Raw genomic sequence first — 72,089 nt, forward strand, 5'->3', positions numbered from 1 at the left:
TGGGGAAAACTTCGTATGATATTCTTGAGAAAGATTTTACCGTACTCCCTTAGAATCGCAATTCTCACGTTGCTAAGTAGTCTTGTATGAATTTTGTAGCAAATCACGTTGCTATCATTTTGTAAAGGTTCATACGAATTCCTTCTTTGACAATTCCATCTGTTACTTTGTAGTCATAAGCATCTCAATTTTGAGATTTAGAGAGGCCTTTTGTATTAGTGGGTATGGGGCCCACTTATGTGGCTTAGTTAGCCAAAGAATTCCCTAATTAGGCCACTTATCTCCTGAACCAAAGAGTCACCTTTATCTAAGGCTCTTGGCTGCCACGATAAGGTTCATCAAACTTTATCCAAAGATTTGAATTAATTACCCACCAATTTCTTAATTGACTTGTTAATCTTCCACTATCCAATAATTAACCAATTACCTACATAATTACGAATTATATCAAATTACATAAAATACTAATCATTCTTAACACACTTTATATTCTTTACTATCATGGTCATGTGGTACCTTGTATGGAATTAGTCCATAAATACGGGGTATTATAGCTTGGACCGTATTTTATCTCAAAATGTCAAACTTTGAAGAAACTCATTTTCTTCGATTCTCTCACCCTTTCACCTTCACGAAGTTATTTATCACTTGTTTGAAATAGCATAATACTTATAATCTTAAAATAATCTCATTCCCGAATTTACATCGATTAACTTACGACGAAACTTTAACGTACTAAAATATGGGGTGTAACACATAGTCTAGGATAACTTGGATAACGAGTAATTGTGTTAATTGAGAGTTCAATTAGCCTAATTAAAAGGGCTCAAACTAGAGATAGTAAGAACCCGACTTGAGCTCATATCAAATATTTTGTTTGATACCCATTTGAGCTTGAGAAAGCCAAATTGGGCAAAATCAATCTCTGACTGAGAGGTATTGAGTGGGTAATGTAGAATTGAGAGCTATAATACACCCCCAATCAACAAAACAAGTATTAACGTCTCTATTCCATTAGGCAAACACCTAGGTTATAGTCACATCCCTTGGCTTTTAAACTATTTGGAAAAACACCAAAACCATTCACTTCTAGTTTATTTTCTGTAGCTCACAATTTCTAGATTAATAGTAGAAGTAGAAATCAAAACTCTTTGTGGAAGTGCAAATTTAGTTAATCCATTCATTTTCTTCAAATATATACTCCTAAAACCCCTTATAACTCTCTGTGGATTCATCCCAGACTCATAGTTGGATAATTTATATTGCATATGACCGTATTATATGTCTTATCGAGGTGTGTTGTGGATGTCATCAATTTTGGCGCCGTTGTCGGGGACTTTAAATGGTGTTAGCTATATATTTGGGTTTGTTTTTAGAATATCTTATTTTCCTTCCGTGTTACTAACGTGTTTGAAATAATTTTAGGTAAAACGATGGCAGCAAACAACGATCTCGGAAATATGCCTTTGGGGGATGTGGACGTCGAGGATAAGCAAGTTGAGGAGGTACCTCTTGAACCTCAAGCCAATTGAAGAGTTCGGGCGCCTCATGACAATGTGCTCGCCCCACCCCTACCTCCACCACGAGCGGCTCCACACCAGGTGTTACCCAATGAAGGATATTCTAGTGCAATAGTCCCTCCCCGTATTAGGGCGGGCAACTTCCAAATCACCAATGTGATGCTCACTTTGCTTGAGCAACGAGGTTTCTTCACCGGTGCTCCAACTCAAAATGCGTATAAACACTTGAAGGGGTTTGTGGATACTTGTTGGGGGAGAAAACAAATAAATGTCTCCGAGAATGCATTGAGGCTAAGGCTTTCTCCCTTCTCTCTACGGGGAAAAATTTTAGATTGGTTGGAACGATTACCAAACCAATCCATTCACACTTGGGATGAGTTGGCGGAAAACTTTATTGCTAAGTTCTTCTCTCCCGGGCACATGGCTACACTTCGAGATGAGATTTTGGCATTCAAGCAAAAGCCAAATGAACCACTACACGAAATATGGGAGCGATATAGAACTATGGTCAAGGAATGTCCCAACAACAATATGACGGAAAACATGATTCAACAAACCTTCTATCGTTGGATTAACACAACCAACCAATGTGTAGTGAATCAACTTGCCGGTGGGAACTTTTTGACTACGCCTTATGTGGAGGCGTGTGAGATTTTGGATGAAATGGTGGAAACGTCATTGTCTTGGAAATCCCGGACCAATTTTCCACAAGGTGATCCAAATATGATCCACCTTCATAAAGAATTGCATGACCATGGGCAAGCCATTGCCGAATTGACTACTACCATGAATTAACTAGCAAAGGCTCAACTTCATCAAGTGCAAAATCCTAAGCAAGTCAATGCTATGGAAGGAGTGAACATGATGGTGAACAAGAGAAGGAACAAGGGTCTGCAAGTGCAAAATCGAGTGAAGAACTATGTGCAAGAAGATAGTGGCTTTGAGTAAGATGATTCCTATAATGAACAAGAAGAGGAAGTGCAATATGTGAACAATTTTGAAGGGAAAAGAAACAACTTCCAAGGCCCAAACCAACAATAATGGCGACCTCAAAATGATCAAGACAATTGGAATTCTAACAATCAAGGAAATTGGAGTGGTGGTAACAATTAAGGAAATTGGCATAACAACAACAATCAAGGTAAATGGAGTGGAAATAATCAAGGAAATAGGGGGGGGGGGACAATCAAGTCCGATGGAACAACAATCAAGGCAACCAGGGGTCGGGCTTTCAAAGGTCCCGGATGTGCCAACAACCGAGCAACCCGGCTTCTTATCCTTCCCATGGTTCAAGTTCTTTAAACAATGAGATAAGGCTTATTGAAAATATGTTCAAGCAAATGATGGAAAAGAGTGTCAATTCGGATGCCCAACTTGCCTCACACAACACATCAATCCACAACTTAGAAGTTCATATGGGGAAAATCTCTCAAGCTATAAATTCTCGTCCTAAGGGGGCACTACCAAATGACACAGTAGTCACCAAAGGGTGGAAACAACAAGGGGAATGCCATGGCCATTATCACAATAAGTGGAAGAGGTGGGAATGCACCCACCTCAAGTCAAAGGTAACATTTTGATGATGATCAAGTGGTGCAAGAAGAGGATATCCCGAACAATGTGGTGCAACCTAATGATGAAGTTCAGATGGATATTGATGATATTGTGGAAGAGACTCAAGGGGAAGTGAACCCGTCTAGGGAACACATTATTGACATACCAGTGCCGGTAGTGCAAAAGGCTAAGGCACCATTGCCTAATACTCCACCTCCATACCCTCAAAGACTTGCCAAGAAAAATGGTGAGAATTAATTCAAAAAGTTCATTCAAATGATGAAGAGTCTCTCAATCAATGTACCATTAGTTGAAACTTTGGAACAAATTCCCGGTTATGCAAAGTTTATGAAGGATCTGTGATAGAGAAGTGGTCAATGAATTTTGAAACTATCAAAGTCACTCATCAAGTGAGTGCGCTTGTGCATTCAATAGCTCCTAAGTTGGAGGATCCCGGTGCTTTCACGATTCCGTGTACAATTGGGAGTGCCAAGTTTGCTAAAGTTCTTTGTGATCTTGGGGCAAGTATCTATTTGATGCCCCATTCGATTTTCAAGACTTTAGAAATTGGGCAACCAAGACCTACCTCTATGAGCAAATGGATGATCGTACTATGAAGAGGCCTTTGGGTGTAATTGAAGATGTTTTGGTTCGTGTTGATAAATTCATTCTTCTAGCGGATTTTGCCATCTTAGATTATGAGGTTGATTATGAAGTGTCGATTATTCTTGGGAGACCTGTCCTTACTATTTGGAAGTCTCTTTGTGATGTTGAAGCCAGAGAACTTACCTTCCAGGTTGGTGATGAAAAAGTGATATTCCATGTGTGTAAGTCAATGATGCAACCAAATAGCAATGATGTGTGCTATTTTGTGGACTTGGTGACCGATGTTATTGTTGATGAAACAAGTTCTACAATCAATATTGGAGGCCGTCTTGCTCAACTTTGATGATGACGAGATGGATGGCTTCATAAAATGTGTAAACTCTTTGCAAGGAATGGGTCGTACAACTATGCACCCAGGAAATTATCCTTTGATCTTGAAAATATGACAACTCCTCCTACATAGCCTTCTATCGAAGAGCCTCCTACCTTGGAGTTGAAGCCATTGCCTCCACATCTTCGGTATGGATTTTTTGGTTCTTGTTCTACTTTAACGGTTATTCTTTCCTCTTGTTTAACTAAAGTGCAGGTAGATTCCACATTGGCAGTGCTACAAAAGAGGAAGAAGGCTATTGGGTGAACCTTGGAGGATATTCGGGGGATAAGCCCTGCCTTTTGCATGCATAAGATCAAATTGTAGGATGGCGCCTAACCATCTATTGAACATCAAAGGAGAGTCAATGAGGCTATGCAAGAAGCGGTCATGAATTTTGCAACCGCACATGAATTGTGCGGCCGCAGAACTGGGTCTTTACTAACAATTAGTTCCAAGTTCAGAGAGTATGCAGAAGAACAAGTCCTGATACCTTATTGAAGTGCGGACCGCAAAAGAATTATGAGGCCGCAAAAGTTGCTACGCATTCGCAATCTAGAAATGTACGGCTGCAGAATCCTATCTCCTTCCAACTGAAGAAATCTGTGGTCCGCACATGGAATTGTGCGGCCGCAGAACCTCCTTAGGGGCATTTTTGTTAGCGATATTTTGCCCACTATAAACGAGTTTCAATATTTTAGGTCAAGTTTGAAGTAAAATGTTGTTGTAGCCATTACTTTTTTCCATTTTAGGATGTTTTTGATTATTTTAGTGTTTAAACATTATATTTCATCAATTTAATCTTTGATTATGGTGGGTTTTATTTGCATTTCTTCTTTATTTTCTTCAATACCCACTATGAATAGCTAGATGTTTACTAGGGTTGTGACCCAACCCTAGTGTGTAAACCTTATGGGTATTTAATTTAATGCTTGTTTATGATTGGGTATTGATTATTTAGCCTAGTTCATGCTTCAATTTTAGAATTAATGGTTGCAAACATTGATTCATGCCTTTTTGACTTAGTCTCTACCAGTGTTTTAAAAGGCGTGGGTGTAAGGCACGACGATTTACATGTGCCTCAGTGAGGCATAAGCCCCGAGGCATGGGGCGTAAGCCCCATAGGTATATATATTTCACATATTTATAGTTTATAACTATTTACTGTAATTATAATATTTCATAAAATATTAAAAATTAAATACCTATGGGGCTTACGCCCCATGCCTACGGGTGGGGCTTATGCCTCTGTGCTCCATCCCCACAAAACTCTAGTCAAAACAATCTATTATACGCTACTTATAGAATAATAAGTAACTTGAGTAGAAAAGAATAAAGTTTTCTACATAGAGAAAAAAAAAGGATAAGTAACCTGCAATTTGAACTTTGAACTTGCTGCTATGAAGGAGAATTAAATTCTATTTTTTATTTATTAAAAATATGAATATTCGTTACTTTTGGGAGATATTAGCAGACTAGCGGACAGGATAAAGAATTGGGAAATACCATGAATTAGGGTTTCAATCAATAAAAAAGGTCTTGACTTTTAAATTTAATACATTTCACTTCCTTTTTAAAACCTTTGAGTAATTACTAAGCTAACGTTTGAAATTTGGGTATTATATGAAGGACTTATTCAATAAATTTTATTTTAATTTGAAACAACCTCTAAGGATTATGCCTCACTAAACAAAACGCGCCCCAAACGCCCGGGCATACGCCCCGAACGCCTCTTGAGACTTTGACCCCACATCATCGCCTCGGGGCGTTTATGGTGCACCTCGCCCTGAAAACGTCTTTTAAAACGCTGGTCTCTACTTGAGAAAGAGTGACATAGTCTGGGATAACTTGGCTAATGAGGAATTGGGTTAATTGAGAGTTCGATTAGCCTAATTAAAAGGTTCAAACTAGAGATAGTAAGAACCCGACTTGAGCTCATATTATTGCTTCACCAAGAGATAGTAAAAACCCGACTTGAGCACATATCATTGCTTCACCATGACTACTCCTCGTTATTTGGAATTTAGGGCAATAAAACTGAAATTACGTCTAGTTTTTATATTTTCATGCGCTATAGCCCACGCCATCTGCATGCATCCGGGCGACCAGACGCACATCGCTCGAAAGTTTGCCGACCTACTAAAAATGACCTAAGGAACAATAGTCATCGTTTCGTCATGACCGTTCCTTATTTTATGGTGTTTTAGGGTCATAAAATTGGAATTTCGCTTGTTTCATAGATTTTCATGTGCTATAGCCAATGCCATTTGCATGCTTCCGGACGACCGGACCCGAATCGCCTAAAATTTTGTTGGCCCACCAAATACGACCTTAGGAACAATAGTCATTGCTTCGCCATAACCGTTCCTCATTTTTGGGGTTTTCGGGCCGTAAAACTGGAATTTCGTCTGATTCCCATATTTTCGTGTGTTTGCCAGCACCATCTGCCTGCATTCGGACGACCGGACATGAATCTCCTGAAATTTTGTTGGCCCACCTAAAACTATCTAAGGAACATTAGTCATAACTTCTCCATGACTGTTCCTCATTTATTGGCATTTTAGCGCTATAAAATAGAATTCCTCCTGATTCCTAGATTTTCGTGTGCATAGTCCACGGCATCTGCATGCATCCGGGCGACCAGACCCAAATCGCCTAAAATTTTGCCTTTTCACTAAAAATGACCTAAGGAACAATTGTCATTATTTTTTCATGTCTGTTTCTCATTTATTTTACATTTTAGGACCATAAAACTGAAATTCTGCCTGATTCCCAGATTTTCGCGTGCTATAGCCCATGTCATTTGCATGTATCTGAGCACCGGACCCGAATCACCTATAAATTTCCTGGCCCACCAAAAAGGACCTAAGAAACAATAATCATCACTTCTTCATAACCGTTCCTTATTGTATTGTGTTTTAGGGCCATAAGACTGATATTCCGCTCGATTCTCAAATTTTCGTGTGTTGTAGCCCACGTCATCTGTATGCATCCGGGCGACCGGATCTGAATCGCCTAAAATTTTGTCGGCCCACCAAAAATGATCTAAGAAACAATAGTCATCGTTTCACTATGACCGTTCCTCATTTTTTGGCGTCTTAGGGCCATAAAACTTGAATTCTGCCTGATTATCAAATTTTCGTGTGTTATAGCTCACGCCATCAGCATGCATCCGCGCGACCTGACTCGAATCGCCTAAAATTTTGCTGGTGCACCAAATATGACCTAAGGAACAATAGTCATCGCTTCGCCGTGGTCGTTCCTCATTTTTGGCATTTTAGGGCCATAAAACTATAATTTCACCCGATTCCCAGATTTTACTGTGCTATAGTCCACGCCATCTGCATGCATCTGGGCGGCCAGACCCGAATCACCTAACATTTTGCCGACCTATCAATAAAGCCTAATAGTCATTGCTTCGCCATGATCATTCCTCATTTTTTTGGCGTCTTAGGGCCACAAAATTTGAATTCTGTCAATTTCCTGATTTTTGAGTGCTATAAACCATGCCACCTACATGCATCTGGGTGACCTGACATGAATCGCCTAAAATTCTTCGGCCCACAAAATTAATCTAAGGAACAATAGACATCGCTTCGCCATGACCGTTCCTCATTTTTTGGCGTTTTAGGGTTACAAAACTGGAATTCTGCCCGATTCCAGATTTGTTATAACCCATGTATATATTCGGGCGACCGCACCCTAATCACCTTAAATTTGGTAGCCCACCAAAATAACTTAAGGAACAATATCCATCACTTCGCCATGACCGTTCCTAGTTGTGTTTGGCTTTTTAGGGCCATAAAACTGGAATTCTACTTGATTCCTAAAGTTTCGTGTGTTATAGCCCACGCCATCTGCATGTATCCTAGCAACCGGACCCGAATCGCCTAAAATTTTACCGGTCAACCAAAAATGACCTTAGGAACAATAGTCATTGCTTCGGTATGACCGTTTCTCATTTTTTGGTGTCTTAGGAAGATAAGACTGGAAATCGCTCGATTTCCAAATTGTTTTGTGCTACGCCGTCAACATGCATCTGGGCTACCGGACCCGAATCACCTAAAATTTTGTCGACCCACCAAAAATGACCTAAGGAGTAATAGTCATCGTTTCGCCATGACTGTTTCTCATTTTTGGGAGTCTTAAGGCATAAAACTGAAGTGCAGCCGCAGATGGAATTGTGCGGCTGCAGAATCTCTCCACTTGAAGAAAACAAGCAAAGTGCGAACCGTACATGGAATTGTGTGACCGCAGAACCTCCCGAATGGCATTTTTGTGAGTGAATTTTAGGGCACTATAAATAGACGGGAAACACTTTTTTAGGGCAAGTTTTGTATTGTTTTGAGCAGTAACAGTTATATTTATTTTGGGTAAAGAATCATTAGTTTTTATCAATTTAATCTTATTTTATGGCTTTAATTTCTTCTTCTTCTTCACTTTCTAGTATGAGTAGCTAGATGTTTTCTAGGGTTGTGACCCAACCCTATAGGTAATTAATTTAGTGCTTGTTTTTGATTTTGTGTTTATTGTTTAGCCTTATTTATGCATTATTTATAGAATTTATAGTTGCAAACATTGATTCATGCCTATTTGACTTGGTTCTTACTTGAGAAAGAGGGACTTAGTCTAGAAAACCTTGGGTAACAAGTACTTGGCTATTTAAGGTTTTGGCTAGTCTAATTAAATGGTTTGAACTAGAGATAGGAAAAAATTGACTTAAGCTCATATCAACTGATTGAATTGATATCCAATTGGACTTGAGAAAGCCAATTTGGGCATAATCACTCTATAACCGAGAGGTATTGAGTGGGTAATTGAGAGTTGAGAACTATAATACACTTCGGTCACTAAAACAAGCATTAACATGATTTACCCATTAGGTTAGCACCAAGGCGAAGGTTACATCCCTAGGCTTTTTCCCATTTGATAAAAACATGAAAAATAATTACTCGCTTTCTAGTTTCTTCTAATTAGTTTACATTTGTAGTGGTAATTTTAGAAGTAGAAAAAAAACTCTTTGTTGGAAGTGCAATTGTGTTATTTCACGTACACTTATCAAGTGTCTACCTGAACACCCCTTATAAACTCTCTGTGGAAATCGACCCCGACTCTTGTTGGGTACTACTCTTCGAACGGCCGTTTCCACTCACTCTCGAGTGTGGATTGGATGTGGATCAATTTTTGGCACAGTTGTAGGGGAGTTTTAATGGTGTTAGATATATATTTGAGTGTGTTCTTGAAATATCTTATTTCCTTTCCGTGTTACTAACTTGTTGAAAAAATCACAGGTACAAAATGGCGAATAATGAGTTCGAAAATATGCCATTAGGGGAGTTGGACAATAAGGAGCAACAACTAGATGATGTACCCCAAGTGCCTCAATCGAATCATCAAATCCAGGGTCAACAAGGCAACATGCGCCCATCACCCCCACCTCCACCATCACAACCACAAGCGGCACAAAACCGGATATTGCCCAACGAAGTTCATGCAAGTACAATTGTCCCCCCTCACATTAGGGTGGGAAACTTTCAAATTACCAATGTGATGCTCACTTTGATAGAGCAACAAGGCTTTTTCATCGGTGTGCCAAATCAAAATGCCTATAAACATTTGAAGGGCTTTGTGGATACGTGTTAAGGGAGCAAGCAAACTAATGTTTCCAAGGATGCTTTAGATTGGTTGGAATGCTTTCCTAATCATTCAATACATACTTGGGATGAATTAGTGGTAAAGTCTATTGATAAGGTTTTCTCTCCCGGGCATATGGCTACTCTTAGGGACGAAATATTGTCTTTCAAGCAAGAGCCCAATGAACCTTTGCTTGAGATTTGGGAGAGGTATGGAACAATAGTGAAGGAGTGCCCGAACAATAATATGACCAACAATATGATCCAACAAACTTTCTACTGTGGTATTAGTACTACGAACCAATGTGTGGTTAATTAATTGGTCGGTGGAAACACTATGACAACACCTTATGCGAAAGCATGTGAAATTCTTAATGAGATGGCGAAAACATTATCGGCTTGGCAATCCCGAGCTAATGTTCCATAAGGTGATCCCAACATGATTCACCTCCATAAAGAGTTGCAAGACCAGGGGCAAACCATTACCAAATTGACAACAACAATGACTCAACTAGCAAAAGCCAACTTAATCAAGTGCAAGCCCCTAAGAAAGTTCATGCTATGGAGGGAGTAAATGTGTTGGTGAAAAATAAGAGGACCAAGGGTCCACAAATGCAAACCCGAGTGGAGAATTATGTGTAAGATGATGGTGGTTTTGATTAAGATGATTCTTATCATGAGCAAGAATAATAGGTTCAATATGTGAATAATTTTCAAGGGCAAAGGAACAACTTCCAAGGCTCCAATCAACAACAATGGCGACCACAAAATAACCAAGGCAATTGGAGTTCTAACAATCAAGGGAATTGGCATAACAACAATAAAGAAAATTTGAGTGGAAATAGCCAAGAAAATTGGGGAGGCAACAATCAAGATGGTTGGGGAAACAAAAAAGGAAATTAGGGGTCGAGTTTTCAAAGGCCCCCAATGTATCAACAACCTAAAAACCCACCTCCTTATCCTTCCCATGGTTCAAGTTCTTTAAAAGATGAGATGAGTCGTATTGAGAATATGTTTAAGCAAATGATGAAAAAGAATGTTGATTCAGATGCCCAACTTGCCTCACACAACACATCAATCCGTAATCTAGAAGTTCAAATGGGGAAAATCTCTCAAACTATTAATTCTCGTCCTAAGGGTGCACTACCAAGTGACACAGTGGTGAACCCAAAGGGTGGTAACAATACGGGGCATGCTATGGCGGTTATCACAAGAAGTGGAAGAGGAGGGAATGCACCCACCTCAAATGAAAGGCGACTTGCTAATGATGATCAAGTGATACAAGAAGATAAAGTCTCAAACAATATTGTTCAAGCAAATGATTAGGTTCGCATTGACATTGATGATAGTGTTGAAGAGACTCAAGAGGAGGTGAACCCTTCTAGGGAGCATATCATTGATACACCAGAGCCGGTAATGCAAAAGGCTAAGGCGCCATTGCCTAAGCCTCCACCTCACTATCCTCAACTACTTGCCAAGCAAAATGGTGAGAATCAATTCAAGAAGTTCATTCAAATTATGAAAGATCTTGTGACCAAGAAGTGGTCAATTAATTTTGAAACTATCAAGGTCACTTATCACGTGAGCACAATTTCTAATTCCATGTCTCCTAAGTTGGAGGATCCCGGTGCTTTCATAATTCCTTGTACAATTGGGAGTGTTGAGTTTGCTAAAGGTCATTGTGATCTTAGAGCGAGTATCAATTTGATTTCCTATTCAATTTTCAAAACATTGGGAATTGGACAACCAAGACCCACATCTATGAGGTTGAAAATGGCTGATCGTACCATAAAGAGGCCGTTGGGAGTGATTGAGGATGTTTTGGTCCAGGTTGATAGGTTCATTCTTCCGGCGGACATTGTTATTTTAGATTGCGAAGTTGATTATGAAGTGCCTATCATTCTTGAGAGACCTTTCCTTCCTACGGGTAAGGCTCTTTGTGATGTGGAAGTCGGAGAACTCACTTTCTGGGTTGGTGAGGAAATAATAGTATTCCATGTGTGTAAGTCTATGCAGAAATCAAATAGCAATGAGGTGTAGTCTTTTGTGGATTTAGTGACCGATGTTAGTGATGATACAAGTGCTACAATAAATATTGGTGATATGTTGGAAGCCGTTTTGCTCAACTTTGATGACGACGGGATTGGTGGTTTCATGGAGTGTGTGAATTCTTTGCAAGGAATGGAGTCGTACAACTATGCACCTCGAAAACTATCTTTGGATCTTGCAAATTGGAAGACTTATCCTAAAAATCCTTCTATTGAAGAGCCACCTACTTTGGAGTTGAAGCTATTGCCTCCACACCTTCAGTATGAATTTATTGGCCCTTGTTATACTTTACCGATTATTATTTCCTCTTGTTTAACTAACGTGCAGGTTGATTACACATTGGAAGTGTTGCAAAAGAGGAAGAAGTCTATTGGATGGACTTTGGCGGATATTCGGGGTATAAAACCCGCAGTTGCATGCATAAGATCAAGTTGGAGGATGGTGTTAAATCGTCCATTGAACATCAAAGAAGACTCAATGAGGCTATGCAAGAAGTGGTCAAGAAGGAGATTATCAAGTGGTTGGATGTCGGGATTGTTTACCCCATCTTCGATAGTTCATGAACCTCTCCGGTTCAATGTGTCCCAAAGAAGGGGGCATGACGGTTGTTACCAATGATAAGAACGAGTTGATTCCCACAAGAACGGTGACCGTTTGGAGAGTTTGTATGGATTATCGTAATCTCAACAAAGTCACGAGGAAGGATCACTTTCCACTTTCTTTCTTGGACTAAATGTTAGATTGATTGGCCGGTCGTTCTTTATATTATTTTCTTAATGAGTACTCAGGCTACAACCAAATTCTTATTGCTCTGAAAGATCAAGAGAAAATAACCTTTACATGTCCTTATGGTACTTTGTCTTTCAAGAGGATGCCTTTCGATTTGTACAATGCACCGGCAACATTTCAATGGTGTATTATGGCTATTTTCACGGACATGGTAGAGGACTACCTTGAAGTTTTCATGGATGACTTCTCGGTGGTTGGGGATTCTTTTGATGATTGTCTTGCAAAGTTGGACAAAGTGTTGGCTAGATGTGAAGAGAGAAATTTGGTGCTCAATTGGGAGAAATGTCATTTCATGGTTGAGAAATGCATTGTACTTGGCCATAAAATCTCAAAGAATGGAATTGAAGTTGACAAGGCTAAGATTGAGGTGATTTTTAAGCTTCCACTCCCAACTTCGGTGAAGGGTGTGCAGAGTTTCTTAGGTCATGCGGGTTTCTACCGGTGCTTTATCAAAGATTTCTCTAAAGTGGTGAACCCATTGTGTAAGGTCCTTGAGAAGAATGCCGAGTTCCATTTCAATGATGATTGTATGAGGGATTTTGAACAATTGAAGCTCAAGTTGACAACCACTCCTATCATTACCGCTCCAAATTGGAGCTTTCCTTTTGAACTCATATGTGATGCAAGTGACATAGCGATTGGGGCTATTTTGGAGAAACACATTAACAAAGTTTTTCATCCAGTTTACTATGCTAGTAAGACCATGAATAGTGCCCAAGTCAATTACACCATTACGGAGAAAGAGTTCCTTGTTATTGTGTTTGCAATTGAGAAGTTTTGCATGTACTTGATGGGTGCCAAAGTTATTGTCCACACGGATCATGCGGCGCTTTTCTATCTTATGAGAATAAAGGAATCTAAAGCTTGGTTAATGCGATGGGTACTCTTGTTGCAAGAATTTTATATTGACATTCAAGACAAGAAGGGTAGTAAAAACCAAGTGGCAGACCACTTGTCTCGTTGGGAGGAAGAGGGGAGGCCACATTATGGCCTTGAAATCAATGACTCTTTCCCCAATGAGCAACATTTGGCAATTTCAATGAAAGAGGTTTTGTGGTTTGCAGATTTGGCAAATTTTCTTGTGAGTGGTATCATTCCAGATGAGTTCTCTTCAAACCAAAGGAATAAGCCCAAAATAGATTATAAAGATTATTGTTGGGATGAGCCATACCTTTTCCGGATTTGTACGGAAGGGGTGATTAAAAGGTGTGTACCGGAAGAAGAGCAGGGTGATATTCTTGACGCTTGTCATTTTTCGTTGTATGGTAGTCATCATGGTGGAGCAAGACTGGTGGCCAATATTCTTAGTTGTGGTTTCTATTAGCCTACTCTTTACAAGGATGCAAGTGACTTAGTGAAAAGATGTGATGAATGTTAACGGGCCGGTGGAATTTCAAATAAAAATGAGATGTCTCTCACAACCATCTTGGAGATTGATATTTTTGATGTTTGGGGCATTGACTTTATGGGCCCTTTTGTGATTTCTTGTGGAAACACTTACATTTTGGTCGCGGTGGATTATGTGTCCAAATGTGTTAAGGCCATCACCTTACCCACCAATGTGGCGAGAAGTATAATGGTTTTCTTGCAGAAGAATATTTTTACAAGATTTGGAACTCCACGTGCAATCATAAGCGGTGGGGGGTCACACTTTTGTAACGAGGATTGTGTAACGACCCGATCGGTCTTTTTGAGAGTTAGAGCCCCGAGCCCTTATTAATTATTTTCCCCATATCTATTTCTGCTATTGTGACTTGCCGGGATGATTGGTTTTGAGTTTCGGAGTGTTTTGGGACACTTAGTCCCTAAATGAGAGCTTAAACCTTAGGATTTGGACCGTAGTTGGAACTGTGTGAAGACGACTCCGGAATGAAATTTTGTCAGCTCCGTTAGCTCCGTTAGGTGAATTTGGGTTTAGGGGCGTGTCCAGATTGTGTTTTGGAGGTCCGTAGCTCATTTAGGCTTGAAATGACGAAAGTCGAATTTTTGGAGTTTTGGGCCGGTAGTGGAATTATTGATATCGAGGTCGTTTTTTGATTCCGGAAGTTGGAGTAGGTTCATAATGTTGATTTCATTAATTAGATGAGTCTATTATGGTTGTATTTATGATATGTAATTGTTTTTGGCTAGATTTGGGCCATTTGGAGCCGGACTTTCCCCTTAGGATATTTCGATATTATTTGGTGTGAGGTGACGAGTACGTACATGGGCTGTATTGTAAAAATCCCGTTTATACTTTTTAAATCATAAATGGTTTCTCTTATTGAATTGCACTAATATGTTTAATTGTTTAGTTTAGACTAGAAAAGCATGCTTACGTATTTTAACTGCCTAATTGACATTTTGTGCGCCATGCTTAGTTAAATCCCTATTTTCCTTATTTGTGATTAGTGTAAACTATGTAATTCGAGGCCATACCTGTAATTTTATCTTGCATTGCATATTTAAATTGGGACTACGGACGTATTCTGGGAGATCCCCCAGCACTGCATATTTACTTTGGGACTACGGACGTATTCCGGGAGATCCCCCAGCATTGCATATTTACTTTGGGACTACGGACGTATTTTGGGAGATCCCCCTGTACTGCATATTCATTTGGGACTGCAGACGTATTCCGGGAGATTCCCCAATGTATTTACTTTGTTCTGAGCCGAGGGCTCCTTTAACTGTTAAAGTTTTGAGAATTTCTTTAACTGTGTTACCGTAAATTTTACTTATATCTTTTATAAGTTTTGAGAAGTCAAAGATTTTTAACTTCTGTATCCTATTCTCTCACATATGGTGAGGACACATACAAGCGGATCTGATAACCAGGCACATGCGCCCCCTGCTAGAGCCGCGAGAGGCCGGGGCTGGGGTAGAGGCCGAGGACGTCCATGTGGTGCAGCCAGAGCACCCGTACGAGCCTCTATAGAAGGGCCCACAGTAGCTCAAGCTGGAGGGCAGACACCTGAGATACTTGTTGTTACACCAAACCTCCAAGAGACTCTAGCCCAGTTTCTGAGCATGTTCAGCACCTTAGCTCTGGCTGGATTGATTCCACTTGCTCCTACCGAGCAGCTCAGACTTGAGAGGTACAAGAAGTACCACCCACCTACTTTCAGCGGACTAGCTTCAGATGATGCTCTGGGTTTTCTTAAGGAGTGTCATTGTATTCTCCGCACTATGGGCGACATGGAAATGAGTGGGGTTTCTTTCACCGCTTTCCAGCTAATGGGAGCGGCATATCAGTGGTGGCGTGCCTATGAGTAGTCCAGACGAGGCATCCTCACTCACTTGGACTCAATTTTCAGAGATGTTCTTACGTGAGTATGTTCCCCAGAGCCTCGGGGATGCTTGGAACGCAGAGTTTGAGCAGCTGCGTCAGGGTGCTATGATTGTGTCAGAGTATGCAGTCTGTTTCAGTGAGTTAGCTCGTCATGCACTAGCTCTGGTTGCTACAATCAGAGAGAGGGTTCGTCTCTTCATTGAGGAACTCCACCCCAGTATTCGGACCAGTATGGCCAGGGAGTTGGAGATGGACATCACTTATCAGCAGGCAGTGAGCATTGCCATGAGAGTGGAGGGCATGTTTTTCAGGGACAGAGAGGAGAGAGAGGCCAAGAGGTCTCGAGACACTAGCCATTATTTAGGAGCTCGTGCGCCAGTAGCACGCTATGGTAGGGGTTTTGTGAGTCGCCCTGTTCATTCAGTTCTTCCAGTAGCCAGCAGTGTTCCAACTCCTCCTAGACCTCAGGAGTCCAATTATGCACCGCCAGTATCCAGTATGCCTCTTACTCGAGGTGCTACTACCGGCCAGTCCAGCAGGCCAGGCCCAAGTCAGTCTCAGCTGCCGCGTCCTCCGAGAGGTTGTCCTAGAGTCAAGAGGGGTGCACCTCCACAGACTTATCAGCCTCCATGTGCTCCACTAGGTCCTCCGGCCATTCTTCCAGCACTAGCTGCTACCCCACCTCCTCAGCCAGCTCGAGGTAGAGGTCGAGGTTGCCCTAGAGGGGGAGGCAAGGCTAGGTACTATGCCCTTACAACCCATTCAGAGGTCGTTGCTTTAGATTCAGTCATCGCAGGTATCGTCCTTGTCTGTCATAGGCATGCATCAGTATTATTTGACCCAGGCTCTACGTATTTATATGTGTCTTCTTATTTTTCTCCACATTTGGGGATATCTCGAGATTCTTTGAGTTCCCCTGTTTATGTATCTACTCCCGTGGGATATTCTTTCATTGTAGACCGCGTATATCTGTCGTGTTTGATTGCTCTTAGTGGTTTTGAGACCAGAGATGATTTGGTATTACTCAATATGGTAGATTTTGATGTTATCTTGGGCATGGACTGGTTGTCGCCCCATTATTCTTTTCTTGATTGTCACGCTAAGACCGTGATGCTGGCTATGCCAAGCTTGCCGAGATTAGAGTGGAGAGGTACCTTAGAGTATACTCCCCGCAGGGTCATTTCATTTCATAAGGCTCAGCGAATGGTTGACAAGGGGTGTGATGCGTATTTGGCCTATGTGAGAGATGTCAGTATTGATACCCCTACAGTCGAGTCAGTTCCAATAGTGAGGGACTTCCCTGATGTGTTTCCAGCTGATCTTCCGGGTATGCCGCCCGATAGAGATATTAATTTCGGTATTGATTTGTTGCCGGGCACTCAGCCCATTTCTATTCCTCCCTACCGTATGGCTCCTCCTGAGTTGAAGGAGTTAAAGGAGTAGTTGTAGGAGTTGCTTCATAAGGGTTTCATCAGGCCTAGTGTATCACCTTGGGGTGCTCCGGTCTTATTTGTGAAGAAGAAGGATGGTTCTATGCGTATGTGTATTGATTATTGGCAGTTGAACAAAGTTACAGTGAAGGACATATATCCTTTGCCTTGCATCGATGATCTATTTGATCAGTTACAGGGTGCCAGGGTGTTTTCCTAGATTGACTTGCGTTCTGGCTATCATCAGTTGAAGATTCGGGAGCCGGACATCCCGAAGACTGCTTTCAGGACCAGATATGGTCACTATGAGTTTCTTTTCATGTCATTTGGGTTGACCAATGCCCCAGCAGCCTTTATGCATTTGATGCACAGTGTGTTCCGCCTTATCTTGATTCTTATGTCATTGTGTTTATTGACGACATCCTGGTATATTCCCTGTCTCGGGAAGATCATGAGCAGCACCTGAGGACTGCACTTCAGACCTTGAGAGAAAAGAAGTTGTATGCAAAATTTTCAAAAAGTGAGTTTTGGTTAGACTCAGTGGCATTCTTAGGTCATATAGTATCGAGTAAAGGGATCCAGGTGGATCCGAAGAAGATTGAAGCAGTGCAGAGTTGGCCCAGGCCGTCCTCAGCTACGGAGATCCGGAGTTTTCTTAGTTTGGCAGGGTATTACCGTCGCTTTGTAGAGGAATTTTCATCTATTACGGCACCTATGACCAGATTGACCCAGGAGGGTGCTCCGTTCTGGTGGACCGAGGAGTGTGAGGAGAGCTTTCAGAAGCTCAAGACAGCTTTGACTACAGCCCCAGTATTAGTATTGCCTACAGGTTCGACTTCCTACACTGTCTACTGTGATGCCTCGAGGATTGGCCTTGGAGCGGAATTGATGCAGGACGGTAGGGTCATTTTCTATGCGACTAGACAGTTGAATGTGCATGAGAAGAATTATCCAGTTCATGATCTCGAGTTAGCAGATATTGTTCATGCCCTAAAGATCTGGCTTCATTATTTGTACAGTGTTCCCTGTGAGATTTACACTGATCACCGAAGTTTGCAGCACTTGTTCAGGCAGAAGGACCTTAATTTGCGTCAGCAGAGGTGGTTGGAGCTACTTAAAGACTATGATATCACTATATTATACCACCCGGGGAAGGCCAATGTAGTGGCCAACGACTTGAGTCACCGGGTAGAGAGTTTGGGGAGTTTGGCGTATCTTCCAACAGTTGAGAGGCCCTTAGCCTTGGATGTTCAGGCCTTAGCCAGTCAGTTCGTGAGATTGGATATTTCAGAGCCTAGCCGGGTATTATCTTGTGTGGTTGCTCGGTCTTCTCTTTATGACCATATCAGGGAGCGCCAATATGATGATCCTCATCTTCTAGTTCTTTAGGACAGGGTTTGACGAGGTGATGCCAGAGATGTGACTATTGGTGATGATAGTGTGATGAGGATGCAGGGCCGGATCTGTGTGCCCAATGTAGATGGGCTTCGGGAGTTGATTCTCGAGGAGGCCCAAAGTTCGCGATACTCCATTCATCCCGGTGCTGCGAAGATGTACCAGGATTTGAGATAGCACTACTGGTGGAGGAGGATGAAGAAGGATATAGTTGGGTTTGTGGCCAAGTGTATCAACTATCAGCAGGTCAAATATGAGCACCAGAGGCCAGGTGGATTACTTCAGAGGTTAGAGATCCCAGAGTGGAAGTGGGAGCGGATCACCATGGACTTTGTAGTTGGACTTCTACGGACTTTGAGAAGGTTCGATGCTATTTAGGTGATCGTAGATCGGCTGACCAAGTCAGCTCATTTTATTCCAGTGTTGACCACTTATTCTTCTGAGAGGTTGGCTGAGATTTATATCAGAGCGATTGTCCGCCTTCATAGTATTCCAGTATCCATCATTTCAGACAGAGGTACACAGTTCACATCACAGTTTTGGAGAGTCGTACAGCATGAGTTGGGTACTAGGGTGGAGTTGAGCATAGCCTTTCACCCTCAGATGGACAAGCAGTCCGAGCGCACGATTCAGATTCTTGAGGATATGCTCTGTGCCTGTGTGATGGAGTTCAGAGGGTCATGGGACCAATAATTTCCACTTGCAGAGTTCACTTACAACAACAGTTACCAGTCCAGCATTCAGATGGCACCGTATGAGGTTTTATATGGTAGGCGGTGCTGGTCCCCAGTGGGATGGCCTGAGCCGGGGGAGGCCCGAATTTCTGGTACAGATTTGGTCCAGGATTCCCTGGATAAGGTAAAGGTGATTCAGGAGAGACTTCGCACAGCACAGTCCAGGCAGAAGAGTTATGCGGACCGGAAGGTTCGTGACTTGGCATTTATGGTTGGTGAGTGTTTCTTGCTTCGGGTATCACCTATAAAGGGCGTCATGAGGTTCGGGAAGAAGGGCAAGCTGAGCCCGAGGTTCATTGGTCCTTTTGAGATATTGTGGCGAGTTGGGGAGGTTGCTTATGAGCATGCCTTGCATCCTAGCCTAGCAGGAGTTCACCTGGTATTCCATGTGTCTGTGCTCCGGAAGTATCATGGTGATCCGACTCATGTATTAGATTTCAGCTCAGTCCAGTTAGACAAGGATCTATCTTATGTTGAGGAGCCAGTAGTCATTTGGGACAGGCAGGTCAGAAAGCTCGGGTCAAAGAATATTGCTTCAGTAAAGGTCTAGTGGAGAGGTCAGCCGGTCGAGGAGGCGACTTGGGAGACCGAACAGGATATGCGCAGCCAGTACCCTCATCTTTTCACAGTTTCAGGTATGTCTTTATACTCGTTTGAGGACGAACGATTGTTTTAAGAGGGGGAGGATGTAACAATCCGACCGGTCTTTTTGAGAGTTATAGCTCCGAGCCCCTATTAACTGTTTTCCCCATATCTATTTCTACTATTGTGACTTGCCGGGATGATTGATTTTGAGTTTCGGAGTGTTTGGGGACACTTAGTCCCTAAATGAGAGCTTAAGCCTTAGTATTTGGACCGTAGTCAGAACTGTGTGAAGACGACTCCGCAATGGAATCCCGTCAGTTCCGTTAGCTCTGTTAGGTGAATTTGGTTTTAGGGGTGTGTCCAGATTGTGTTTTGGAAGTCAGTAACTCATTTAGGCTTGAAATAACGAAAGTCGTATTTTTGGAGTTTTGTGCCGGTAGTGGAATTTTTGATATCGGGGTCGTTTTCCGATTCCGGAATTTGGAGTAGGTCCGTAATGTTGATTTCATTAATTAGATGAGTTTATTATGGTTGTATTTATGATATGTAATTGCTTTTGGCTAGATTTGGGCCATTCGGAGCCGGATATTCGTGGGAAAGGCATTGTGATCGATTGATTGAGCTTGGTTCGAGGTAAGTGGCTTGCCTAACCTTGTATTGGGGACTTTCCCCTTAGGATATTTCAATATTATTTGGTGTGCGGGCACCGTGTACGTGAGGTGACGAGTACGTACACAGGCTGTATTGCAAAAATCCCGTTTATCCTTTTTAAATCATAAATGGTTTCTCTTATTGAATTGCACTAATATGTTTAATTGTTTAGTTTAGACAAGAAAAGCATGCTTACGTATTTTAATTGCCTAATTGACATTCTGTGCACCATGCTTAGTTAAATCCCTATTTTCCTTATCTGTGATTAGTGTAAACTATGTAATTCGAGGCCATACATGTCATTTTATCTTGCATTGCATATTTAAATTGGGACTACGGACGTATTCCGGGAGATCCCCCAGCACTGCATATTTACTTTGGGACTACGGACGTATTTCGGGAGTTTCCCCAGCACTGCATATTTACTTTGGTACTACGGACGTATTCCGAGAGATCCCCCAGCACTACATATTTACTTTGGGACTACGGATGTATTCCGGGAGATCCCCCTCTACTGCATATTCATTTGGGACTACGTACGTATTCCGGGAGATTCCCCATTGTGTTTACTTTGTTCTCAGCTGAGGGCTCCTTTAACTGTTAAAGTTTTGAGAATTTCTTTAACTGTGTTACTGTAAATTTTATTTATATCTTTTATTGTTTAATTTATTATATTTACTCTGGTAGGGCCTTGACCTGACCTCGTCACTACTCGACTGAGGTTAGGCTTGGCACTTACTTGGTACCATTGTGGTGTACTCATGCTACTCTCTGCATATATTTTTCGTGTGCAGATCTAGGTGCACCTTATCAGCTGTACTATCAGTGAGCCGAGACAGCTTTGGAGACTTCAAGGTATATCTGCCGCGTCCGCAGACCTCAGAGTCCCCTTCTACTCTTTCTCATGTCCATTATTTTCTATATCTTCCTTGTTAGATTTTAATGTATAGAGACACTAGACTTTTCCTTCCGTAGTTTGTGATTCACGATGTTCCAAGTTTTGGGGATTGTTGTGTATTTTTGAATAGTTGGTTAAATTTATATTTTTATTTCATTATTCCGCAAGGTGTTAGGCTTACCTAGTTGTAGAGACTAGGTGCCGTCACGACGTCACACGGAGGAAAAATTGGGTTGTGACAGATTTTGACACCTTACTTAGAAAGTATGGTGTTACTCACAAGGTCACGACTCTCTATCATCCACAAGCTAGTGGTCAAGTCGAAGTCTTCAACTGGGAGATAAAGAGTATCTTGTATAAAACGTGAATGCAAATCAAACGGATTGGTCCAAGAAGCTTGATGATGCGCTATGGGCTTATAGGATGGCTTATAAAACACCTATCAGATCATCTCCATATTGTTTAGTGTTCGGGAAACTTGTCATTTTTCGGTGGAACTAGAGCAAAAGGCAATGTAGGCTTTAAAGAAATTTAATCTTAATTAGGATGTAGTCGCTAACTTGGGGGTTGCACATTTGAATGAATTGGATGAGTTCCGGTACCATGCATATAAGAGTTCGTCCTTGTACAAAGAAAAGATGAAATATCTTCATGAAAAGTACATTTCTAACAAAGAGTTCAAGGCCGGTGATCCTGTATTGTTGTTTAATTAAGGTTGACAATATTTTCCAGGAAGCTCAAGTCCAAGGGGAGTGGTCCGTTTGAAATTATTGGTGTGACACCCTTCGGTGCATTGGATTTGAATAAAAATTAACAATAAAATATTTGGTGTCAATGGTCACCGAGTGAAGCACTACTTGGGCAAAGTTGGAGAGAGCCACATGGTGGTGGTCCTTTCCTTCAATTGAAGATATTTAGACATTGCGCCGTGCCGCGACGTTAAATTAGGCACTTCTTGGGAGGCAACCCAAGTTCTTTTCCTTTTATTTTTTTGTAGTTAGACGTTTTTTTGTTGTTTTTAACTTGATTTGAAGTGTGCTGCACGGTTGAGTGTTATATGAAGAAGGGTGAAAAAAATTACTAAGTGCAGAAGAAAATGCGGACCACGCATTTCAATTGTGCGGTCGCAGAAAATATTGTGCCATCACATAAGAGATTGTGCGGCCACAAATTTCACTTGTGGACCGCACTTCTGGAAGCTAGACAAGATGTTAAATGACAAAGTCTCTGAAGTTTTTCACTTTGAGTGTGGGGCAAATATGCGACCACGAGAGGAATTATGCGGCCGAACTTAAAATTGTGCGGACCGCACATGAGAAGCATATAACAGGTGCCCAGGTGAAGGAGTGCGGACCGCACTTGGAATTGTGCTGCCACACTCGGCCTTTTTCCCTCTCATTCACTCTGAGTATAAATAGGAGTTTTGTCCTCATTTCACACTTTTCACTCTCCTGCGAATCACTGTTACTCTAGAAGCTTATCTGAGGACTTTTTACTGTCAAACACACACACCCATTTGCACTCACAAGATCTTGCACACTCACATCATCTGGTATGCTTTACTTTATGTTAATATTTTATTTTATTTTGATTTTTGAAATTTTTAGCTTCTTTTTAGGCCATATGTTATTATAATTCATCCATGTGTCCATGTGGGGTAGATATATACTGGGTAGTTGTTCAAATAGGTTAGGTTAGTTGAATCTTATGTGCATACCATGTTGCCGGTTAGATTTGAACAAGTATTTGCAAAATCTAGGAAAAACATAGACATGCTCATTAACTTTTAAATTTTGCAGCCTCACTTAAAATTGTGCAGTCCGCAGTTGGCTAATGTTGGCATCTTAGGGCCATAAAACTAGAATTTCGCCTGATTCCCAGATTTTCGTGTGTTATAGCCCACGCCATCTGCATTCATCCAAGCGAACGGTCCCGAAAAACCTAAAATTTTATCGGCCCACAAAAAATGACCTAAGGAAAAATAGTCATCGCTTTGCCATGACCGTTCCTCATTTTTTGGCATTTTAGGGCCATAAAACTAGAATTCAGCCTGATTCCCAAATTTTCATGTGTTATAAACTACGCCATCTGCATGTACGGGTGACAGGACCTGAATCAGCTAAATTTTTGTCGGCTCATCAAAAACGACCTACGGAATAATAGTTATCGCTTCGCCATGACCATTTTTTGGCTTTTTAGGGCAATAAATCTGAAATTTTGCCTATTCCCATATTTTTGTGTGTTATAGTCCACGACATCTGCATGTATCTGGACGACCGGACCTGAATCGCCTAAAATTTTATCGGCCCATAAAAAATGACCTCAGGAATAATAGCCTTAGCTTCGCCATGATCATTCCTCATTTTTGGCATTTTAGGACCATAAAACTGGAATTTCTCTCGATTCCCAAATTTTCGTCTACTATAGCCCATGCCATTTGCATGCATTTGAGCGACCGGACCCGAATCCCCAAACATTTTACCGTCTTACAAAAACTGACTTAAGGAAAAATAGTCATCACTTTGCCATGATTGTTCCTCGATATTTGGCGTTTAGGGCCACAAAATTGGAATTTTGCCCGATTCCTAGATTTTCATGTGTTATAGCCTATGCTATCTACATGCATCCGAGCGACCGGACCCGAATCGCCTAAATTTTACTGGCTTACCAAAAACAACCAAAGGAAAAACAGTCATCGCTTCGCCGCGACCGTTCCTCATTTTGTGGTGTTTTAGGAACATAAAAGTGGAGTTCTTCTCGATTTCCTAATTATCCTGTGTTATAGCCCACGCCATCTGCATGCATCCGGGTGACCGGAACCGAATCGTCTAAAATTTTGCCGGCCCATCAAAAAAGACTTGAGGAATAATAGTCATCGATTCGCCATGATTGTTCCTCATGTTTTGGAGTTTTAGGGCTATAAAACTAGAATTTCGTTTGATTATCAAATTTTCGTGTACCCACGACATTTGCATGCATCCAAGCAACCGTGTCAAATAGCCTAAAATTTGGTCGCCCAATTTCTAGATTTTTGTTTGTTTTAACTCACGTCATCTGCATACATCCGGGCGACCGGGTCCTGAATCGCATAAAAAAAAATTGGCCCATCAAAAAATGACCTACGGAACAATAGTCATAGTTTTGTACGATCGTTCCTCATTGTTTGGTGCTATAGGGCCATTATACTTGAATTCTGCCCGCTTTCCAAATTTCGTGTGATATTACCCACGCCATCTGCATGCACCTGGGTGACCGGACTCAAATCACCTAAATCTTTGTCGGCCCACCAAATATGACCTAAGAAGCAATAGTCATCCCTTCGCCGTGAGCGTTCTTTGGTTTTTGGCATTTTAGGGCTATAAAGTTGTAATTCCGCTCGATTTCAAGATTTTCGTGTGCTATAGTACATGCCATCTGCATGCATCCGAGCGACCAGGCCTGAATCGATTAAAATTTGCTGGCCTATCAAAAATGACCAAAGGAACAATAGTCATCACTTCTCCATGATCGTTCCTCATTTGTTTGGCGTTTTAGGGCCATAAAATTGGAATTCCGGCCGATTCCAATATATTTGTGTGCGCCCACGCCATCTGCATGCATCTGGGTGACCGTTCCTAAATCGTCTAAAAATTTGTCAGCCCACAAAAATGACCTAAGGAACAATAGTTATCGCTTCTCCACGATCTTTACTCGTTATTTGGCGTTTTAGGGCCATATAACTGAACTTTTGCCCAATTCCTAGAGTTTCGTGTGCTATAGCCCATGCCATGTGCATGCATACGGGTGACCGAACCCGAATTGCCTAAAATATTGTCGGCCCGCCAAAAATGACCTAAGTAACAATAGTCATCGTTTCGCCATGACCATTCCTAGTTTTCTGGCATTTTAGGGCCATAAAACTGGGATTCCGCCCGCTTTCCAAATTTCGTGTGATATTGCCCACGCCATCTGCATGCATCCGGGCAACCAGGCCCGAATCAATTAAACTTTTGTTGGCCTATCAAAAATGACCAAAGGAACAATAGTCATCGCTTCCTCATGACCGTTCCTCATTTTTTGGCGTTTCAAGGCCATAAAATTGGAATTCTGCCCGAATTTCAAATTTTCGGGTGTTATAGCCCACGCTATCTTCATTCATTGGGACGGCCGGACCTGAATCGCCAAAATTTTATCGACCCACAAAAAACTACCTAAGAAGAATAGTCATCACTTCGACATGACCGTTTCTCATTTGTCGGTGTTTTAGGGCCATAAAAATATAATTTTGCCAGATTCCCACATTTCCGTGTGCGCCATCTACATGCATCTGGACGATGGGACCCGAAAAGCCTAAAAATTAGATGGCACATAAAAATGACCTAAGGAACAATAGTTATCGCTTTGCCATGACCATTTCTCATTTTTTGGCGTCTTAGGGCCATGAAACAAGAATTTCAACTGATTCTCAGATTTTCGTGTGCTATAGTCCACGCCATCTGCATGCATCCGACAGAGCGCACCCGAACCGCCTAAACTTTTGCAGGTCCACCAAAAACGACCTAAGGAACAATAGTTATCACTTTTCCATGATCGTTCCTTATTTTTTGACACCTTAGATCCATAAAACTGAAGCACGATTCCCAAATGTTTGTGTGTTATAGCACATGCCATCTGCATGCATCCGGGAAACCGTGCCCGAATAGCCTAAAATTTTGCCGGCCAATAATAAGCGACCTAAGGAATAATAGTCACTGATTCGCCATGACCGTTCCTCGGTTTTTGGCCTTTTAGGGCCATAAAAATGAAATTCCACTTGATTCCTTCATTTTCGTGTGCTATAGCCCATGACATCTGCTTGCATCCCGGCAACCGACCAAATTGCATAAAAATATTTGCCCATCAAAAACGAGCAAAGGAAGAATAGTCACCGCTTCACCGTGACTATTCCTCATTTTTTGGAATTTTAAGGCTATAAAAATGGAATTCCACCCGGTTCTCAGATTTTCTTGTGATATAGCCCACGCCATCTGCATGCACCCGGGCGACCAGACCCGAATCGTCAAAATTTTGGCCGAACCATAATAAATGACCTATAACTAGAGCTCGGAGAAGGAAGAGATAAGATGGCCCTATGGAGAATGTGGTCAGAAATCTATAATGGATTCCGACCAACTAACGGAGGAAGGGGGAGGAGAGGGGGTGGAAAGGGATGCTAGTTGGCTCGGCGAAGAGGCCAGGGATGAATCGAAAAAGAAATGTTTATTGGTTCTACCTCCTATTTTTTGTGAAGAGAATGAATCGTTTTCTCAAAGGATCAAAAAAAGGAACAATGGTCGTGGTTTCTCCATGATCATTCCTCATTTTTGGCATTTTAGGGCTATAAAATCATAATTCCGCACGATTCTAAGATTTGCATGTCTATAGCACACGCCATCTGCATGCATCCGGGCGACCAAACCCGAATCCCCTAAAATTTTGCCGGCCCACCAAAAATGACCTAAGGAACAATTTCTTATTTTTTTGCGTTCTAGGGCCATAAAACTGGAATTCCTTCTGATTCCCAGATTTTTCTGTATTATAGCCCACGCTATCTACATACATCTGGGTGACCAAACCCGAATCGCCTAGAATTTTTTCGGCAAGCAAAAAATGACCCAAGGATTAATAGTCATCGCATCACCAAGAAAGTTCCTCGATTTTTGGTATTTTAGGTCCATAAAATTGGAATTCCGCTCGATCCGGGCAACCGGAACCGAATCGCCTACAATTTTGGTGGCCTATCAAAAATGACCTAAGGAACAATAGTAATTGCTTCGCCATGATTATTCCTTATTTTTTGGCGTCTTAGGGCCATAAAATTAGAATTTCGCCTGATTCCCAAACTTTTCGTGTACTTTAGCCCACGCCATCTGCATACATCCGGGGGACCGAACCCGAATCGCCTAAAATTTTGTCAACCCACCAAAAATGACCTAAGGCACAATAGTTATCATTTCTCCATGACCGTTCCTTGTTTTTGGCATTTTAGGGCTATAAAAATAAAATTCCGCCTGATTTTCAGAGTTTCGTGTGATATAGACAGTGCCATCTTCATGCATACGGACGATCGGACACGAATCGCCTAAACGTTTTTGGCCCATTAAAGACGACCTAAGGAATAATAGTCATCGCTTGACAAGACCGTTCCTTATTTTTTGGCATTTTCGGGCCATAAAACTAGAGTTCCGCCCGATTCTTAGATTTTCGTATGATATACACGTCATCTACATGCATTCGGGCAACCGGACCCTAATCGCCTAAAATTTTGTCAGCCAATCAAAAACAACCTAAGGAACAAGAGACATTATCTTTCCATGACCATTCCTCATGTTTTGGCATATTATGGCCATAAAACAAGAATTCTGCCCGATTCTAAGATTTTTGTGTGCTATTGCCCACGCCATCTGTATACATATAGGCGACCGGACTCGAATCACCTAATATTTTACCGACCCACCAAAGACGACCTAAGGAAAAATAGTCATCGCTCTGCCATGACCGTTCCTCATTTTTTGGTATTTTAGGGCTATAAAACAGTAATTTCGCCTGTTCCCAAATTTTCGTGTGTTATAGCACACGCCATCTGCGTGCATCATGTCGGTCTATCAAAAATGACCTTAAGGAAAAAGAGTCATCACTTCTCCATAATTGTTCCTCATTTTTTGGCGTCTTAGGACCATTAAACTAGAATTCATCCTGATTTCCAGATTTTCGTGCGCTATAGCCCATGCCATCTACATACATCTGGGCGATCAGACCTAAATCGCCTAGAACTTTGTCAGCATGCCAAAAACGACCTTGGAAAAATAGTCATCGACTCACCATGACCGTTCCTCTTTTCTGGCGTCTTAGGGCCATAAACCTGGAATTCTACCTGATTCCCAGATTTTCATGTGCTATAGCCCACGCCATATGTATGCATCCAAGCGACTGGACCCGAATCGCCTAAATTTTGTCGGCCCACCAAAAATGACCTAAAAACAATATTCATCACTTCTCCATGACCGTTTCTCATTTTTTGGTGTCTTAGGGCCATAAAACTAGAATTCTGCCTGATTCCCAGTTTTCGTGTACCAGAGCCCACACCATATGTATGCATCCAGGTGACCGGACTCGAATCGCCTAAAATTTTTCCGACCCTCCCAAGATGACCTAAGGAACAATAGCCATCGCTTCGCCGTGACCATTCCTCGCTTTTTAGAATCTTAGGTCCATAAAACTGGAATTTCGCTCGATTCCCAGATTTGTATGTGCTATAGCCAATGCCATTGACGAGCGCAAAACACAATATAAGATTATTTCTCGCTAGTCAAAGATAGTATAGTTTAATTATCGTCTCCACAGGGATTGGATTTAAACAGTGTTCGAATAATCTCCAATTGACTACTATCCATGAAAATTAACACTTGAGACTGCTACTACGGTTAACTACTAAAGATTAAGCAAATAACAATTGATCACAAAATACAGCATATGAGCAACAAAGAATTATCAATGAGAGAGATATGGGTACTTGACTAGATAGGTGAAAGATAACTGACTCGGGATCCAATTCTTGAGTTAATTCACTCTATAATACGGTTGATTCTCACGAATTCAACCGATAATCAGATTGCACTTGAAGTTCATGTTCCTCTTTTGATTAAACACTAATTCAGTAATTAATCCAATTGAAGCACGGTAAACAATTGCAACGATCATATGATGGTTATGATCTATAGTGTAACTTCTCACGAATATTTTCTTATTTTCTAGTTCGATTAACAATTCAAGAGGCTCTTTTGATTACCTATTTGAATCACGAATATAAACTAGAGCAAAAGATGTGAAGAAATTCAATATCAAACTCCTCTTTCGATTAAGCAAAATAATAAATAACTCACAATAGTAATTAAAGCTCCATCAATTAATTCTAACAATTATCAAGAATCGAATCCCTAATCAAGTTATCGAAACACCGTATATGTCAACACACTAATGGAAATTACTCCATAATAATGGAGTAACACATCTCAAATAAGTTTAAGAACAAAGAAAACATCAATTATAATGCTTTGATACAAACTCTCATATTGCACCGATTGCAGGTTGTAATATTGATGAATTCTTGAGTCTTCTTGCCTTGGTTGGTTCTCCAATCTCCCGTCGGTCAAAAGTCCCTTCAAAATTGTGTTTTTGGTGTATTTGTACCGTGTAGAAACAAGCCCGGACGAAACTACCATTTCCTAGCCGAACTTGGAAATCACTCTGACAATTTTGCATAGTCATGTCGCACGTCGTGCCACACCATGCGGCGCGCTAGTCAGGAAATCCAGAGAGCTTGCACTTTGCTTGTCAGACAACTTTTGCACTGCCGCGCCGCGCCCTATACGGCTAGGTAGTGGCTTTATCTCAGAGTAAATTCATGTGTTCACTTTTTGATATCCGGACTTGGTCCTCGACCCCTAAACGTGATCCCGGCTTAATTTCTTGGGCTTCTACTCAGACTTCAAAGCTCCAACTTGTTCGATTTCGCTTTAAATTACCTAAATAGCTCAAAATCATTTCCTACAAGGCATAAAACACGTAATAAGTATAATTTACTATTAATTGAACTCAAACACACGTAAAACGCAATAATTAGAGTGCAATACTATAGCTAAAATACGGGTTTCTAACCTACCATCATCCATCTGCATGAATTTGGGCGACCGAACCTGAATTGCCTAAAAATATTTTGGTCCACCTTAAACGACCTACGGAATAATAGTGATCGCTTTGCCATGATCGTTCTCATTTTTTGGCATTTTAAAGATATAAAACTAGAATTCCTCCCGATTCTCATATTTTCGTCTGTTATTGCCCACGCCGTCTGCATATATCAAGGCGACCAGACTCGAATCGCCTAATATTTTGTCGACCCACCAAAGACGACCTAAGGAACAATAGTATTCTCTATGTCATGACCGTTCCTCATTTATTGGCGTTTTAAGGCTATAAAACTATAATTTCGCCCGATTCTCAAATTTTCGTGTGTTATAGCACACGCCATCTGCATGCATCCCGTCGACCAAACCCGAATCATCTAAAAACATTTTGGTCTATCAAAATTGACCTAAGGAAAAAGTGTCATCGCTTCTCCATAATCGTTCCTTGTTGTTTGGCGTCCTAGGGCCATAAAACTGGAATTTCACCTAATTCCCATATTTTTGTGTGCTATAGCCCACGCCATCTATATACATCCGGGCGATCGGACCCGAATCGCCTAGAATTTTGTCGGCACGCCAAATACGACCTAGGAAATATAGTCATCGATTCACCATGACCGTTCCTCTGTTTTTGGCGTCATAGGGCCATAAAACTGAAATTCTACCTGATTCCCAGATTTTTGTGTGCTATATAACCCATGTCATATGTATGCATCCAGGCGACTGGACCCGAATCGCCAAAGTTTTTATCGGCCAACTAAAAACAACCTAAGGAACAATATTCATCACTTCGCCATGACCGTTTCTCGTTTTTTGGTATCTTAAGGCCATAAAACGGGAATTCCACCTAACTCCTAGTTATCGTGTGCCATAGACCACACCATATGTATGCATCCAGGTGACCGAGCCTGAATCCAGAAAAATTTGCGGACCCTCCCAAGACGACCTAAGGAACAATAGTCATGGCTTCGCCATGACCGTTCCTCGCTTTTTAAAATCTTAGGTCCATAAAATTAGAATTTCGCCTGATTCTCAGATTGTTGTGTGCTATAGACAACGCCATCGGCATACATTTGGGCGACCGGGCCTGAATCGCCTAAAAATATTTCGGCCCACCTAAAACAACGTAAGGAATAATAGTCATTGATTTGCCATAACCGTTCATCATTTTTTTGTATTTTACAGATATAAAAGTGGAATTCCTCCCGATTCCCATTTCTTCGTCTGCTATATCCCACGCTATTTGCATGTATTCGGGCGACTAGACCCGAATAGCCTAAAATTTTACCGACCCACCAAAAATGACTTTAAGGAACAATAGTCATCGCGTCTCCACGATCGTTGCTCGCTTTTTGGCATATTAGGTCCACAAAACTGGAAATTTTTGCTCGATTCTCTGATTTTCATGTACTATTAGCCTACGCCATCTGCATGCATACGGGCGACCGGACCTGAATGTCTTTAAATTTTTCCGGCCCACCAAAACCTAAGGAACAATAGGCATTGATGTTTCATGATTTTTCCTCATTTGTTGGTGGTTTTTGGCCATAAAATTGGAATTTTGCCTGATTTCATGATTTTCGTGTGCCGCCATCTGCATGTATCCGGGCGATTGGACCCGAATCGCCTAAAATTATGTCGGCACGCCAAAAATGATCTAAGAAACAATAGTCATCGCTTCGCTATGAGCGTTCCTTTATTTTGGCATTTTAGGGCCACAAAACTGGAATTCCGCTCGATTCCCATATTTTCGTGCCCACGCCATCTGCATGCGTTCAGGCGACCGGACCCGAATCGCCTAAAATAGTATCAGGCAACCAAAACCGACCCAAGGTATAATAGTTATCGCTTCGCCATGATCGTTCCTCGGTTTTAGCGTTATAGGGACATAAAACTAGAATTTCACCTGTTTCTAATATTTTCATGTGCTATAGTCCAAGCCACCTGCATACATCCGGGCGACTGATCCGAAATGGCCTAAAATTTTGCCAACCCATCAAAAATGACCTACGGAACAATAGTCATTGCTTCGCTATGACTGTTCCTCATGTTTTGACGTTTTAGAGCCATAAAACTAGAATTTGTCCATATTCCCATATTTTCGTGTATAGCCCACGCCATCTGCAAGTATCCAGGCGACAGAACCCGAATTGCCTAAAAATTTTCTGGTCCATCAAAAACTACCTAAGGAACAATAGTCATCGCTTCTCCATGACCGTTCCTCATTTTTTGTGTTTTAGGGCCATAAAACTTGAGTTTCGCCCGATTTATAGAATTTCGTGTGCTATAGCCCACTCCATCTCTATGCATCCGAGCGACCAGACCTGAAACGACTAAAATTTTGCCAGCCCACCAAAAATGACCTAAGGAACAATAGTCATCATTTCGCCATAAGCGTTCCTCGTTTGTTGGCGTTTTAGGGCCATAAAACTGTAATTTCGCCTTATTCCCAAATTTCATGTGATATAGCCCACGCCATCTTCATGCATCCAGCAACCGGACCCGAATCGCCAAAAGTTTTATCGGCCCACCAAAAATGACCTGAGGAACAATAATCACCGCTTCGTCATGACCATTTCTTTTTTTGGCGTTTTAGCGACATAAAATTAGAATTCTACCCGATTCCATAATTTTTGTGTGCCCCACACAATTTGCACGCATCCGGGCAACCGAACCCGAATCGTCTAAAATTTTGTTGGCCCACCAAAAATGACCTGAAGAACAATAGCCATCGCTTCGCCATGACTGTTCTTCGTTGTTTGGCATATTAGGTCCATAAAATTGGAACTTTTCCCAATTTCCAGATTTTCGTATGAATAGCTCATGACATCTGCATGCATCTGGGCGATCGAACTCGGACCGCCTAAAATTTTGTCGGCCTACCAATAACGATCTAAGGAATAATAGTCATCACTTCGCTATGACAGTTCCTCCTTTGTTGGCATTTTAGGGCCATAAAACTAGAATTTCGTGTGATTCCCAGATGTTCGTGTGCTATAGCCCACGCCATTTGCATGCATCCGCGCAACCGGACCCGAATCACATAAAATTTTGCTGACCCCAACCTAAGGAACGACAGTCATCGCTTTGCCATGATAGTTCTTTGTTTTTTGGCGTTTTAGAGCCATAAAACTTGAATTCTGCCTGATTCCCATATTTATGTGTATTATAGCCCACGCCATCTGCATGCATCCGGGCGCCCGGACCCGAATCGCCTAAAATTTTAAGGCCCGCCAAAAAAAATAACTTAAGGAACAATAGTCATCTCTTTGCCGTGACCATTCCTTTATTAGCGTTCAAGGGTCATAAAACTGGAATTCCGCCTGATTCTAATATATTCGTATACTATAGCCCACTCCATATGCATACATCCGGGCAACCGATCCTAAACCTCCTAAACTTTTGTCAGCCCACCAAAACTGACCTAAGGAACAATAGTCATCGCTTTTCTATGACCTTTCCTCGTTATTTGGCGTTTTAGGGTCATATATTGAAATTTTGCCCGATTCCCACAGTTTCGAGTGATATAACCATGTCATCTGCATGCATACAGGAGACCGGACCTAAATCGCCTAAAATATTGTCGGCCATCAAAAATGACCTAAGGAACAATATTCATCGTTTCGTCGTGACCATTCCTAATATTTTTGCTTTTTAGGGCCATAAAATTGGAATCCCGCCTGATTCCCATATTTTCGTATGCTATAGTCCATGTCATCTGCATGCATCCCGGTGACCGGTTCCGAATCACCTAAAATTTTGCTGGCCCACCAAAAATGACCAAAGCAATAATAGTCATCGCTTCACCATGACCGTTCCTCATTTTTTGGCAATTTAGGGCCGTAAACCTTGAATTTCACCCGATTCATAGATTTATGTGTGCCATGGCCCACGTCGTCTGCATACATACGGGCGACCGGACACGAATCACCTAAAAGTATTTCGTCCCATTAAAAACGACCTAAGAAATAACAGTCATCGCTTCGCCATGATTGTTCCTCATTTTTTGGAGTTTTAGCACCATAAAACTAGAATGCCGACTGATTCTCATATTTACGTGTACTATAGCACACACCATCTGCATGCATCTAGCGATTGGACCTGAATCGCATAAAATTTTGTCGGCCCATAAAAATGACCTAAGGAACAATAGTCATCGCTTTGCCATGATTGTTCCTCGTGTTTTGGCATATTAAGGCCATAAATTTGAAATTTCGCCCGATTTCCATATTTTCATGTGCTATAGCCCTCAAAATTTCGCTCGAATTGCCCAAATTTTTATCAGCCTAGAAAAAATGACCTAAGGAACAACATTCATAGCTTTACCATGATCGTTCCTCATTTTTGCCATTTTAGTACCATAAAACTGTAATTTCGCATGATTCTCATATTTTCTTATACTATAACCCACATCATTTGCATGTATCTGAATTGCCTAAAATTTTACCGGCCCACCAAAAATGACTTAGGGAATAGTAGTCATCGGTTCACCGTGACTGTTCCTGGTTTTTTGGCATTTTAAGGCTATAAAACTGAAATTCCGCCTGATTCTCAGATTTTCGTGTGTTATAACCCACACCAACTACATGGATTCGGGCGATTGGACCCGAGTCGCCTAAAATTTTATCGGACAACCAAAAGTGACCTAAGAAATAATAGTTATCGCTTCGCCATGATCGTTCCTCTTTTAGGGCCATAAAATTAGAATTTCGTATGATTCCTAGATTTTCTTGTGCTATAGTCCAACCCATCTGCATGCATCCGGGCAACCGGACCCGAATCGCCTAATATTTTTCTGACCCATAAAAAATGACCTAAGAAACAATAGTGATCGCTTCGCCAAGCGATTACTATTGTTCATTAGGACATTTATTATGGGCCCAAACAATGTTGTGCGATTCGGAGGCCATCGACTAAATTCATAAAGATGGCATGGACATTAGCACACGAAAAATTAAAAATCATCATAAATTCCTATTCTATAGCCTAAAATGCCAAAAACGAGGAACTGTCATGGTGATGCAATGACTACTACTTATTAGGTTATTTTTTATAGTCCCAGAAAAAGTTTAGGTGATTCGAAGCCCATCTCCCAAATTCATGAAGATGACGTGGACATTAGCACACGAAAATTTGGATATCATCTTGAATTCCTGTTCTATGACTCTAACACCCCAAAAATTAGTAACGATCGTGGAGAAGCGATGAATATTGTTCAATAGGTCATTTCTGATGGGCCCACAAAATTTTGAGTGATTAGGATTCCGTTGCTGAATTCATGAAAATGGCATAGACATTAGCACACAAAGAAATTACAAATCATCGTAAATTCCTATTTTATGGTCCTAACATGTGAAAAAATGAGGAACGGTCATGGCTAAGTGATGACTATTGTTCATTAGATTATTTCTGATGGGCCCACAAAATTTTAGGCGATTCGGAGCCTGTCGCTTGAATTCATGAAGATGACGTGGATATTAGCACACCAAAAATTGGAAATTGTCTTGAGTTCTTGTTTTATGTCCCTAAAAGGCCAAACAACGAGGAACAACCATGAAGAATCAATGACTACTGTTCATTAAGTATTTTCTGATGGGACCACAAAACTTTAGGCAATTCTGAACTTATCACCTAAATTCATGAAGATGGCGTGAACATTAGCACACGAAAAATTAGATATCGTCCTAATTTTCTGTTTTATGGCCCTAAAATTCCTAAAAACGAGCAACAAACATGAAGAATTAATGTCTATATTAGGTCATTTCTGATAAACCAATTAATTTTAGGCGATTCGGAGCCTATCACCCGAATTCATGAGATGGAGTGGACATTAGCACACAAATAATTGAAAATTATCGTGAATTCCTGTTTTATGGCCCTACACCGTAAAAAAATAAGGAACGGTCATGGAGTAGCGATAATTATTTTTCATCAATTTGTTCCTAATTGGCTCACAAAATTTTAGACGATTCGGAGCCTATCGCTTGAATTCATGAAGATGGCGTGGACATTAGTAAACGAAAAATTGGAAATCATCGTGAATTCTTATTTATGGCCCTAAAATGCCAAAAATAAGGAACGGTCATGGCAAAACGATGACTACTGTTCATTAGGTCGTTTCTAATGGGCCCACAAAATTTTAGGCGATTAGGAGCCCGTTGCAAAAATTTATGAAGATGGCGTGGACATTAGCACACAAAAAATTGGATATCGTCCTAAATTCTTGTTTCGTGGCCCTAAAACTCCAAAAAATGAGGAACGGTCATAGCGAACCGATGACTATTGTTCATTAGGTCATTTTTAATGTGTTCACAAAATTTTTGGCGATATAGAGTCCGTTGTCCGAATTCATGAAGATGGCATGGACATTAGCATACGAAAAATTGAAAATCGCCTTGAATTCCTATTTTATGGCTCTAAAATGCCAGAAAACGAGGAACAATATGAAGAATCAATTATTATTGTTTATTAGGTCATCTCTGATGGACCCACAAAATTTTAGGCGATTCGGAGCTGGTCGCCCAAATTCATGAAGATGGTGTGGACATTAGCACACGAAAAATTAGAAATTGTCTTGAATTCCTGTTTTATGGCTATGAAATACCAAAAAATGAGGAACGGTCAACCCGAGGAGATGACTATTATTCATTAGGTCATTTTTTATGGGCCCACAAAATGTTAAGAGATTCGGAGTCCGTCGCCCAAATTCACAAAGATGGCGTGGATATTAGCACACGAAAAATTGAAAATTGTCGTGAATTCTTGTTGTATGGCTCTAAAAAGCTAAACAAAAAAAACATTTATGGCATAGCGATGAATATTGTTCATTAGTTCATTTCGAATGGGCCCACAAAATGTTAGGCGATTCGGAGCTCGTCGTCCGAATTCATGAAGATGACGTGGACGCACATGAAAAATTAGAAATCGTCGTGAGTTCCTGTTTTATGGCCCTAAAATGCCAAAAAATAAGGAACGGTCATGCCGAGGAGATGACTATTGTTCACTTGGTCATTTTTATGGGCCCACAAAATGTTAAGAAATTCGAAGCTTGTCGCCCAAATTCACAAAGATGGCGTGGATATTAACGAAAAATTAAAAATTATCGTGAATTCTTGTTGTATGGCTCTAAAAAGCTAAAAAAACAAACGTTTATGGCATAGCGATGAATATTGTTCATTAGTTCATTTCGAATGGACCCACAAAATTTTAGGCAATTCGAAGCCCGTCGCCTGAATTCATGAAAATGACGTGGACATTAGCACATGAAAAATTAGAAATCGTCGTGAGTTCCTATTTTATGGCCCTAAAATGCCAAAAAATAAGGAACGGTCATGGCGAAGCGATTGACTATTATTCATTAGGTCTATTCTGATAAGCCCATAAAATTTCAGGTTAAAAGTCGTCTTGAATTCCTATTTTATGTGCATAAACGCCAAAAAATGAAGAACAATTGTGGCGAAGCTATTCTAGCACTTTACCAAGTGTATATGCACAAATCAGAATAAAGCTATATCACAGCCAGTTGTTCTTAGGAGAAAGAAAACACAAAAACTAGCTCAAGCTCTATTCTTTCCCGGGGCTGGATTTATAGGGAGAATTATGGGGCACGTGAACTCATGGTCTCTTCATAAAATTAAATATTTTATGTACATATTTTTTTAAATTGGTATAATAATAGTTGTTGGCAACCATGCTTTAAGAAGGCTGAATGGTGCACTTGGTTGAAGGTTGAATTATTTATCAAAAGGAATAGGAATTAATTCTCACTTAATATATTTTTTCTCCTTTTTTAGTAGTGCACCCATGCACTGTTAATCCTAGGCCCGCCTTTGTTCTTTCCTAACGAATCTAAGAAGCACACCTCCTAAGGAGGGTTTCTTCTTAATTGCATATCTCATTTAAAACTAACTTCTATCTTCTCTATACTCATTTAGAAGTGTAGTCTCTGTAGTAAACTTCATATCACAGTTGAAGCTCTTCCATTGCACACACGCTATTTCTTTGGCTATACTTTCTTCAGTCTTCTCTATTCAGTCAAAGAGTCTGGTATTTCTTTCCAACCGCATGGCATGGATAGTTTAATTACCAAAAAAAAGACATGTAAAAGAATTTTTATGCTATTGATCATAAAAATAACTACAAATGAAAAAACAAATTGCGACCAAACACACTCACGCAAGTATACGTGATCAGCCACTTGATTTTCTGTCCCTTTTCGATCTCGGATCTCTAATTCAAATTCTTGCAAGAGGAGGACCCAACGAATCAGCCTCGGCTTGGCATCTTTCTTTTCAAACAAGTATCTGATAGCTGAATGATCGGTGTAGACGATAACTTTGGTTCCCACTAGATAAGATCTGAACTTGTCAAACGCCCACACCACTGCAAGCAACTCTTTTTCAATAACTGTATAATTCATCTGAGCTGGATTCATAGTTTTGCTCGCATAATAAATGGAGTAAAATATTTTATCCCTTCTTTGCCCCAAAACAGCTCTGATTGCTATGTCACTTGCATCGCACATCAACTCATATGGCAGTCCCCAATCTGGGACGATGATAATTGGTGCAGTCACCAACCTTCCCTTCAGCTCCTCAAATGCTTTCAGACATGCATCATCAAACTTGAAGGTGACATCTTTCTCTAGAAGCCTGCATAATGGAGAAGAAATTTTTGAAAAATCTTTAATGAATCGACGATAAAAATCTGCATGGCCCAAGAAACTACGAATGCCTTTGACGGATGTCGGTGGGGGCAATTTTTCAATCGCCTCCACCTTTGCTTTATCCACCTGTAGACCATCTTATGACACCTTGTGCCCCAAGACGATACCTTCACGTACCATGAAATGGAACTTTTCCCAGTTGAGTACCAAGTTTGTCTCTTCACACCTAGCAAGCACTTTATCAAGGCTCATTAAACAATTATCAAAAGAACACCCAAACACAGAAAAATCATCCATGAATACTTCCACAAATCTTTCAACCATGTCAGTAAAAATAGCCATCATACACCTTTGAAAAGTCGCAGGTGCATTACAGAGACCAAAGGGCATTCTCTTGAACGCATACGTGCCATAGGGACACGTAAAGATGGTTTTCTCTTGGACCTCTGGGCTATAGCAATCTGATTATACCCCGAATAACCATCTAGGAAACAGTAGTATTCCTGGCTTGCTAACCTATCAAGCATTTGGTCAATGAAAGGGAGGGGAAAGTGGTCCTTTCGGGTGGCATTGTTCAATTTTCTATAATCTATGCAAATTCTCCACCCAGTGACAGTTCTTGTAGGAATTAAGTCATTATTTTTATTAACCACTACAGTCATCCCCCCTTTCTTTGGCACACATTGAACGGGGCTTACCCATTTGCTATCAGAGATTGGGAATATAATACCTGCATCAAGCCACTTAATCACTTCTTTTCTTACCACCTCTTTCATGATTGGATTTAGGCGGCGTTGTTGTTCTACACTTTGCTTGTGTCCGTCCTCCATGAGGATTTTATGCATGCAGAAAGCTGGACTAATGCCTTTGATGTCAGACATCGTCCACCCAATTGCTCGCTTGTTCTCACGTAGCACTCTCAACAACTTTTCTTCCTGCAATTTAGACAAGTCAGAAGAAACAATAACAGGTAAAGTGTCAGAACTACCCAAATAAGCATATTGAAGGTGAGGGGGTAGGGGTTTAAGCTCCAATTTTGGAGCTTCTTCCATTGACGGCTTTGGAGGAGATCCGCTTAGCCTATTTAGGGGCCCAAACGGGTGTAATCCTTGCATGTAAGCACAAGATGCATCTAGAATATGCATCATCTCCTCAACCTTATCATCAATCTCCAAGCTATCTTACAACATGAGTGCTTTTTCTAGAGAATCGTCTAGATATATACTCATGTCAAGAAGTTTCTCATCCACCTCCACAACAGATATCATAGAGAGCTCCTCATAGTAGCGGGGAAGTTGGATCGCTTTGTAGACATTAAAAACGGCTTCCTCGTTGTCCACCCTCATTATCATTTTTCCCTCTCACTTTAATTATTGCATCACCAGTAGCCAAGAGAGGTCATCCCAATATGATTAGAACTTGTTCATCAGCCTCAAAATCTAGAATAATGAAGTCAGCTGGGAAGATAAATTTCCCAATTTGCAGCAATACATCTTCAATCACTCCTTCAGGGTAGGCTATGGACCTGTCAGCTAATTGCAACATCACAGTAGTTGGTCTTGGAGCTCCTAGACCCAATTGCTTAAATAAGGACAAGGGCATTAGATTTATGCTCGCCCCCAAATCACAAAGAGCACGACCCACGTCAATATTACCAATTCGCACAAAGATGGTGAAGCTGCCAGGATCCTTAAGCTTTTGATGAAGCTTGTTTTGGACCCTTGAAGTGCACTCCTCAGTAAGTGAAATTGTCTCGAACTCAGTCAATTTCCTCTTGTGAGACACTATATCTTTTATGTACTTAGCATATTTTAGAATTTCACGAAGTACATCCACCAATGGAATATTCAATTGAACCTGGCTCAACATAGAGAGAAATTTGTTGAACATGCGATCATCATTCTTTTTCTGTAGTCTCTGGGGGAAAGGTGGTGGTGGCCTTGTAGCCTCCACTGGCTCTGAACCTGCATCATTTTTCTTTGACTCGTGTATTGCCTTAGGGATCAGCTCCTTCTCAGGTATAGGTTTGTCCTTTCTCTTCTTTGGCACTTCTTCTAGTTCCCTCTCGTTTCTGAGTGTAACTGCATTAACTTGAGGGTTCTTCTCTGTATCACTGGGAAGAGCGCCTGCAGGTCTAGTGTTTTGATTTTTTACTAACTGTCCCATTTGCCTCTCAAGATTTCTGAAATCGGTCCTGAGATGTTGATTATCAAGCAACAACTTCTTCAGCAAGTCATTCGTACTCTCGTCTGTTTGTGGGGGTGGTTTCTGAGGTTGATTGAAATTTTCTTGGGGTCTATACTGGTTCTGATTCTGTTGATTTCCTCCCCATGAGAAGTTAGGATGATTCCTCTAACTTGGATTATAAGTGTTCCCATATTGTGCATGTTGATTCATCGGACCTCTGTTTTGTTGCCCCACATAGTATATAGAATCAGGATTCGTGGGACACATGTCACTCATATGACTGTCACCACATAGTTCGCAGCAAATAGACATCTGCTGTACATGCTGCATCTGTTGTGTTTGTTGCATTGTCATTCTGTTCATCTAATTTGCCAGCTTTGCAATATCTGCTCTCATGGCTGAGAAGTCATCAAGCTCAATCACCCCGGCTGCCTTCTGTTTAATTGCTCTTCTTGCGTCCCCATCTCCTTGCCAATTATGGTCATTAGCAGTGAAGTTATTTAGCAAGAGTTGTATTTCACTATACGGCCTTGCCATGCAACTACCCCCACAAGCTGAATCAAGATTCATCTTTGATGCCTCGTCTAGCCCATCAACAAAAGTGTGACCCAATACCTCATCAGTCTGACAATGATGTGGGCAGTCTCTGAGTAGCTTCTTGTATCTTTCCCAAGCTTGACAAAGTGTCTCGCCATCCCGTTGTTGGAACCCAAGAATTTAGCTCCTCAGCGATTTTGTCTTCTTAGTAGGGAAAAACTTGATTAGGAATTTCCTTGCTAAATCATCCCAAGTGTGGATTGAGTTCGCAGGCTCCTTTTGCAACCATTCCTTAGCTTCCCCCAACAATGAAAAGGAAAATAGTGTCAGCCTGACATAGTCCTTGGAAACGTTCGGATAATTGTAAGTGTCCGTAATTTCCAAGAAGTTCTGAATGTGCCTCTGCGGGTCTTCATGAGATAGACCCACATATTGCCCTGTGGACTGAATCAGCTGTACCATGTACTGTTTGAGTTCAAAATGCCCCGTGATATCAGGCTTTACGATAGCCTGAGTCATATTAGCAAGATTGGGCCTTGCGGCTTCTATCACCGGACGCTCCTCATTACCTGCCATCTCTATTGGTTGTGGTTGAACTACGATGTCCAACTCTCTTTCTATTCTCGTTCTAGCTTCGACTTCCCTCCTCACTCTATGAAGTGTTCATTCAATCTCTGGATCAAAAGGAAGGAGGTTGTTTGCACTTCTACTCCTCCGCATTCAAGAGAAGATCCTGCGTTAACACAAACAAGGCAAACTGAAAATTAAAACTTGAACTAATAAGTAATAAAAGCTTAAATCAGTCAAGTAGCTAATTTCTAAGTCCCCGGCAATGGCGCCAAAAACTTGTTGCGACCAAACACACTCACGCAAGTATACGTGATCGTCAAGTAATAGAGTAGTGAATAAAGTATCGTTCCCACGAAGACTTATGATTAACTTTTGACTAATTCAACTCAAATAGCTTATTGATTCAAGCGATTTCTTATAAAATAGATAATTGTCTAATTTACTACCTAAAGATTATCAAGTAATGAAATACTAGAAATTAACACAACACTTAAATAATTTTAAATAACAATCAATGGGAGATAATATTCCAGGGTCACGGGTTATCTAGCAATCATTTTGCATTCTTAGCTTAAAATAACTAATTGATTTATCTGGATTGTTGGTTGGCAGGGTTGATATTACTCATAAGAATCTGTCGAGCCCTTACTCGCCTATTCAAGCTAACTTAATTCCTATATGTCTATAGAATTAAGATTAACAAGAACGCATTTACAATTCCTGTATTGCAACCGAGCAAGGCAATTAGGTATATGTCTATCCCAATTGCAAATCCTTTCCCCGATGTCCGGGTTTAAGAACTTGCTCTATTTAATTCTATATGCAATCTAGAGTTCCCACTTTCGAGTTCAACTCTAGATTCGTAGATAGTATTTCACTGTTAGCTACTCAGCAAAATAATTAAAAACAGAATTAAATAAACTACCCAATATGATAAAATCAACTTCCTCAAATTAAACACCAAACATCAACATTCATGTATACCCATGACCCTAAAACAATAGGTTTCTTAGCCACTCATGTTCATACAATCATCAAAAATAATATTTTCAAACATAAAATCAATGAATACTAGGAAAGGGATGGAAGAATTGATCAAATCCTTGCTTTCGAGTGTTTTGCGCCTCCCTCCTCTCTCTAAATCACGTCCTCCCTCCAAAAATAGGTTTAGGTTGGCTTTTATATTAGTTGGGGGCGTCTAGGGGTCGAAATAACCGAGTCCTAGTCGAAAAAGGATACTTTCCGTCTTGAACGTCCAGGGCAGCGTGGGGCGCTGGCCCTAGCGCTCAAACTTTTTGGCCTCTGTAAAGTGCGCCACAGCCAGCGCCCCACGCTAGCTGTGGCCCTCAAATTTCCCTTTTTGCGATTTTGTCCCAATTTTGCTCTAATTCGCGCCCTTTCGTTCCAAATTGCATCTGAATGGTTCCTACACATAGAAATACCAAAATTTAGCACAAATAATCATATTAAACATCTCAAATCGTCGAGACATGAGTAAAATGTGAGGTGATATATATCAAAATATGCATACATTAAGCCGATTATCAAATTCTTTATAAAACGTGAAACTAGCTTTTCAAAAAATAAGATAAACAATCTGCTCCAACATTAATAGTATAAATTACACTTCTATCCTATGTTGCATGGACTCTCCAAAACAGTCGTCGCACCCGTGTCGGATCCTTCAAAAATAATATATTTTGGAAGATCCGACATGCACCTATCGATATTTGGGGAAAATCCGAGCAACTTAACTTCTATCTATACAAGTTAAAAGCTTACCATTATTAATAGGCCAAACACTAACACACTAAAGTATTAAAATTAGCAAGATAATTAGCCTGTTTGAGTAAATTTCTTATTTTCTTTTCCTTGCTATATTTTTGGTACTCTTTGAAGTTTGAAAGCAGGAAAAGAAGAAGAGGAGACGCTTTGCTGGTAGAAAAACATAAAAGTAAAATTTCTTTTAGAAGGTGAATAATTCGGTATTTCAACAGTTTCAATTTAAATCAATGTTCACCTCCATCATCATTGTTTGTGTCTTTTGTCTAACTAGTACTTGCTACGTTACCTTCATGAAATAAACACTTTTTACAGTTTTGTAAAGAAATGAATAAATTAGGGAGCAAATCATTAAAGATGAAAAGATAGGGTGCAGATTAAAAAAATGAAAGGTACATTAGGGGTGTAAATCTCAAAGTGAGAACCATATATGTACATTTCAAACTTTTAAAAATTATAGGATGACCCTCTCTTTCATACCTAGTTGTAGATTGTTTTTTCTAACCATCGGCAACTTGATTGGCCACTCTAAAGCAGTAATGATGAGTGAATCCATCTCGATGAGTTCATGAAATCACTTGCATCTCGCCCAAATGCCTTGCATTGGGTTAGAGGCAGGTGATTTCCACGAACTCATCGATCAAGCTCATCAGGAATCTGATAATTTTTGTATGTTGTACGCTTACAAAATCAAAAATATGCCCTAATTAAGGCACATAGCCAGAATTGGACCTCTTGTCCGTTCACTCACTGAGCTGCGTAAGCCGACTAGAGAACGCGGGACGACCTGACCAATAACAATAATTTGAGTTTTCTCCAAATCAGACTCCTCTCGAGATTAAATATAATTGATGCTACGTCTATCTGTACCCTTTATAAAATCAACCTTATCCTGATATTTTTATTGAAAATGGTCCAAATGGTTGTTTTAGAGATGGATTTGTAGAGGGTAATGATAGACATAGCACCAATATATATATAATTGTACCTAGTGGTATCTTTAGACTGGGATTTTAAGCCATGAAAAAGGGGGAAAAGTATGTTGAGTGAAAGTTTTAAGGGGGAAAAGTATCTTATTTTTCATTTTTAGGCTTTGTATGACATCTGTTTTTGTGTTCTCATATTAGACAAAATTAACCGATTGAGGAAACTTCTAGCATTTCATATCTTTGTTTGTTGTATAGACAGTAGACCCCACATACACAAAAACAAGCAACCGTTACTCTTCTTTTTTTGTTTTCTTTTCTGAAGTCATGGAAGCAAGTGCAGGCTTCTAACTCTTATAATCCTTACGTAATATTTTTTGTACTATTACGTGTATTTTAAATTTTACGTTATTTATCGTATATTAAATTTCTTTTATATTCCATGAAAAATATTCATTTTACAGGAAAAGATCAAAAATATCTCTAAACTATTGAAAATAGAAATAGTTATTCAATACGTTTGCTTTTGGTACAAAACTACTCGCTTTGGGCCGTTTGGTTGGTAGGATAAGAGATACTAATACAAGGATAAAATATAAGATTATTTCCACATTTAATTATAGGTATTAATTAATATTGAAAATTATTGTATATTAAAATAGTATGATTAACTATCCTATATATAAGGTGTGATAGTTACTTCTATAAAATATCTCATAGTTTAGATATCCTTATATATCCCATCCAGATAACCAAGCAACCCCTAAACTGTTAGTTAAATGGAGCACATATATCCCTCTCCGTTAACTAAACTCCAACTCAGATTTGATCAAGTACCTTTTTGTTGACCTGAGTAAGTTTGTTTTGATGATTGACAAAGAAACACGTACATGAACCAGGTCCATACACAGTATACACAGGGCACGGACAGAATCAAGCACAAGGCATGCACGTGGAGAGATAAGAAGCACGACTCCTTACGTGAAGAGAATTCTATCCTAGATAAGGGGGGAGTTAGAAGTTGAAGATAACTAGTACTCTTCCACCATGGAAGAGTATAGCATTAGAACTCTAGTTAATCTTATTCTACTAACTCTATATATTTCAGGATGTTTTCATTTACATGCATGCACAAATGCTGAAGTTAAACAAAAGTTGAGAGCAAAATAGCAAGGCATTTTGCAAGGAATTTATGTGTGTTTCAAGTGTGCGAACCTGAAGCTACATGTACCAAATAGAAGAACTAGTTCCAAGTGTCTGTCTTTTATTCTAGGTTCATTGTAGTAGGGCTTTTGAGTTGTACCTTTCAGCTTTCTATAGAAGCAATTGTACTAGGTACTCTAAGTATATTATTCAAATTAGAGTTAACTTAAAATTATTACAATAGCCCGAGTCTGGTTTCCACAAAGAGTTAGAGGTAATCCTTAGGTTTACAAGAGTTTTGTAAACGTTGATTTTAGCTCAGTGATTTAGTGAAGTGTTGGAAAATATCCTACTGGGTAGTAGGTCGTAATATTTTTACCTTTTGATCCAGGTATTTTTTACGTAAACATACTTGTGTTCTTTACTTTCTGCATTTATTATTTTGCAATTGTAGTGTAAAGAACACATAAAAGAACCATGTCCTTTTATAATATATGCATAAAAAATGGACACCACACAAATCACACACACCCTCTTGTGTGGTATTGACGTACAAAATATCAATTGGTATCAGAGCGGGTTATCCTTGAAGAGGCTAACACCTTAGGAGAAGATCAAGATGAGTGCACTACCTGAAAATTGGGAAGGGCAATTCACTGCTAGGCCACAACTCTTTAATGGCCAGTACTACTCTTGATGGAAGTCAAGAATAAGTCATCACATACAGGGAGAGGACTATGAACTATGGGACATTGTCACTAATGGTCCACTGGCTACTTTGAAGAAAAATGTTGAAGGAGTAGATGTGCCGAAGACAAGAGCTGATTGCAATGCTAAGGATCTGAAGAAGTGGGAAAAGAATGCCAAAGTCAAGAAATGGCTTGTTTGTTTACTTAGTCTAGATGAGTACAGCAAAATCCAAGGTTATTCCACTGTTAAGAAAATTTGGGACACACTGCAAGTGGCCCATGAAGGAACAACTCATGTGAAGAAATCTAGAGGAACTCTAATGCACTCTCAGTATGAAAACTTTGCTTTGAAAGATGGAAAACTCATTCAGGAGATGTACACAAGGTTCACCACATTGACAAATGAACTAAAATCTCTTGAAAGGATTATCCCTAAAGAAGAAAGAGTTAAGAAGATACTTACTAGGGTCTTACCAATTACTTGGGAAAGCAAGATCACTACCATCCAGGAATCAAAGAATATTGTCACTCTCCCTCTAGATAAATTGATTAGGAATCTTACTGCCTATGAACTTAGGAGACAAACCATAAAATTGGATATACCTAAGAAGGAAAGGAGTTTGGCACTCAGAATCACTAAAGGTTCTGATTTGGAAGATGGTGAAATGGCAATGATCACCAAAGACATCAAGAAGTACCTAAGGAGAGGAAAGGATTCTTAAAGAAGTGGAAGATACAACAAAGCAAGAGCTCCAGAGAAGCAAACCAATGATTGTTGTTAAAAGGGTGGGAAGAATGATCACATGATCAAAAATTGTCCTTTGTGGGAGATTGAATAGAAGAAGGAAAGAGATGAACGAAGGAACAGGAAGAAGGGACAGGTTCATCCCAAGAAAGGCAACAACAAAGGATCAACCAAGGCTATGGTCGCTGCTTGGGGAGAAAGCTCAGATAATGATGATGAACAAGCACTAATGACTATTGGAGAATCTGATGAAGAAATTGAGGTAAGTGTCCTTCATCTCAAAGACAAGATTAAATTTTTATCTAAATAAAGATTATCTGAGTTATTACTAGAACTAATTGATAAATCTGAGGATGTGAATAATGAAAAGGAACAGTAAGTGCAAAAACCTGAAACTTAGGGCTTGTGAAACTGAAAGTGAAAATACTGTGTTGAAAAACCAGGTTCATGCAATTGATATAACTGTCCTAGAACTTAGATTAGAAAATCTAAAATTGAAATTAGGAACAGGTAAAGAGACAGTTGGTCACATACAACTCATTTTAGAAAAAAATGTAGGAAAAATAAAAGATGAGTTGTATAAATAGGATGAACTGGTAAGGGTCTTAAAGGAGGAGATGAACAAGGTTAAGCATGAGCTAGACAGAACTTGTAAATAGAACAGCTCCTCTGATGCACTTTCATGGTTACAAGAACACAGTAGTAACAACAAAAGAGGGCTTGGCTTTGGGAACTCTATGCCTAAGTGGGATCCCAAAATCAAGTACATTATACTCCCTGAGAATAAGATTTTCACTCACTATGGAAACATTGGTCACTACAAGAGTGATGCACTACAAAATAAAAGGCAGATCAAAAGAAAAAAAAATTGTTCTAGGAAAAATAGGCTGCCAAGTTGGACTAAAAAGAACTTGATTTATCCTTTTTCCTATAGAAAGGGACCCAAACTAGTTTGGGTTCCTAAGACTAACCCCTGATTTCTTTATGCAGGTCCAAGTGAAGGGAAGCAGCCAAATATGGTACATTGGATAGTGGTTGCTCTAAGCACATAACATGAAGCAAGATCTAGTTCCTTTCACTTGAGGACCTTAAAGGAGGCAATGTCTCCTTTGGAAACGGAAAGAAAGGTGACATCATTGGGGTTGGAAAGGTAGGTAAGACTGACTCTCACTCTATTGAGAATGTCTACTTGATAGATGGACTAAAGTACAATTTAATAAGTGTATAACAATTGTGTGATATAGGTAACATGGTAGCCTTCACCTCTACAAAATACTTTGTGATTAATCTTACCACTGACAAGATAGTTTTGCAGGGAAAAAGAGTGAATAACATATATGTGGTGGATCTTTCCACACTTTCAGAAAATGAACTCACTTGCCTTAAGTGTGTTGGACAATGATCCCCTCCTTTGGCACAAGAGACTTGGACATGCCAGTCTAATCCAACTCAACAAACTAGTCTCCAAGGACTTAGTGATAGGGTTGCCTAACATTAAATTCATGAAAGATAAAGTTTGTGAGGCTTGTGCAAAGGGAAGCAGGTAATATCCTCTTTTAAAATCAAGAAAATGATAAATACTACCAGGACGATAGAAGTGGTCCATATGGATCTTTGTGGACCAATGAGAACATTGAGCAGAGGTGGTAAGAGATATATTATGGTGCTTGTTGATGATTACTCTAGGTTCACTTGGACACTATTTTAACATCTAAAAATGAAGCATTTGATATGTTCACTTCATTTGTTAGAAAAACTCAGAAACAACTAGGTAATCAACTTGCATCAATTAGGTCTGATTATGGTACTGAATTTAAGAATGCTAAATTTGCTGAATTTTGTGATGAGTATAACATAGATTATAATGTTTATACTCCTAGGACTCCACAACAAAATAGAGTAGTTGAAAGAAAGAATAGGACATTGGAGGAAATGTCTAGGACTATGCTTCTTGCAAGTAAACTGCCTTATAGCTTATGGGCGGAAGCTGTGAACACTGCATGCTACATCATAAATAGATGCATGACTAGACCTCTTATTGAGAAGACTCCCTATGAGTTACTTAAAGAGAGAAAGCCAAATATATCCCACCTTAGGGCATTTGGATGCAAGTTCTTTATGCACAATAATGAAAAAGATTCCCTAGGTAAGTTTGATCCCAAAAGTGATAAGAGGGTATTCTTGGGATATTCTTCACATAGTAAAGCTTATAAGATTTATAACAAAAGAACTATGTGTGTAGAAAAAAGTGTACATATGGTTTTTGATAAAACTAGCATTCTTTCTCAGAGGCAGGAACAGGATGATGAAGCAATTGGGCTGGTAAGAAACTCAAATGAAACCACAACCCAGACTCAAGCTGCACCAGAGGAAGGGATAGGTGATGGAACAAGTCCTTCCACCCAGGGCAACCTAACAGTGGGAACTGAACAGAGAGGAACTGATCCTTAAACCTCAAGGGAACCTATCCATGAACATGTTCCTCAATAACAAAACATTGAAGGAACATCTATGGGAAACCAACTGGTTGTAAAACTTTACAAGTATCAAAGTTCTCATCACATTGGGAACATAATCACTGATCCAACCTCCGGAATCAAAACCAGAACTTCTTTGAAGAACATCTGTGTTTTTTATGCCTTTTTATATTTTATTGAACCTAAAAATATTATTGAGGGTTTGGAGGATGCAGACTGGGTGAATGCAATGCAAGATGAACTCAACCAATTTGAGAGAAGTCAAGTTTGTCCTATGGTACCAAATTCCAAGGACAGATCAGTAATTGGCACTAAATGAGTCTTTAAGAAATAAACTTGATGAAAATAGAACAGTTACAATGAACAAGGTAAAATTGGTGGTTCAAAGATATAGTCAAGATGAGGGCATAGACTATGATGAGACTTTTGCTCCAGTTGCAAGATTGGAAGCAATTAGACTCCTTATAGCCTTTGTTGTTTACATGAAATTCACTCTCCATCAGATGGATGTCAAGAGTGCCTTTCCCAATGGCTATCTAAAGGAAGAAGTATTTGTCAAGCAACCTCCTGGCTTTGAAAGCAAGGAATGTCCCGATCATGTGTACAAACTTGACAAGGCACTTTATGGGCTCAAGCAGGCTCCAAGAGCATGGTATGAAAAATTGTCTAAATTCTTGCTTGAGCATGGCTACAAGAGAGGTAAAATTAACAATACTTTGTTCTTGAAAGAAAAAGGTAAAAATCTCTTAGTAGTATAGATATATGTTAATTATATAATCTTTGGAGCAACTACAGATATGTTAAGCAAAGAATTTGGTAAGCTAATGGGGGTAAATTTAAAATGAGTATGATGGGTGAGCTTAATTTCTTTTCAGGCTTACAAATTAAGCAAAATCCAAATGGAACTATGATCCATCAACAGAAGTATGTGAAGGAGTTTCTTAAAAGGTTTTAAATGGAAGATTCCAAAGAAATTGACACTACTATAGCAACAGCCACAAAATTGGATATAGATGAACCTGGCTCATCTGTTGATCAGAATATGTATAGAGGAATGATTGGTTCTTTATTATATCTCACTGCCAGTACACCTGACATTATTTTCAGTGTAGGCCTCTGTGCTAGATTGCAAGCTAATCCAAAGGAGTCTCACTTGACTGCTGTCAAGAGGATCTTGAGATACCTAAAAGGCACCACTGATCTCTACCTATGTTATCCAAAAGGTAGTAATTTCAACTTTGTGGGATATGTTGATGCTGATTATGTAGGTTTTCTTATGGATTGAAAGAGCACTTCAGGTATGGCACACTTTCTTGGCTCATGTCTTGTGTCTTGAGCTACCAAAAAGCAAAATTTTGTGGCCATACCTACAATTAAAGCTGAGTATATGGTTGTTGCCTCATGTTGTGTTCAATTTTTGTGGATCAAATAGTAATTAATGGACTTTGAAATTGATGTAGGTTGTATCCCCATATTTTGTGATAACACCAGTGCAATTAGTATGACCAAGAACCTGGTTCATCACAAAAGAACGAAGCACATAGATGTTAGGCATCACTTTTTGAGGGACAACTATGAGAAAGGTTTGATTACTGTAGAATTTTGTGCTACTGACAAGTAAATATCTAACATCTTCACAAGTGATCTAAGTAGAGATCACTTTGAAAGGAACAGCTTAGAATTAGGGATGATAAAGATTACCGAAAAAGAACCAGTTCTAACTCAATAATTGGTTAGATAATTTATGAATTTTGTAAATAATTAAATTAGATTTCGCTCAGTCTCATACTTTTATTAGTATACTCTTTTGCCATGTGCTAAAATGTCTTATTAATCTCTAATGATATTATCTTTATTTTCTTTGAAAATTCATACTTACACAAGAGAATTCTCAAAGAAGAACCTGCTTTATCAAGATTACATGGTATGTACTCTCCACTCCGCATATTTTGAAATAATTGTATTTGGATCATGATCAAAAATAGAGCCCCATTTAATCCCAATATCCCTCAAGTTTATTCCATACAAACGAACCAGTTTCACCAAAAAGGACTCCCACGCAACATAATTGCCTAGATTCTAGGAAAGAGTCCAACGTCCATTCAAACTGAATTTCCCAGTTTGATTAGACTTCTGAACTTCAAAAAGTAACTGTTACCCACTCCAACTCTCCCTTTTTTGATTAACCTTTAACCGTTTCTTCACTTCTAATCTTTCAAGCCACCAAAAATTCTCTCTATCTTCTCTCATCTCTTTTACACACACATCTCTTCTACACACATCAATGGCAAACTCATCTGAAAACCCTTCTTAACCTTTCAAAGAATCATCACTCACACCTTCAACCACACCTACCTCCAAGAAAGAGCGATTCAAAAGGCTTGCTTGTAAGACAGTGGCTGGTGGTGAAATATCCAAGAAGTTTGATGAGAAATTGAAAGCCAGCCAAGCAGAAGAACCCCAAAAATTAGAAGAATCTTTCAAGTCTGCAACTGAAGGGGAAGAACCTATTTCGTCTGAAATAGAACATTTAACCTTTGGTCTAAATATTGCTTCTGAGGTCATTTCTGATTTGGCTGAAAATCTGGAGAAAAGATTTGTTCTGGTTGGTACTATTGTTGGGGTAGAGACTACTAAGTCTGGTAGAATTGGTGGTAAAAATAAAAATAAAAAAGAAAAAGTGAGTGAGGGTATTCAAGGAAATGTAAAGGGAAAGGTAAAAGAATGAGTGGTTGAATCTTTACCTACTCTTGTTGGGTTGACTGAGGCGATGGTGTTATGGAGTGAGGAAGTTGTTGAGGAGGAAGAAAGTTAGAGAGAAGAAGGAGGTAGTGGATCTGGGGATGCAAGTGGAGCTAAGGGGATGGTTAGGTTGAGGAAGAGGTTCCAAGAACCTGTTCTATCTGTGAAGGAGCCCCTCGAAGATCTACTACAAAGGGTGTCGGATAGCTACAATCCCAAGAAGAAGAAAAGTTCAGGAGTTAAAGTAGCTGGAACTTCTAGGGCACACAAGAAGAGAAAGGTTGCCTCTTCTGTCCTTGTAGAGACTCCTCCTACAAGAGGAAGAGCTACAAGGAGTCATAGAAAGCAAAGTGAGGCTGAACCAGAAAGGGCCTTAGAATAGAGTAAAAGAAAAGCTGCTGCAAAGGGAAAGAAGAAAGTGAGTGAATCAGTAGACGCAATTGAGATTGAGGAGATGAACTCGGTCCTTCACGATGAAGATGAGGTAGAGGAGGTGGAGGTTGTGAATCCAAAAGAAAAGAAAGACATCCAAAAATAAATCCCCTTCAAAGCCTGTTGATACAGGGCCTTCTGCCTTGACAAAAAAAAACCAGGTCTGCCAGGAAATCTAAGAAAGTGCAAGTAGTGGAAGAAGAAGAAAGTGAGAAAGAAGAGGAAACTGATGAAGAACAGGACAAAATGGTGAAGTTTGGCAAGAGAATAATCTTGAAGGGTAGACTCCTCAGGGACTTGGAGGAGGAAGGAATGGTGATGTTGCTGGAGAAGCTAGAACTTTAGGGATGGAAGGAAGACTAGCCCAAGCAGAAATTGTGGAGTTTATGGCTAATTGTGAGATCAAGAATGGAAGGGCAACTAGTGTAGTGAAAGGGGTGATTGTGAGCTTCAATTCCAAGGAACTAGGAGAAATTCTAGGGATACCTGCTGAAGGATACAATGATTATAAGAAGCTTAAATAGTAAAGCCTAGAAAACCTACCTACCTCCCTTACCATTACAAGGAAATCTATTGACGGTGACTTAGACCTACAGTCCAAGGCTGTGTACAAAAGTGAGATGAAACCCGCCCACGAATTGCTATTTAAATTTGTCAACAAGGTTGTTCTACCCAGGCAGGAAAGAAGGCACACTGCAACCTTCATGGACCTGGTCCTTATGGAGTGCCTGGATAGTGGAAGGCAGATCAACTGGCCTGGGTTAATCATCCATCTCCTTTATAGGGTCCTCACTGGCACCAAAACTCATGTCATACCCTATGATTTTATTCTCACTGTTGTGCTTGCTTAGTTCAAGGTTCCCCTCAAGAAAAGGGATGTTAGCACAAGCAAAGATTACTTTGGGGCCAACACCTTGACTGCTTGTGACTATGAAGTACATGTTGCTCCCAAAGAACTTAGTTTATCCAAGAGGGTGTCTGTGAACAGCAAAGTGAGAGCGTTGGAGCAGGAGAGTGGGGCTAAGGATGCTGAGATTGAGAGGTTGAAGAAGAGGATGCATGAAGTATAAACTGAGAGGGATGCTCTCAGGACTGAGCTTGCAAAGGAAAATAAGAAGAATGGAGGCATTATTCATGACATGTTGAAGCAGCTTCAAGCCAGAAACTAAGAACCTGGTCCTTTCCAACTTTAAACCCTTCCTAGCAAAGTTAGAAAATCACTGACCCGAATGGGATTTTTTTTTTTTTTTGCTCATGGTGCAGTACTTTTATTTCCTTCTATTCTTTGTGGATGACTCCTATCAATGATAATCACTGGTTTTGCACTAATTATTTGTTGATGTTTCTTAGATAGCTAATATCCTTAGATTGATAAGTGATACTTGACTCCATGATTGCATTTGAAGTAGCCTTAATGGCAATGAGTAAGATCTCCTAAAATCTGGTTATCTAACATAATTATGCAACTTTTCAATGATGCCAAAAGGGGAAGATAGGTTGTGCTTTTTACTTTGGACTGTGATGTTTATAACCTAATGAACCTGGTCCTTGATGATTTATGACTTTAAAATGGGAAGTGTTCTAATATTATGTTGATGTTGAGCTAAGTTGAAACGGGTTTCATGCTTACGAAAAGCACAGAGTTTGTCATCATCAAAAAGGGGGAATTCGTTGACCTGAGTAAGTTCATTTTGATGATTGACAAAGAAACACATGCATGAATCAGGTCCATACACAGGGCACGGATAGATTCAATCACAAGGCATGCACATGAAGGGGATAAGCACAAGTGGGTATATCTGATGTCCCCTGAACGAAAAAGTTGCATAATTGATAAGGAGCAGGACTCGTTACTTGAAGAGAACTCTATCCTAGATAAGGGAGGAGTTAATAGTTGAAGATAACTAAAAATCTTGCAAGAAGTTCCTGGGTATTTCAAGTGTGCGAACCTGAAGCTACATGAACCAGATAGAAGAATCAGTTCCAAGTGCCTGTCTTTTATTCTAGTTTCATTGTAGTAGGGCTTTTGAGTTGTACCTTCCAGGTTTCTATAGAAGTAATTGTATTAAGTACTTTGAGTGTATTGTTCAAGTTAGAGTTAACTTGAAATTATCGCAACAGCCTGAGGTTGGTTGCCACAAAGGGTTAGAGGTAATCCTTAGGTTTACAAGAGTTATGTAAACGTTGTTTTTGGCTCAGTAATTTAGTGAAGCGTTGAGAAAAATCCTACTGAGTAGTAGGTCGTGATTTTTTCACCTTTTGAGTCAAGTATTTTTCATGTAAAAATACTTGTGTTCTCTACTTTCTGCATTTATTATTCTGTAATTGTTGTGTAAGAAACACATAGAAGAACTCGATCCTTCTATAATCTATGCACGCAAAAAATTGGACACTACACAAATTACCCCTCTTGTGTGGTATTGAATTACAAATCATTACTTTTTGGCTGAGATGAAGCTCCAGCTTGAGAAAATCCTTTTGTCCACACTTCTATTGGCAAAGGATCTAAATTTTTTTTACAGAAAAGTTAGCATGTAATTGAATCTAAGACCTATGCACGTTTATTTTGGTTTGAATGACATATATATACACTTAACAGGTATATCCGTCCTAACTGCTAATCTTATAAGTAGCAAATTTGTAATAATGAACTTTAACTTAGGAAATCTGACACTTTGATTATGAAATTGGTTGTACTCCATTATTTTAACAATATTGCACCCAGGGAGGTAGTTAAATAATTGTTGTGAATTGATAAATATACGCTTTAAACATTACTCCATCCGTTCTATTTTATGTGATATTATTTTCTTATTAGTCTGCTCCATAAATAATGATACTTTTCTGTATTTGAAACAATTGTTAGAGCAATTTTATTTCGTATGGAAACTGGTGTACCCATTCTTCCAGATGGCCAGTAGTGGATCTAGAGGTTAAGATTAGGTTCTCGGGAACATAATAATAGCTTTTACTCAAAAATAGAGGTTAAGATTATTTCGTATGGAAACTAGTGTACCCATTCTCTGATATCACTGTAGAAACCCAAAAACAATATTGCTATAGAAATTATAAACTTCAAATCCTGAATTTACCTCTGCAAATGCATCTATGATTTTCATTTCTGTGATGACCCGATAGGTTAATTTCAATTTTAACCTTTATTTTTGTGTTAAATAGCTCCATTTAGACTTCCTCGATTTGCATTCACAGTCCGTGTCTTTTTTCGAAAAGATTTTATGAGAAAAATTGATGAAAATGTGAAATCGTCCCTTAAAACTCATTTAAGTTGACAACGGTCAACGTTTTGTGTAAATGGACCCAGATCAGTATTTTGACGGTCCCGGTGAGTCTGTATCGTAATTTGGGACTTGGGCTATGCCCGAAATCGAATTCGAAAGTCCCTAACTTGATTTAACGTAAATTGTTGAAAACTAGTAATTTAAAAGTTTTAAGAATTCTTAAGTTTGACCGTTGGTTGATTTTGTTATTACCGGGTTCGAATTTCAATTTCAAAACTTGGTATAGGTTCATCTCAGTATTTATGACTTGGCTGCAAAGTTTGATGCAAAACGGAGTTGATTTGATGTGATTCAGACATCCGGATGAAGAATTAAAAGTTCTTAAGTTTCTTTGAAATTTTCATTTGCTTTGGTATCCGATTCGTAGTTCTAAGTATTATTTTTATGTTTTCATCATGCGAGTGAGTTTGTATGATATTATTGCACATGTATGCATGTTTGGTTTGTAGCTAGAGTAGATCGGGTGAGTTTTGGACAAGCTACAGACCATTTGAACTTAGAAACATTGTTGGTTTTTGGAGTCTGTTGGTGTCTGGTGCACTCTTCTTCGCGATCGCAAAGAGTAACCTGGGTTGGGGATGGATTTACCCTACGTGAACGCGGGGAACAGGTCGCAAACGCGAAGTTTTTTTTGGGGGGGGAGGGGGGGGGGGGGGAATACCCTTCGCAAACGCGACGATTTGTGGGATTCTGGGGGAGCTGAGCTAGTGTTCTACGCGAATGCGATCATTGGGTCACGAACGCAATGGCCAGGGGGAAGAGCCTCCATGAAGGCGAAGGCCATTTGGGCCGCAGTGCTTAGCGATCGCGTCAGGTCCTTCGCGAACGCGATGAAGACCTGACGCCGGTGATTTAAAATGTCCCAAAGACGAGATTTCACCCATTTTTCACCATCTTTTCATTAAAACTCGGTCTAGAGGTGATTTTGAAGAGAAAATTCATCACCAATTCATAAGTTGGTATACTTTAACTCGTTTTCTTCCATTGTCATCAATATCCATTGATTTCTAACCTTAATCTATGCTCTTTTATGGTAGAAAATTAGGGATTTGGGAAGAATTAGGGATTTTTATAAAATTGAGATTTAGACCTCAAATTGAGGTCAGATTTTGAAACTAATCACATAATCGGGCTCGGGGGTGAATGGGTAATTGAATTTTGGTCCGAAACTCGGGTTTTGACCAAGTGGGCTCGGGGTTAACTTTTGTTGACTTTTTAGGAAATGTGTAAAGATCTTAACTTTATGTGTTGTAATTGATTTTCCTAATATTGTTTGATGTTATTGAGTCATTTTTTGTTAGATTCGATTGGTTTGGAGGTGGATTTTAGAGGAAAGATCCCCGTTGAGCTTTGATTTTCTTGTAGCGAGGTAAGTGTTGGGTCTAACATTGATTTGAGGGAATTAGGAACCCTTGAGCTATGTGCTATGTGAATTACATATATAGCGGCGTATATACGAGGTAACGAGTGTATATACGCCGTCAAAATACTTGTTTCCATGCTTTACCGTATGTCATTAATTATTTTATTTCATGTCTTAACTGTTACATGCTTTAATTGCTTCATATGCCTTAACCTCCTAATTGTCATTTATTTCTCTCATATTAAAATATTCGCTTCTCACATGCTTCCATGATTAATTGCTACTTGCTTTAATTGTCTTACTTGTACACTTTAATTGTCATATATTTGACTTGTCTTGTTGCTTTGTATTAATTGTAGCATTACTTGATTTGGTACGAGGTCCCTTTATGGCTTGTTTTTATATTTTTTAATCGTAGAGATTCTTGTGAATTGAGTTGTTGAATTGCTTACATTTACTGATTTTATTTATGGATCGGGTTGCATGTTACAACGGGTGAAATAAGGGAGGATTGGTATTGATATGGTGAGATCGGGTTGCACACCGCAACGGATTTTAATGTAATTTTAATATGGTAAAATAAGGAAGGATCGTGATAATTATTTTGATGATATAGTGGGATCGGGTTGCACGCCGTAACGAATTTTATATGTGATTTTGATATGGTGAAATAAAGGAGGATTGTGATATTGATTCTGATGATATGATGGGATCTGGTTGCATGCCGCAACAGATTTTACATGTTATTCTTGATATTGATATGGTGCAATAAGGGAGGATTGTGCTTGTACGGTGGGATCGGGTTGCGCGCCGCAACGGATTGTGTGTTTGGAATTCTTTGTGCATTGTGTTAGCTTTCAGCGTGTTCTTACGAAATTCTGAGGACTGATATTTCTGGTTTTACTGATTTTGAGAATTGAGTTTATTTTCATAAGTTAATTGCCTTACTTTTCCTTCGTTTCTTTCCTGTTGTTATTATTATACTGCGTACAGGTTATTGTAATTGACTCACCTTAGCCTCGTCACTATTTCGTCGAGGTTAGGCTCGGCACTTAAAGAATACATGGGGTCGGTTGTACTGATATTACACTCTACACTTCTTATGCAGATTTTGGAATCGGTCCTAGCGGCAGTCAGTAGATTGCTCGGACTGATTACCTAACGGAGACTTGAGGTACAGCTGCTCGGCGTTCGCAGCCCTGAAGTCCCCTTCTACCTTATCCTAGCTGTTTATTTCATTTTAGACAGTTTTACTTTCATTCAGACCATTATCTTTATTATTCTAGTCGCTCGTGCACTTATGACACCAGTTCTGGGATTGTATCTAGATATTGCTGTTATTATGGGTTTTCTCACTCTATTTCAGTTTATTCAGTTAATTGGAATTGTTAAGGATGTTTAAAAATTATTCTAATATTGGCTTGCCTAGCAAGTGAAATGTTAGGCATCATCACGATTCCGAAGGTGAAAATTCCGGTTCATGACAATTCCTTTGTATGCTTAAGAGTATTCTCATCTCAACAACACTATCATTATTAGTTGCTATTACAACATGTCATTATATCCTGAGCCACTAACTATATAAAATGCATGCTATACACCTGGTGAAAAAGATAACAAATTTCACGTTGGATTCTTGTAATGGGACCGTTTATTTTAGACTCATGCAATATCATTCGTTTTATTTTAAAATTCAACTTCGGTGCCATTGACACTATAAAGTTCTTTTATATCGTCATATTAAATTGACTTGTAACAAGTTATAGCTTAGAAAATATAGTAAGTACTTGTCCTGACCTGTTAAACTATATTGATAGTTTAATTTCTTGAAACGACAAGATCAATCCCAAAATTATACAAATTATAGGCATTGTTAAGAAATGGCTAATTAGAAGTTCTAACATAAGTATACTCATAAATACGATCTCCAAGCAATTAATAATCATTCATTGTTTAATTAATTACAACAATTACTACCATTCATCTTATATAAGATATGCCCACAAGTTGTTGCCTCAAACTTTGTCTACCAACAAGTCAGAAACCCAATTGATATTAGGAAATTCTTGATCTTGATTCTCCCACTCCACAGGCCTTTTCCCCTTATAATCATGCACATTATTTACCCTACCAGAAGAATTCCCAGTCTCAAAATTCTTCAGCTCCTCAGCTAACCTTGTATGGCTCATTGAAAATAGCGAAAATTCGGTCTGATTTTGAACTTTTGGTTCAATTCTTGGTTGAGACTGAGACGTAGAAGGGACAAATAACTCATAATTTGTCGTATTTTCAACATTTTGTTGAGGCCGAGAAGAAGAAGTAGAAGAAGAAGAAGAGGAGATCAAGAATTCAGGATTATTAGTTGACGACGAATTCTCATGTCCATAAAATATAGTACTATAGTAATGTGGGGGTGGGGGTGGCGGAGGATTAGAAGGAATAATCATCCAACCGCCATTTGGTCCATTTTCTATTAAAATGTCAGGATAAGGCTGGATGTGTAAAGGGTACAAATAGACGTAGCACCAGTTGTACTTAACTTCAGGACGCAACTCTTTTAACGTGTGAGCGAAAAAACAGACTTTTCGCTCACACAAAGTACCCGCATTGCATGGGTGAGTCCTGTATTTAGCAGGATGAAGCCAATACTCAAAAACCCCATGACAAAGTTCACAACCACCTCCTTTAACACACTCCCCTGCTTTAAAACTTGGACATGGAATTGGCAAGTAGTTATATCTCTCAGGGTCGCGACGGCGCGCTTTTTCCCCTCGGTGAGTGAACGGACAAGATGTCCAGTCGTGGCTACGGAATTTAGGGCATTTTTTTATTTTGTAGGCATACATACGAAAATTATCCGATTCGTATAGGGCTTGATCGATGAGTTCGTGAAAGTCTCCTGCCTCATGCCCAAATTGTCTACGAAAAGGAAATGATGAATAGTAGCTGAAATGACGATCATTTTTGTAAGCCATTGTTAGTGAATATATAATGACGATACAATTGAAGGATGAAAATACAAGAAATTAAAGAATGTGTATGTAAAATGTGATTGAAAAGAAAATCAACAGATTAAAAAAGAAAAACTCTAGAGATCAATAGCTGAAATAGAAACTTAATTTTTTTGAAATTTTTTACAATACTAGGAAGTTGTTTTGTAATGAACTGTGGAATTGGTGAAAGAGAAATGGGGTATTTATAGCTTGAAGAACAGAGTGTTATTTACATATTTATGTTTTAACTACTATGAGTTAATGACTTCATATCTATAGCATTGAAGTAACGGATGTCTATAATAGATTATTCAACAAAAGCAAAATAGATTTATGTAATCTAAATTCAGGTAATTCACTGCCTCTGAGGTTTAACTTTCTTTAAATGATCTAATGAAAAATTGTACTTCTCCGTACCTATCTAATAAAAGGATTGATTATATAATGAATGCAGAATTATCTCTAATCTATACATATTATTGCAACCAAACCTCTCTATAACATCTTTATTTGTTTCAGATTCTTTTGGTTGTTATAGCAAAGTGTTGTTATAAAGAACATATATTATAACATAGCATGAAAATTGATTCCATAAAAAACTTGACTTTTATAATGAATGGTTGTTATATGGCGATACTATTATAAGGTCTGACTATACTACTGGTTAATTATAATTTTCAGAAAGGGGAAACACATATAGTAATTAAAAGGGTTTAACTTATATTCATTTTTGTGCATTTTACATTGTGTCAATGCAGTGTTCTACCTTATTTTTCAGAAATTAATTCCACTTTTCAAGTAGAAATTTGTAGTTATTTTTTAAGCGGCTTAATAGTATAAAATTTTAGTACATAGAACTTAAAATTCTAGTCGCATAGACAATGAAATAGATGTAGTATAATCAGATATATAGAAGTGTCATGACTATAAAACATTCTTGGTTAGTGTAAGACTCTGTTCTATTTTTCACATCATTTGAATATTTGTCTTGTAATTCAAAGGACTTTGTAACCAATGGTAGAACAAACAAATTCTCATAACCCAAAACAAAAAGAAAATAAACTCTGTTATTAATGTTTCTTGTAATCTACTTAACTACTATCTACATGCAATTCTACAAGTGTTTTGTATGACATCAGAAAGAAAGGGGGAAAAAAAAAAAAAAAGAGAAAAAGAAAAAAATAATAAAAGGCTTCTTCTCTGGACACACAAGATTATTAAAAAACCAAAATAAAAAATAAAAATTGGTGAGGTTGGAACTTTTTATCGGTTAAGTTTGGGATTATATAATAAGAAAGTCATCAGACAGCCTTAAATGGGGATAAGAAATTAGGTTATAAAATGACAATTTTAACACTGCATAAAAAATCTGTCATATATTGCATGAGAGTAGCCACGTTGTAAAGGAAGAAGCATAACTCAAAAACATCCCAACAGCCTTACATTTGATAGCAAAAATTTGTTTCATAAGAGTAACATTTGATTAACGAACAATCATAAGATTTCTTCTTCCAAAGATATCCCTCGAGAAATGTATATATTTAGCCGTTTTAAAAAATATAGCCGACAAAATAGTATATTTTTTGTATATATGTGTATTATATACATATAATATACATATTTTATATAGTTTTTGGCTACCGAATGCAATTAGCTTTGACCGACGGATCAATTTTGTATTGGGGTATTATCACTTTTAGCCCGCGCTAGAAACTATTTATATCTGGTAGCCGGAAAAGTGTATAAAATTTATATAATTTTTGTATATAACATACAGAATGTGTATATATATATATATATATATATATATATATATATATATATATATATATATATATATATATAAAATATACAAATTTTATACATTTATCGACTATTATTTTTACGACGGTTATACAATGTCATTTTTTCTTTTGTTATTTTGTCCAAATCCTTTCATGAGTAAATTTGACAACTGGGACTAAAGGGCCTAGGGCATAGGTTGGTGGGTCCAATTTCTCCTAAGATCAAAATGAAAAATTTTTAAAAATAGTCAGATTTACAAGTGGTCATTCAAAAATAGCCACAGTTTCAAAAGTAATCGAAATTTAGCCATTTTTCATGTAAAGATAAATCTGAACGAAAACACTATTTAAAATCCGAAAAATACTCCAGTATAATATACTGGAGTTCTAGTATAATTATACTGGAGTTCCAGCATAATATACTGGAGTTCCAACATAATATGCTGGAAGTTCATACACAGGTGCTCCAATCTCCAGTATATTATGCTGGAACTTTTCGCGTGTTGGAGTTCTAGCATAATATGCTAGAAGTTCATACACATGTGCACCGATCTCCAGTATATTATGCTGGAACTTTTCGTGTTGCAGCAAAATAGTGGCTATTTTTTAATGACTTTGCAAACGCTGACTATTTTTGAATAACCAATCCGAAAACTGGCTAGCCCGTACTATTTTTACGATCAAAATAGAACTAGCCCAATCTGAACACTGGACTTCTTAAGTGGATTCAATCATGGGATTTTTACCTAGATATACTATAATAGATATACCTAGAGAAAATTGGTAATAAAGTCTTTATTATAGTATTACTAGGAAAAAATTCCTTCAATCATATGTCCTTCCATTTCAAGTAAAAGAAAAGAATTTTTACATAATTTGTAAAGAAATATATAAAATCCATTTATTCTAAGATTACTTGCAAATGAAAAAGGAAGGTCGCACAAAAACAAATATTAAAAGAAAAAATGGGACGATGGTAACAACGAGATGAAATATAATAGAATTGAGAAGTTAAAATTTACCGTTGTGTGGCGGGGTGGTTGAAACCCCTCCACTATTAACCAAAGTTTTCGAGTTCAAGCAATGAGGATGAAAACATCTTGATAGGTAGAGTTTTACTTCTATTAGTTGGCCTACCCAATACGAATCCAAATTAATCAGGAAAATAACTTTCGGATACCAAATGCCTAAAACCAAAAAATAATAATAATAATAATAATAATTCAAATAGCCGGCAGATGTAAAATATATATATAATTTATATATAATATGTATATAATTGTGTATAATTTATGTACACCAGCTAAAAAATATAAATAATGAATTTGGCCGGCTGTTTGTGTAACCATCCCAAAAAAAAAAAGATAACTAAAACTTGAATTCCAACACAAACATCTTCTAGGCCCATTTTATAATGAAGAATTATTTCAATATTTAGTAATACTGAAAACATTTATTTGTAAATGATCTTTTAAGTTTTAACCATGCCATTTTTAGTTTCAATTGAAAATTTGTTGTGCTCAAGTAGAATATTGAAATTGTGGGCAAAGATGTATTTTAAGTGAAGTTATTCAAATTTTAAGTCACAAATCACAAATTTATTCAGGTGATAGGAGCCTAAGTTAATCATAGTAAATATTATACAATTGAATAATGAAATATGATAATTGAGGGAGACACAACTCTCAAAGATCACAAATTGCAATAAAATTCTACTTAAAATGTTGATTAAATCTTTAAAGTACCTTTTATGTTTTGGTTGCATCACTTACTCATACACTAACATATAGAGATTAGATAAAGAAACGATTCTAAAAACTTTACCTTAAAGGGTTGTGACACATAGAAATTTCAAAAGTTTTGGCCAAGAAAATTAGTAAGTTCAAAAAAGTCTAAACAATCAAATAACAAGAAAAAAGTAATTAGCTCACGAGGTTTGAGTTTCTAAAGTTAGACATATATCTAAATCTTCATTTGGAGAGAGCAAAAAAAGAATGGGTAAGTTCTAACCATATAATCTAAATTACCAAATTCAAAAGAGAAACAAAATTAGTTATAACTAACTATCTGTAATTAACAAATACTTTACCAAATTAGCAAGAGAAGTTGAAGGTAAAATCTCAACTTCATTTAATGGAGTTTCAGGAGTAACCAAATATTTGCTCATAAGCGTTGCGCAAACAACGTATTCACCACGTGCAGATATAAATTCGTTCTGTCTTCTGATCGTAAATATCATCTTGAGTATACGGGTTCGCCAGGAGCGATTAGAAGCTCGTTCGAATTGTTGTTTGACCAAAAAAATATAAATTTTGGTTCAAATAATTAAATTTATTGAAATAAGGGTTAATCTTAGCTAACAATAATATTCCTAGATGAAAATCTTAAAGAAACAACAGATATTACATAGATCTGGCCAAATAATGACGATAACATGCAATGAATACTCTAGAAACCAGATATAATAAAATAGCATTTAAAGATAAAGAACAACAATAAATGTTATTCTTGTGCGGGAGATAGCATGTATCTGCAATGTTAGAGTAGCTACTCGAGCTAAGAGTTATATACATCAATTTTACCAAGGAACAGAGTAGATTCATTAGTGTTAGCTGTAAATAGGTATGCTGTGTTTTGCTTTTTAAATTTTGAGATAGTCAGCTGAGTTAGCTTGACTATGGACTTGTACGGTTCTTCGTTGGTGATTAATACAAAAGAAAGTTAATTATCAAAAAAAAAAATGTTGCTTAAGTAAATAGAGTGAATGGGTCGCCCAAGAAATGAAGGAATAAGTGAATGTTCCTCCTAAAAATGATGAATGATAGACAAATCCTTGAATATTCGAGTTATTCTCGGATCTGATGAAAAAATATAGACAAGAATCTCGGTGAAAAGATGATGTTTGTATCTTAGAAAGTGAGAGCCGAATCTTTAAGTCAAAGTGTATTCTTTACAAATGAATACCACATGTCTCATATCATTGTCTCTTTTCCTATTTATATGGGACATATTTATAACAAACTCTAATAGTACAAATGTAGAGAATATTCACTTTAATATTATATCTTGAAAATTAGCCGTTACAACTCTGTCAACAGTACTCGACCTCGAACCTTGTTGATACTCAGACTGCGATTCTCGTTGATTCTTCGACCACAGACTTCGTTGCTTCTTGGGCCATTTAGACGAAGGACAACTTGGGAACTCTTCCCTTAATGCTATATCGGCTCAAATATTCTAAAAATAAATTTTGACTCATACAACTGTCATTCTCAAATTCACATTGCATGGATGTGAATTCAGCATTCAAACTCATACATCGTCAAAATTCTAGAAAACACACAATTATAAATATTAAAAATAAATTTAATTAATTGAGCAACGGAAAAAGATAATCAATCTCATGAAATATTTAGCAATAAAATAGACCTCAGATATTTTGATTTTGATTTATGAGCTTCAACAATTTTGCTTTTGCAGAGTAGAAAAGAATAGATCTTCAATGATGAAACTAAAGGTAAAATCTCAACCAAGATGAATATTCATTCTTTTAACTTCCTTTTCATCACTATTTTATTGGCTTTGCAAACATTGCAAGTGAATTCTTAAAAGTTTGAGAATGGGAAGTTTGGTTTCCAAATCCTCTCTTTTATACTTATACCATTTTGTCGTGGCTTACTAGATTTGCGTTAAGTGTTAAAAGACCTGCTGTACATTACACCTAAGGGTTTTCCAGTTCGCCTTTACGGGATAAAGCAGTTTGACGAAGAGATCGAGCGAAGGACCAACTCTTAGATCTTCAGATCTGCATCGCCGCCGTACCTTTACCGTTGAGTTGGAAAATACCATTACCTTTATCTTCGCTATTCATCTTTTTTTATGGTTTTGCTTTTTCCGGCGACCCCCGCTCCATCTTATTCTTCCTCTCTCTCTTTCCCTTTCTCTCTCTCCCCCTCCCTTGTGTGTGTGGATGTGTCTGTTTCTGTGGACAGGTGCAGCTTCTTCCCGGCGAGGACAGACTATTTTCCGGTGTGTTCAAATTGCCGGCAAGTTTTGTAAATTCCGGCGACTTTCGAACAGCTTTCCGGCGGAACACAGCATGACTTGCTAGTGCTCTTGAGCAGATCCGACACGCTTCAGGAAAACTTGCTCCACGTTCTTTCGTTCTATATCTGGTACTCGTGGTATCGGTATTTTTATTGTTATTTTTTCTGCTCGCGGGAGTTGGTACCTCCCGTTTTCCAGTTTTCCTTTGTTGTGTGAGTTAAATTATTGGCATCTTACCTCGTACTACTTTATTTACCGTATTAGTGTGCACGTTGTTGCAACTTGTATTCTTCTGATTTGATATGTTGCCTTGTGTGATAGTGATTCCCCTTACTCTGCCGTAGGTATAGTGGCTGTGGTCTGGGATAGTCGAGTGAGGTCATGTCCTCGGGGGGAACGGGGGTGGGGCGGGAGGTAGGGCAGGGTTTAGGGGGTGGGGCGGGAGGCAAGGGAGGTAAAGGGAATAAGGGTGTCTGTAGGTTGAGAATTGGGTCATGGAACGTAAGTACATTGACGGGTAAATTTATAGAGTTGGTGAAGATCCTCCAGAAGAGGAGGGTCAATATAGCGTGTGTCCAGGAGACAAGGTGGGTAGGGTCGAGGGCGAGGGACGTGGACGGGTATAAACTTTGGTACTCAGGAGTCCAGAAAGGTAAGAATGGAGTGGGCATCTTGGTGGATAGGGAACTTAGAGAGTATGTGGTTGAGGTTAGACGAGTGAATGATAGATTGATGACTATTAAGTAGGTGGTTAGAGAGTGCACCCTAAACATCGTTAGCGCCTATGCGCCGCATGTGGGCCTAGATGAGGAGGTTAAACAGTGCTTCTGGAAAGGGTTAGATGAGATTGTACGCAAGGTTCCGCCTGTTGAGAAGCTATTCATAGGAGGAGATTTCAATGGGCATATTGAGTCGACCGCAGGTGGTTATGGCAAAGTGCATGGAGGCTTCGGTTTTGGGGAGAGGAACGAAGGAGGTACATCGTTGTTGAACTTCGCTAAAGCTTTTGGGTTGGTGATTGCGAACTCTAGCTTTCGGAAGAGGGAGGGGCATTTGGTTACTTTTTAAAATGCGATGGCGAAGACCCAGATTGACTATCTCCTCCTCAGGAGGTGTGACAGAGGGTTGTGCAAGGATTGCAAGGTGATTCCGGGTGAGATACTCGCGGCGCAGCATAGGCTCTTGGTGATGGATGTTGGTTATGTTAAAGAGGAGGAAAAGGTCTACTCGAGGAAGACCGAGAATCAGGTGGAGAGCCTTAACTAAGGATAAAGCCCAAGCGTTGGAGGGGCGGTTGTCGACTATGGGAGCTTGGAGGAGCAGTGGTGACACGAGCACTATGTGGTCAGCGACAGCAGACTATATTAGGGAAGCTGCGAGAGAGGTGTTAGGGGTCTCGACGGGCGTCTCTGGTGGGCACAAAGGAGAATGATGGTGGAATGAAGTGATCCAAGGTAAAGTGGAAGCAAAGAAGGTGGCGTACCTGAAGTTAGTGGGGAGCATAGGTGAGGAGGAGAGGCGAGTGTGCATGGAGAGGTATAAGGCAGCTAGGAAGGAGGCTAAGTTGGCGGTCACAGAGGCTAAGACTGCGGGTTATGGTCGTATGTACGAGGAATTGGGAAAAAAAGGTGGGGAGAAGAAGTTATTCCGGCTGGCCAAGTCAAGAGAGAGGAAGGCTCGGGATTTGGACCAAGTGAGATGCATCAGGGACGAAGATGGTAGAGTATTAATGGAAGATGCCCAAATTAAGAGGAGATGGCAGACTTACTTTCATAAAATTTTGAATGAAGAAGGGGATCGGGATATTGTGCTAGGCGAATTAGAGCATTCCGAGAGTCACCGTGACTTTGGGTACTACAGGCGTATCGAGGTTGAGGAGGTCGTGGGAGCTATGCGCAAGATGAGTAAGGGCAGAGCGACCGGGCCAAACGAGATTTCGGTGAAATTTTGAAAGTGTATGAGGAGAACAGGTTTGGAGTGGTTGACTAGGTTGTTTAATATTATTTTTAAGGGGAAGAGGATGCCGGATGAGTGGAGGTGGAGTACGGTAGTTCCATTGTATAAGAACAAAGGTGATATCCAGAGTTGTAATAATTATAAGGGTATCAAATTACTGAATCATACCATAAAAGTGTGGGAGAGAGTGATTGAAGCGAGGGTGAGGATGACAGTGTCTGTATCCGACAACCAGTTTAGGTTCATGCCGGGTCGTTCGACTACAAAAGCTATACACCTTGTTAGAAGGTTGGTGGAACTATACAGAGAGAGAAGAAGGATCTGCACATGGTGTTTATTGACCTAGAGAAAGCGTATGACAAGGTTCCTAGAGAAATTCTCTGGAGATGCCTGGAGGCAAAAGGTGTGTCGGTTCCCTATATTATGGCGATTAAGGACATGTATGATGGGGCTAAGACTCAGGTTAGGACAGTAGGAGGCGACTCTGAGCATTTTCCAGTTGTAATGGGATTACACCAAGGTTCTGCACTCAGTTCGTTCTTATTCGCCCTGGTGATGGACGCGTTAACACATCATATTCAAGGGGATGTGCCATGGTGCATGCTATTCGCCGATAACATAGTTCTGATTGATAAGTCGCGAGCCGGTGTTAACGAGAGGCTGGAGGTTTGGAGACAGACTCTTGAGTCTAAGGGTTTCAAGCTGAGTAGGACAAAGACGGAATACCTGGAATGTAAGTTCAGCGCTGAGCCAAGGGAAGTGGGCGTGGATGTGAGGCTTGATTCGCAGGTCATCCCGAGAAGAGGCAGCTTCAAATACCTTGGTTCGGTTATCCAGGGGGGATGGGAGATCGACGAGGATGTCACACACTGTATTGGGGTAGGATGGATGAAGTGAAGGTTAGCATCTGGAGTCATGTGTGACAAGAGAGTGCCACTGATACTCAAAGGTAAGTTTTATAAAGCGGTGGTTAGACCGGCCATGATATATGGGGCTGAGTGTTGGCCCGTTAAGAACTCACATATCCAGAAGATAAAAGTAGCAGAAATGAGGATGTTGCAGTCGGGCACACTGGGATAGATAAGATTAGGAATGATGATATTCGGGAGAAGGTGCATGTGGCTCCCATTGATGACAAGATGCGGGAAGCGAGGCTTAGATGGTTCGGACATGTTCAGAGGAGAAGCCCAGATGCTCCGGTACGGAGGTGTGAGCAGCTGGTTGCGGAGGGTACGAGAAGAGGTAGAGGGCGGCCTAAGAAGTATTGGGGAGAGATGATCAGGCAGGATATGGCGAGGCTCCAGATTTCCGAGGACATGACACTTGATAGGAAGATGTGGAGGTCGAGTATTAGGGTTGTAGGTTAGGAGGTAGTTGAGTCGTGCCTTACTTCGTACCATTGCGGGACTAGCCATATAGGGTTTTTGTCTAAGATAACTAGTGGCAATGTTGTGGCTTTCTATTTTGCTTTTCAGTGCATGTCCTATTTACTATCTATCGCTTTTTCTTTGCATCTTTCTTCTAGATTTCATAGTGTTCCTATTTTTCTTATGATTGTTGTGGTGATACTAATATTTACTAATATTGTCTTCATTTGCTTTGCATCTTTCTTCTGGATTTTATGGTGTTCCTATTTATCTTATGATTGTTGTTGTGATACTAATATTGTCTCCTTTTTGTCTTTTTGTCTTTTTGAGCCGAGGGTCTTTCGGAAACAGTTTCTCTACTCCTTCGGGGTAGAGATAAGGTCTGCGTATATACTACCCTCCCCAGACCCCATTAGTAGGATTTTACTGGGTTGTTGTTGTTGTTGTTGTTAAAAGACCTAATGTTTCAAGGGTTCATATTCGTCCACACATTCTTTCGCTCTCTGAATCGAACAAAATAATAAATTGAAACGTGTACTAACAAAATAAAAAAAATGTTTTTGATTATAAGCAGAAAAAATAGCTTCCCTAAAAGTACTTTTTTGAAAATTAGTTTTAAAAAAAATACACTTAGAAGCACTTTTTAAAAATTTGGCCGAACACTAATACTGACTGTATGAAAGGTCTAACCTTTTACTCAAACAAGGGGCCTGTCTTAATCTAATACATACTCTTATTGAGTTTATATGTCTAGGAGTTCTAACCGTGAAAGAATATGCCATTTTTCAACACATTTATCCGGCTAAGGTTCACGGCTTGCTACACGGAGCCACTAAGGCAAAGCTAATAAGAGTAGTGCTAGATTAGACTGTACCACCATCTCGAAACCAAACCAAGAAACTATATAAAAACTCCTTTATATTTTGATAGAGGCCAGATCTTTCATGGTGTATATAAGAGAGAAGTTAGATATTCAACATAGTTATGAAATCTCTTAGCCGGACATAGTCACGCTTTTTAAATATTTGAATATGCCAATAACCAGATTTTAAATCAAACTTTGAAAATATATTGGCATCATATAATCTTGATAATAAATCCTTTTTATTGGGAATGGGATACCTTATCCATTTTAAATACTTATTTAAAGATTTATAATTAATAACCAATATAGGAATATCACGTTCCTTTTCAGCAGCATTATTAACATAATAAACTGTGCAAGACCAAGGAGATTTTGAGGGTTTTATTAGACCATTTTATAACAAATTATCAATCTTTTTTTTTTTTATAGAAATCTACCAATTCGCCGTTCATCTGACAAGGTCGAGATTTAGTAGGAATATCATCCTCAGAAAAGTTATTTTCATATGGAAGAGTGACAATATACTTTTTTCGATTCCAAAAATCACTAGGATACTCAGCACAAATATCAATAGCAATTTGTTCGGAAATCAATTTAATCTTTTTCTGTACTTTCAAATATATCCATACTAAATAATTCTAATTGTAACGAATCAATATGTCTTTGCTTTATATCAATTAAAGCATTTATATCTCTAGTTACGGGATCTGTAACAAAAGTGTAACTTATCTTTTTATCCTTATAAGTAGTTGTATAACCTTTTGAGTCTATGCTAGTCAGCAAACTATATGAAAATTCTTATATATTTCAGTTCTTATATCCTTACTGGCCGTGCGGACTACCGCCAGCCTTTAAATTTAAAGATACTAAATTAGCTAGATTGGGATGGCCGTGCGGATTACCGCCCGCCTAATAGATCCGGTTAAAATGGTATCAGAGCGTAGGAACTTTCATAGTATATTCGATAAGCTATATAGTATAATATAGTATATATAGTATAGTATAGCATATATACTAAATGTATAATATATAAGCTATATATATATATATATATATATATATATATATATATATATATATATATATATATATAAGCTATATTCGTAATGAAATATTAAAATTTAGGTCACGATTTTATAATAAAATTTACAAAGCATTGCCTTAGATATTCTTTTTAACATTATTTTGTCTCTAATATCTATTTATTTATTTATTTATTTAAATTCGTTGGGCCCACTTAGCCCATTTAGCCCGCGGGCCGAGACCGTTTAGCCCGGGACCAAACGGTCCCGGTCCCGAACCGGTCCCTACAAAAAGACCACTTAATTCG

Source organism: Nicotiana tomentosiformis, chromosome 5, assembly GCF_000390325.3.
Source record: "Nicotiana tomentosiformis chromosome 5, ASM39032v3, whole genome shotgun sequence".
In the NCBI taxonomy this organism is placed as follows: domain Eukaryota; kingdom Viridiplantae; phylum Streptophyta; class Magnoliopsida; order Solanales; family Solanaceae; genus Nicotiana; species Nicotiana tomentosiformis.